This window comes from Panicum virgatum, chromosome 4N (assembly GCF_016808335.1).
Source record: "Panicum virgatum strain AP13 chromosome 4N, P.virgatum_v5, whole genome shotgun sequence".
Classification (NCBI taxonomy): Eukaryota; Viridiplantae; Streptophyta; class Magnoliopsida; order Poales; family Poaceae; genus Panicum; species Panicum virgatum.
The window spans coordinates 2,679,534-2,732,179 of NC_053148.1; the positions used below are offsets into that span (position 1 = coordinate 2,679,534).

The 52,646-nt window shown below is 49.1% G+C and overlaps 4 protein-coding genes and 1 long non-coding RNA gene across 8 annotated transcripts; 3 read left to right on the plus strand and 2 right to left on the minus strand.

Moving 5' to 3' along the window:
* Window positions 1-10,484: 10,484 nt before the first annotated feature.
* Window positions 10,485-12,277, minus strand: LOC120671135 (probable methyltransferase At1g29790). Its single transcript, XM_039951391.1, has one exon. It carries the CDS (start codon window positions 12,058-12,060, stop codon window positions 10,891-10,893), a length of 1,170 nt encoding a protein of 389 aa, XP_039807325.1. The 5' UTR covers window positions 12,061-12,277; the 3' UTR covers window positions 10,485-10,890.
* Window positions 12,278-17,637: 5,360 nt separating this feature from the next.
* LOC120670241 (coiled-coil domain-containing protein 97-like) lies at window positions 17,638-20,110 on the plus strand. Of its 2 annotated transcripts, none has more exons than XM_039950310.1 (2): window positions 17,638-18,424; window positions 19,565-20,110. In XM_039950310.1, exons 1-2 carry the CDS (start codon window positions 17,744-17,746, stop codon window positions 19,718-19,720), a joined length of 837 nt encoding a protein of 278 aa, XP_039806244.1. In that variant the 5' UTR covers window positions 17,638-17,743; the 3' UTR covers window positions 19,721-20,110. The 2 variants fall into 2 exon arrangements, with proteins under 2 accessions (XP_039806244.1, XP_039806243.1); XM_039950309.1 differs by having other exon boundaries at window positions 17,648-18,424; window positions 19,597-20,110.
* Window positions 20,111-22,416: 2,306 nt separating this feature from the next.
* Window positions 22,417-24,787, plus strand: LOC120670243. The gene is made up of 6 exons (XR_005673110.1): window positions 22,417-23,009; window positions 23,107-23,169; window positions 23,400-24,124; window positions 24,210-24,265; window positions 24,335-24,436; window positions 24,515-24,787. It is a non-coding gene; the product is annotated as an uncharacterized LOC120670243 (long non-coding RNA).
* Window positions 24,788-27,559: 2,772 nt separating this feature from the next.
* On the plus strand, window positions 27,560-30,300 carry LOC120670242. Of its 3 annotated transcripts, none has more exons than XM_039950311.1 (4): window positions 27,560-28,906; window positions 29,038-29,126; window positions 29,411-29,531; window positions 29,619-29,754. In XM_039950311.1, the coding sequence occupies exons 1-3, from the start codon at window positions 28,225-28,227 to the stop codon at window positions 29,507-29,509; spliced, it is 870 nt and encodes a 289-aa protein (XP_039806245.1). In that variant the 5' UTR covers window positions 27,560-28,224; the 3' UTR covers window positions 29,510-29,531; window positions 29,619-29,754. The 3 variants fall into 3 exon arrangements, with proteins under 3 accessions (XP_039806245.1, XP_039806248.1, XP_039806246.1); XM_039950314.1 differs by having other exon boundaries at window positions 27,561-28,906; window positions 29,376-29,531; window positions 29,619-30,300; XM_039950312.1 differs by lacking the exon at window positions 29,411-29,531 and having other exon boundaries at window positions 27,562-28,906; window positions 29,619-29,752.
* A 633-nt stretch (window positions 30,301-30,933) lies between these two features.
* Window positions 30,934-34,612, minus strand: LOC120671585 (acid phosphatase 1-like). Its single transcript, XM_039951955.1, has 3 exons — window positions 33,656-34,612; window positions 33,273-33,482; window positions 30,934-31,678 (listed from the first exon to the last, which is right to left on the minus strand). The coding sequence occupies exons 1-3, from the start codon at window positions 34,402-34,404 to the stop codon at window positions 31,501-31,503; spliced, it is 1,137 nt and encodes a 378-aa protein (XP_039807889.1). The 5' UTR covers window positions 34,405-34,612; the 3' UTR covers window positions 30,934-31,500.
* Between the last annotated feature and the right edge of the window lie 18,034 nt (window positions 34,613-52,646).

Here is a 52,646-nt window from a genome sequence, read left to right on the forward strand (position 1 = left end):
CTATCACCGGTTAAACCGATGCTCCCGTTTTTGTCATCACCGGTTTAACCGGTGAGTGCATTTTCCAACTAGCCGTTATGCTTCAACGGCTACCTCAATCGACCGACGTAATCAACCGATGTAGCGTCGGTTTAACCGGTGAGTGTAGTTGCTGAAAAACTAACTCTTTGGACAACTGCACCGACGTTCACCAATATCTAGCGTCGGTTCATCCGGTGTTTAGATTTTGCCAAAGCTGCTGAGTTCATTGCACCGACGTAGTCAACTTTCCTGGCGTCGGTTCAACCGGTGTTATCAAAACTTCCAGACGTGCTCCAAGTCAATGCACTGATGTATGTAATTTTCTTAGCGTCGGTTCAACCGGTGATACTAAAATATCTTTGTCTTGATTGTTTTGACTTGGTTTCTTCACGGTCTCTTCAATCTTCGAATCCTTTGGGCCTAGCTACGCCTATCTTTTCTCTGTCATCACTTGAACCTAAAAGCCTGAGAATGGTCATCTTAACAATCATATTAGTCCAAGTATTGTGTTGTTTATATCAATCACCAAAACATTATATTGAAATATGGCATGAGAGGCCATTTTCGCTACACCAGCGGCGCAAGCCCGCGGCGGAGCTGCAGCCCGCTTGCCAGCAGCGCTTGCCCACGGTAAAGCTCCAGCTAGCCCGGTAGAGCAGCGGGAGGCGCGCGGGGGGAGGGGAGTCGGCCGGTGCAGGGTGAGAGGAGAGGGATATGAGAGAAGAGAGAGAGGGAGAGGACAGAAGAAAGAGAGAGAAGAGAGGTGTAACGACCCGGCCCGGATAACGGCTAAGATCTACTCTACACTTTGAGTAAATCACACCTGCTAAATAACTCTCTTGCGCTTTCGTCCTCGCTTCGTGCAAAAGGTTCGAACCAGAGTTACTAGCTTCCCAAGGACCGGCTATTTAAGCTGGTTCGGCTCCCTCTCTGCTTCTAGTTTGGGACTAAGGAGCTGAGCCGCGGTGCTACAGTAGCTCGCGCTACAGTAACCCACGCGGCCCAGTCGGCCCGTGGGCCGTGACAAGAGGAGGGCTAACAGGCAGGCCTCATCACTTTATGGCATCCATGTCAGCAAAACCACAACCAAAACCGTCTGATGTCAAATATGAATGGTTTGAAGAGTTAGGTGGCAAAAAATTGAGTAAAGTCTATTTTTGACCATCCAACTATCGACTGAGTCCGGATTTGGCAATGCAACTCTAAAACCGGACATCCGCAGCCATCAAACTCTTGAAACCGTTCATGTTTGACCATCGAGCTGTTTTGCTGGGTAGTTTTGCTGAGTTGGACGCCACGTGGCGGTGGGACCCACCTGTCAGTCCTCCTCTCTCCTCTTTCTCTCCCCCTCTACCTCTCCTCTCTCCTGTCCCCGTCGGCACGCGCGCCCTCCACGGCGACGGAGGCGCCTTCCCTCCCTTCCCCTTCCCCTGCTCCCCTCCACGGCGACGGAGGCCCCTTCCCCTCCTTCCCTCCCGCGGCGGTGCAGGGCGGAGCGGTGGCCGCCGGCCTCCCCTGCTCCCTCCGCGCCGGGCCGGCGGGCGAGGAGCTGCGGCGGCTTCCCCTGCACCAGGCCGAGGAGCTACGGCGGCTGGCGCGGCGAGGCTCCCTGGGCCCCTCCCCTCCCGCACCCCTCCGCCACGAGCTCCGGTGGCCTGCACGAGGCGGAGCCGGCGCGCGGCGGGATCGGCCAGGCATCCCGCGCGCGGGCGGACGGCGCGGCTCGGAGCCTCGCGCGGGTGGCGGCGACACCTTCATGCTCCAGCCGCCGCGGGAGGAAGGAGCTGCCGCGGAGCGCGCGCGGCCGGAGCAGGGGGCGGAGCGCCGGCGAGCAGGGCAGGGTGGGCGTGGCGGACGCGCCCTTGAGGCCGGCAAGCGTGCGGCGAACGCGCGCGGCATGGCGAGCAGGGCGGGGTGCGCGCGGCGGCCGCGGCCGCGACCCCTGCTCCCCATCCTCCTCTGGCGCCGGGCACCGCGGAGGCCAGCCCACGAAGGCGAGCAGGGCGGCGGCCCTCAAGCTCCGGAGCCGGCCGGATCCGGGAGCACCTCCTCCTCCTCCCTCCCATGGCGGATCGGGGCCGGACGGCGGCAAACGGGCCAGGGCACGCGCGGGCCTCCGGCGACGGCGGTGGCCCTGGCCGGCTCCCTCGACACTGTGGCGTCGGTCGGCGAGGCGAGCAAGGGCCGCCGGCGGCCGCGCCGTCTCCCGCCCTTGCTCCCTCCTCCTTCCTCTCCCTCTCTCCGGCTCCTCCTCCGCCGCCGCCTCAGGTCCTCTGCTCTCCGCGGGAGGAAGGAGCTGCCGCGGAGCGCGCGCGGCCGGAGCAGGGGGCGGAGCGCCGGCGAGCAGGGCAGGGTGGGCGTGGCGGACGCGCCCTTGAGGCCGGCAAGCGTGCGGCGAACGCGCGCGGCATGGCGAGCAGGGCGGGGTGCGCGCGGCGGCCGCGGCCGCGACCCCTGCTCCCCATCCTCCTCTGGCGCCGGGCACCGCGGAGGCCAGCCCACGAAGGCGAGCAGGGCGGCGGCCCTCAAGCTCCGGAGCCGGCCGGATCCGGGAGCACCTCCTCCTCCTCCCTCCCATGGCGGATCGGGGCCGGACGGCGGCAAACGGGCCAGGGCACGCGCGGGCCTCCGGCGACGGCGGTGGCCCTGGCCGGCTCCCTCGACACTGTGGCGTCGGTCGGCGAGGCGAGCAAGGGCCGCCGGCGGCCGCGCCGTCTCCCGCCCTTGCTCCCTCCTCCTTCCTCTCCCTCTCTCCGGCTCCTCCTCCGCCGCCGCCTCAGGTCCTCTGCTTGTCTCGGCTCCGGTGTGCCCCGCCCCTCTCGCGCGCTTGCCGGCCTGGGCGGCGGAGCTCGAGCTCATGCGCGCGTGCCGACGGGGATGGCGGAGCTCCGGCCGCCTACCTGGATGGCGGAGCTCCGGCCGCCTACCTGGCCGACGGGGATGGCGGAGCTCAGGCGCGCGTGCCGACGGGGACAGGAGAGAGGAGAGGGAGAGGGAGAGAGAAAGAGGAGAGAGGAGGACTGACAGGTGGGTCCCACCGTCACGTGGCGTCCAACTCAGCAAAACTACCCAGCAAAACAGCTTGATGGCCAAACATGAACGGTTTTAAGAGTTGGATGGCTGCGGATGTCCGGTTTTAGAGTTGCATTGCCAAATCCGGACTCAGTCGATAGTTGGATGGTCAAAAATAGACTTTACTCCAAAAAATTCCTGGTTTTGCGATTTGATGGCCAAAACCAAACTGAGACGATAGTTGGATGGCAAAAAATGGACTTATGTTGCTTTGTTTGAATTAAATTTGCTGTCTTTTCAATTGTTTAAATTAGTTGCAGGATACATACAAAGTTTAGTCCTGACCAGATATTGCACTCCTTCGTGCGCACAAGGAAGAACATACTGACAGTGATTACTTACAAAAAGAATACTGGTCGTATGCGCTTAAGTTCTGGGTTTGTGCTCAAGAGGGATAAGCGTAAGGACATAGTGCTTACTTGCCAGCACGTGGTGTCCAGCTTCCGGAAGGGTGATAGGCTATGCGTTCGAAGGAGGCTTAGAGCAAGTATTATGAGGCCAGATCAGCTGGCGAATGGGCAGAACACATCAGCACAATCTGATGTGGGAGAGAGAGAAACAGGAGAGAGAAGGAAAACGGGCGACTGGTGAGTTGCCGGCGCAACACAGGCGGGATGTGCTTTGGAGTAGCGCTGCTGGTTCCCATTGGTTGCATGTTGCTATCTCAGCTGCTCCAAACATTAAATGATGATCCAGCTAACCCCCGCTACTCTGACACCAGATGACCTGGCGTGCGAGACGCCCGCGAGCGGGCGCATCCATAACTCTTGCTCTTACCGTTGGAGTTGAAGAACTCTCAGCGAAGATACTTTACACATGCTGACGTTCTGACGTAGCTGTTCTGGAGGTTCGCCAGGTAAGTGAGAAAGTTGATTCGATGAAGTTTGCAACACTAAACCAGGTGAGAATTTTGCAATTTACAGCATTTTGCATTCTGATTGGGCTCGTCTTGAAGATATTGACGCTCCGCCACAGCAGGTAAGTGTCGGCGACAGCTGTATTTCAATGGGCTATATAAATCCGGATGACCTGGAAGATGTCTTTAAGCTATGCTTCGTATGAACCGCTGGTATCTCTCTAGGAATCGTTAAGTAAGTAATCGGCTAGCAGTTAGTACAATTGAATGAAGCTCCTGTTAATTGGTGACATTTATTTTTCCATTTTTTCTTTATATTAATAAAGGGTGGTAAGAGATTGGATCCCCCAAATAGTCACCGCGAACATCAAAACTGTTCGCACCGATATTGTGATTTGCCAAGTAATGTCCGACGGTCCGGTGATCTCACGAATGAGGGTCATCGGTGTGATCTCTACTGGCGGACCTGGTGGCACGAATGTTGTCCCGGTGGAGACCATTTGTGATGTGCTCAAGAAGTTCATCTACACCAAATTTACCGCGGCCTCCTCATGCAGTTAAGATAACAATCCACGACTACCAGGGGACGCACGGGCCTGCCCCCCTAATCCTCCCTTAGCACCACTAATACCCCTAATATTCTCTAATGAAATAGTACTAATTATCAAGATTAGTCTATATTAGCCCCCCTCAAAGCTGTTTGCCCTCCCCCCAATCCAATTCTGGCTACGCCCCTGACGACTACCGAGCCTTTTCATTAAAAAACGAGTACTAAGCCTGCACGTTTCTAAAGATAAGAAAAGATGTTTAAACCTAAATGTATCATTTTGTTTGTTATGTACATTTTCAGGTGACAACGGTGCAGTAAGTGCTACCCTACCTCCCCTAACGTGGAACCGCTAGTGTTCGTGTGCTTCACCTCTTCGTGCAGGCAAGATCACGATACTGAATATATCGTTTTATTTGTTATGTAGAACAACAGTGTAGGGAGTGCTACCCTTCCCCCTTGACGTGAAACAACTAATGTTGGAGTGCTTCACCAAATCGGCTACCTTTTGAGCTCCATTATTTACTTATTTTTATTATGTTCAATTGGTCGGATTCTAGAATGGCTGCCAGCCACGCTTGCAGACACATGTGTGACCAAGCGCTAGAACACAACAAACTAGCTGCTATTGGTTTCGATGGATTGCGTCACTCGAGCTGTCTTGTTCATTTGGCATTGGGTTGACTGATTGCTTAGTTTATATAGAAGCGTACAATTTTCATATACTTTGGAAGTTGTGAGAATTCATAGAACGTCTTTTGAGCTTTCTAACTCTGTTCTCTCTTTACATGTGTATCTCAATATATGTTGTGCTCACTCCGAGGTTTCAGCCATGAGCAAGTCATTGATCAGTTGGCTTTTATAGGTATTTAAGAACCCATCACATTGTAGCTCTCCTAATAAAAGGATAAAAAATATTTAGTTTTCTCATATAACCGCAATCAAACATGTGCACTATCTCATTTCACGTAGTAATAAAAATATCTTTTGTGTATAAAATCTTTCAACTAGAAACATCTATAAAAGTAATAATTTTTAAATATGTTGTAGTAATGAAAATATCTTTTAAATATGTTGTAGTAATGAAAATATCTTTTGTGTATAAAATCTTTTAACTAGAAACATCTATAAAAGCAATAATGTTTAAATATGTTGTATTAATGAAAATATCTTTTGTGTACAAAATCTTCTATCTAGAAACATCTATGAACGTAACAATTTTTAAATATGTTATCTTGTGAACCCTTTTGATTTAAATAACATTTTAGGACTTTTTTGTAGGGTAAAGATTTTTGAGAAAATTTTCTCAATGCCATTGGAAATTATACCCCTCTCTTGTATGCCATTGAAAAAATCGAATTCCCTTACCATTGTTTTAAATTTTCAATCCGTTTTGTACAACCGTCCCATTGTGCCACTCTGACATCATAGCCCCCCAGCCAGGGCGATTCCATCGGAAACTCTTCTACTCTTTTGTTTGAAATTGTAGGTCATTTCAATTTTCTTAGGGAGTCAAACTATTTTTATGTTTGACAAAAGTTATAGAAAAGATTACAAATATTTATAGCACCAAATAGATATACTATAAAAATATATTTAATGAAGAATATAATGATACTTATTTGATATTATAAATGTTAGTACTTTATTGTATAAATTTGGTCAAACTTGAAATATTTTAACTCTTCAAGAAAATTATAATGATTTACAATTTGGAACAAACGGAGTACTTAGGAGTCGATACCCAAATCGATTCCCCGTCCCTAACCAAATACACAAAGAGAGGGAGAGAGGCGTGGGGTGGCAGATTGCGCACGCGGGAGGAGCTTTACTGAGGCGAGCCGCTGCCGAAGCTCTCCATGGGCAAACGCGCACCTGGCGGAGAACGTGTCGAACCGCTACATGCGCGAGTTGGGGCCTCGCCGACTGCCCGACTGTACAGGTTGCACACCACTACACCAGGCCACCAGGAGACGCCCGGCACGGCCTGTTCCTGCAATCTGGGACAGCCGTCGATGTCATCTTCTACTCCTCAGCCTGCAACCGGAAGCTCGTCGACGCGTGGAAATTTCAGAGGAACGGCGCGCCGCCTGCTTGAGCTGACCTCGTGCACCCTCTGTCGGACGTCACGGCGAGCCGGCGCCGCCACCTGTAGGCCTCACGGCTTGGCCTCGAGGTATAGCTAAGCCCTTCCCACCCTATAAATTCTGTAAACACAAAAAAATGTCACATCAAATATTTCGATACATATATAGAGTATTAAATAAAGTCTATTTACAAAACTTTTTGCATGGATGGGCTGTAAATCGCGAGACGAATCTAATGAGCCTACTTAATCCATGATTTGCAACAGTGATGCTACAGTAACCATCTGCTAATTATTAATTAATTCTGAATTAATTAGCATCATTAGATTCGTCTCGCGATTTACAACCCATTTGTGCAAAAAATTTTATAAATAGACTTCATTTAGTACTTCAAATTAGTAAGATTCCAACACAAAAATTTTTTGTTGGAACTAAACACGAATTTCGCTGGCTACCAACTGCAAGCGCGCGATGGTGCGGACCCTGCTGGTAGTCAATGCTGCACAGCAATGGCCCGGTTTAGTTCCCAAAATTTTTCATAGTACCCGTCACATCGAATCTTTCGGCACATGCATGAAGTATTAAATGTAGTTGAAAAAATATCTAATTACACAGTCTAACTGATTAGCACGAGATAAATTTTTTAAGACTAATTAATTCATAATTAGACATTATTTATCAAATAACAACGAAACATACTACAGTAATTTTTCATCCAACTAAATATACTACAGTATTTTTTCATCCAACTTTTCGCAAACTAAACGCGGCCAAACTCAGCCAATAGAAAAAGTCGCAGCGCGTACCACCCGGCTTGAGTGGGCGCGTCGTGTGAGACGCTCGTCTCTTCTATCTTTGGCCGTGTTTGGTTACTGAGAAAAAAATTTTGCGTGTGTTTTTCGAAAAAAGAATCTCATATGCATGGAGTACTAAATGAAGTCTATTTACAAAATCTTTTCAGGGGCGGGTGTAACTTTTCGAGACGAATCTAACGGCGTTAATTAATTGATGATTTGCTACAGTGATGCTACATTACCATCCTCTAATCACGCGGTCAAAGGCCTCATTAGATTCGTCTCGCAATTTACACGGGGGTTGTGGAGATGGTTTTATAATTAGACTTCATTTAATACTCTAAATTAGCGGTCAAAAATACTACAGTAATTGCATGCAATCTAACCAAACACGGCCTTTGTTTCTCTCTTCTCCATGTAGTTTACAGTTTTCTTACCTCCCATCATAATACTTCTAATAGAGCTGGATCTCTAGGCGCGCACGGAGCACGACGCCACACCACAGTCGCGCCCCGTGCCTTGCTTTGGCCTGAACATCCACGTGCAGCTAGCCGGTGCGTCCGTGGACAAGCTGGCAACTAGGCCTGGGCATTCGGTTCTAACCAACCGATTGGTTCGGTTCTTCAGTTTATACCAAAGTTCGGTTCTCAGAAAACAGGGACCGTTCGGTTCTTTTCAAGAGTGGGAACCGAAGAAATTTGGTTTCGGTTCTTTCGGTTCGGTTCTGGTTATAACAAAAAAAACGAACCATCTCACCACAAGTTCACAAAATCCAAATAAAAAACTGCATCCCATCCAGCGCTGCCGTTCGCCTCGCCGTTGCTCTCGCCCAAGGCGGAAGGCGCCGCCACCGAGCAACGCATGCACTGGCCTCCACCGCGCACGCGCTCGCCATGGCCATGGCTCTTGGATGCGCTGCCGCGCCTTCGATTCGGGGCCGTCCCGCCCCGCGGCCGCGCGGCGTGGCCTGTGGATGCACCGCTGCTGCGGCTCGCCTCCTCGCCTGGCGGGGTCGGCGAGCACCGAGCGCTGCTGGTTACCGGGGGCGGGTGATGGGGTTGGAGGCTGCGGGGAACGGGGGTGGTCGGGTGGAGGCGGACGGGGTCTGGGGTGGCGGCCGGAGGCTCGCAGGAGGTCGACGGGCGGCGGGAGCTGGGACGCCGGACCCTGGGCGCGGGCGGGGGCGGGGTCGGGGTAGGGGCGCGCGGGGTGGAGACTGGATGGGGGCAGGCCGACAGGGGCAGCGCCATGGCGAGGTGGGAAGCTTAGGGAGGGGGCGGCGGGAGTGGGGAGCCAGAGGGCGGCGGGAGTGGGGCTGAAGAGTTGGGTTTAGGGTTAGAATTTTGGATGGGCCGCCGGCCAGTTGGGCTTCGTGGGTAAATTACATATGGGCTCGGTTCCTCGGTTAACCTAGTCTAGGAACCGAACCAAACTGAAAATTTCGATTCCTGAGAATTGGGAACCGAACGGAGAACCGAAATTCTCAGTTTCGGTTCTTTCAGTTTTGGTTCTCGGTTAGTTCGGTTCGGTTCTCGGTTAAATTTGCCCAATCCGACTGGCAATGGGGTGCCGCCGCCACCGAGCATGCGAGGGAGGGTGCATTTAAAGGGGATAAAATTATCTTTACCATACCAATATATATGGCACTCTAACAGCATAATGACGGAAATTGTGTATAACAGCGCGTGAATTTAAAATAGTGGCAGTGAAGGAAAATGAAAGAATTTTAGTGACACTCAAGGAATCGCTAAAATTTCTAGTAGCATTGAAGAAATATGTTCAAGATTTTTACTAGTGTTAGTTTTCATGCTATGTTAAGGTGACAATGAAGCTCCTTCACCCTTGCCGATAAAGGAGTACATCACCGAATCCGAAATAAATGCCTTTCTGATTTTCTAATCTAGAGCAATTAAGTCTTATTTAGTTCGCGAAATTTTTTAGGTTTTGGTACTATAGTATTTTCGTTATTATTTGACAATTAATATCTAATTATAGATTAATTAGGCTTAAAAGATTCGTCTCGTCATTTACAATTTAACTGTGTAATGAGTTATTTTTTCAACTATATTTAATACTCCATACATGTATTCGAAGATTCGATATGACGGCCAGAATAGCTTTCACCGTTCAAATCGAAGCGCCAGCGCCGGCAGCTGGCAGGAGGTGCGCGCCCGCAGCCCCACGGGAAGGACCGGGCGGTAGGGGAGACGGGCCGGACTCGGGCTGAACTAGCGGCATTGCCTCTGAGTCGAACGAGTGAGAGTTGAGCAGCTCTTGGGTAGGGTTGATTGTTGGACATTTGTCAGGTCCAGACCACAATTTCTAAGTCTTAGGCTAGCCTGACTACCCTTTTGAGGAGATATTTTGAGAAAAGGTTCATAATGTTGTTGCGAGCTACGGTTACAATTTTGTGAGATTTGAAGGTTGTTTGATCAATTTTTAGGGAGTTAGCTTTCTCTTTCAGGCTATTTTTCGAGACAGTGAAGCTTAGCCAGGGAAAAGGAGCTCAGCCAATTTTGCATAGAAACACCATACTGGCTCAGCTGCTCCATGGAAGCTCAGCTAGTTTTGAGACTTCTTTGAAATTTCTCTCCTAATTTTGGTGCTTGCTTCTGCTCTTTGTGAGATTGCTTTGTAGTGTGATTCTTAGGTCTAGCAGCTTTTCAAATAGTTCATTTATTGGTTCCCAGCTCTGACATATCAAAAAATCAGGGTGTGTTTAGTTCACTTTGCATTTTGCATTTTTGCGTTTTTGGAAGAGAATCTTCAATATTTGAAGTACTAAATGTAGACTAATCACAAAACTAATTACAGATCTCGTTTGTAAACTACGAGACGAATCTAATGAGTCTAATTAATCTATCATTAGAACTTGTTACTGTAGAGTCACTGTAGCAATTTAGTGTCTAATCACATACTAATTAGGCTCATTAGATTCGTCTCGCGATTTACAGTCCATTTGTGTAATGCGATTTATTTTTTGACTATATTTAATACATCATGCAAACAATTTACAAAAAAATTTGCATTTTGCGTTTTGGAATCTAAACAAGGTCTTAGTTTGAACTGGATGAAAGGTAAAGAGTGAAACCAATGTAGATACTCAGTTATGCAAATGATCAAATCCGTTGAAATTTGAATTAAGTTCCAGAATACCACACCATAGACTAAACTGATAAAAAAATAGCTTCAGACAGACAAACAACTTTTCTGCTTGGATTGCGAATTACACATCATTGGACTACTTTGCAGTCCCCCAGTTGAGCACCAAATCGTACCTCATATGTTTCCCACCTAAGAGCAGACTATTACATCCAATAAAATCAGTAAGTACATGATAACAAAAGCTGAACAATTGTTACTATCTGACCAAACAATAAAATCAACCTAAAATCCGGGGTATCTATTCGGCATGGTCATTTCTCAAGTCAAATCCCCTGAACTGATGAGCAATCAGAAGGTACATTCATACCTGAGATCTGATCAAGAAGAAAACAAACCATCCATTTGATTTCAACCCCGGCCCGGCTTCTGCAAAACCGCAGAGATGTACATTGCCGTCTTTGAGCTCCCCGTGCCGGCCTTCTCTCCTGCAACCCACTTGAGCTTCTTGTAGCCAAACCTTCGAATTAGCCTCAGAACCACCTGCCTCCGCTCCTCGCTGTGGCACATGTAGCTGTCAATCCAGAGCAGCCCGCCGGCGCGCAGCACCCGATCGACATCGAACATGAGGAATTCCAGCGCCTCCTCCGTCCCCGCCTGCCCCAGCGCCGGCGCCCCGCCTTCGTCCAGCGCGGTGGTCCCGACGTGCACGAGGTCGAACACCCCGTCGTAGAAGGGGAAGCGGTGCGCCGGCGAGAGCAGCAGCGGGAACAGGCCCCTCGCGGCCACGAACTCGTTCATGGGCTTCCCGGCGTTGTCGAGCACCGTGGTGACCACGGTCACCCCGCGCTCCCTCATCCGGGCGGCGAAGTTGGCGGCGCCGCCGGCGACGTCGAAGCCGATCCGGATCTTAGTCGAGGCGGCGCCGGCGAGCCGCAGGACGTCGTCGATGAGGAACTCGTGGTCGTGGCGCGGCTTCACCCAGCGGCGGCTGTCGACGCCCATGTTGGAGGACGGGAGCGCCGCGCGGGGGCCCCGGGAGAGGCACCGGCGGCGGGGCAGCGGCTCGCATCCCTTAGAGAGGAGGCGGTGCGGGAGGGTGGCGTTGCGTGGGCACGCGGCGCGCGGCTCGTAGGAGGCGAAGGCGGCGAGCAGGGCGAGCGTGGGCGGGGAGCGGAAGCAGGCGTGCGCGACGGAGGCCGGCATGTGGGTGAGCCCGGTGCGCGCGTCGCGGCCCAGCGGGAGCGCGTGCGGGGAGAGGAAGAGGAGCAGCTCCGGGGGCAGGGCGGAGCGGTGCGGGACGAGGCGGGTGGCGTCGATCTCCCGCGCGATGGCGGCCACCTGCGCGGAGATGGCGGAGGAGGAGGAGGAGGAGGCGGAGCGGTCGGCGGCGGCGGCGGCGGCGGCGGCGTGAACGGGGCCGCGGGCGCGGGGGGAGAGGAAGGCGAGGAGCGCGAGGAGATTGGTGGAGAGGAGGGAGAGGAGCACGAGGAGGTTGAGCAGCGCGGGCGAGCAGAGGCACGCCAGGCCGCGCCGCCCGCCGCGCCGGGAGGACGCCACGTTCAGGGACACCGTCCCCATGGCGCGGCGCGCGGGCCGGGCGGGCCGGGAGGGAAACGCCGCTAGTTTCGCGGCCGCGCGGGGCAGAGGGGAGGGGTGCGGACTTCGCCGGCGCGGCGGGCGGGCGGGGATCTCGGCCTCGTGCGTTGTTCCTTTGCTCGGGGAGTGGAGCTGGAGGAGAGTGCGAGCTGGGGATTGCGACGGCGGCGGAGTGAAAGGGCTTGTCGGTTGTTGGATTGCGAGGCTGCGGCCCGTAATCCCGTGCCTAACATCCGGTTTAACCACCGGTTTCGTACGGACGTACTTCTGCCAAACAAGGCTAAACTTAGAGCATCTCCAACAGCTGTTCTATCCGATCTTCCATCTGTAAAAAAAAGGAGAACATCCCAAAAACCCGGTTCCAACAGCTCTTGTATTCCCCTCCGTCCTCCATCCGGTCATCCAAACTTCCCCCTCCGTCCTTCATTTTTGCAGGAGCAACCGCAACATGCAAAACGCCCTCGGGCTCCCACCGCCGCGCGCCCTCGCGTTCCCGCTACCGCGCGGCTGCGCCGCCTTCCTGCTCCCACCGCCGCTCGGGCTCCCGCCGCCGCGCTGCCGGGCTCCTCCCCGCCGGGCCGCCGCCGAAGCTCCTCCCCACCGCCGAGCTCCTCCCCGACGGGCCGCCGCCGAAGCACCTCCTCGCCGGGCCGCGCGCGAAGCTGCTCCCGCTCGGACCCCTCAGCCGCCCCCTCCGTGCGGCACCGGAGCAAGGGAGGCGGCGGGCGGCGTGGAGGCGCAGGACGTTGGGTGGCGGGGAGGCAGGGCGCAGGGCGTCGGGGACGCGGCGGGCTTCGTCCTCCATGGTCGTGGCTCCCGTGTGGAGATGGTGATGGAGCGGGCCCACTTGTCAGTGGGTCAGCGGGAGGAGGGGATGGAATGGATGAGGGAGGGATGGATAAGATGTTGGAGTAAACTTCAATTTGGAGGATGAATCTTGGCTAAATGGTTATGTAAATGAGATTATAGATAATGAGATTTACGTAAGCTGTTGGAGATGCTCTTAGGATTCCTGAGGCAGATCACTTCGCCATTTCTATATTCGTGGGCTTGTTTTCCGGTAATTTTTGTATAAACGTGAATTAATCTACAGCTTACCTTGATGGAAAGCATCTCATAATGCAGGCGTATGGATACCTACAATTAAGAGCCTGCTTGGTTCAGCTCCAAAGTTTAACTTGCCAAAATGAGGGCATGCCAAAATATTGGCATGCCAATTTCTTTGCCAAAACTTGGGCAAAAAATTTTGGACAGCACTTGATTTGGTGCCAAAATGTGTTATCCAATGTTTTGGCCACTGATTAGTTTTATATCAAAATCAATTGCCAATGTCCACGATGGGGCTTTATAAGTGGATTACCAAAGTTCTCACCGTCAGACTGGAGCCCTTGGTGGACAAATTCATTCTCAAAAATCAGTCTGCCTTCATGAAAAGAAGAGACATTATGAATGGAATTCTAGCTTTACATGAGATTCTTCATGAGACAGAAAAATAAACAAGTAGGGATTGTCTTGAAGCTGGACTTTGAAAAAACATATGATAAGGTGTGCTGGGGTTTCCTTTTTGACAATTTGAAAATTAGAGGCTTTAACAGTACTTGGTGTAACTGGATTTGCAAGGTTGTGTCTGGGGGACAGTGAGTGTGAAAATAAATAATCAAATGAGACCCTATTTTGTCAGTCACAAAGGGGTCAGACAGGGGGACCCGTTGTCTCCAATTCTATTCAACTTTGTAGCTGACTATTTGACTAGAATGATTAGACAAGCACAGAGGAATGGTTTGATTACTGGCTTGGCTGATAATCTCATTTAGAATGGTGTGGTTGTTCTGCAATATGCAGATGACACCATAATTTGTCTCAAGGATGACTTTGAAAATGCTAGACATATGAAATTACTGTTATACCTTTATGAGCAAATGTCTAGTCTTAAGATCAATTTCTTTAAGGGTGAGATTCTTTTGGTCAATGGAAATGATTTGAAAGCTCTACAACTTACTGAATTGTTCAATTGTCAAACTGGGACCTTCCCCCTAAGGTATCTTGGTGTACCTGTCAGTCCTAGCAGACTACACATTAAAGATTGGGTACCCCTGGAGGAGAAAAATGAAAAAATGTTGGCCCTTTGGAAAGGAAAAACTTTATCCATTGCTGGCAGGACTACTTTGATCAAGGCAAGTCTAACTAATACATTTATTTATCACATGTCTATGTATCTTCTCCCTAAAACTATCACTGAGAGGCTAGATAAACAAAGGAGGAAGTTTTTTTTTGGCAAGGAGGGGCTCAAAAAAGGAAATACCACTTAGTGAGGTGGAGTATCATAAACAAAAGCAAGAAGTTTGGTGGCCTAGGAATAAAGGATATTAGAACTATGAATTTGAGCTTGTCGTGGTGCTGCAGACCACAGCCGGGTGGCGGAAGGCACCCGCCCTAGCCCAGAGGGTGTGTACTCGGGGGTTAGCTAGTCCTAATTAGATCTCACTCAAGAACACGATGAACACAGCAAGATTTAGAGTGGTTCGGGCCGCCGGAGCGTAATACCCTACGTCCACTGTGTGTTGTATTGCCTTCCCTCGAGAGGGAAGAGAGTTCGCGAGAGCTTGGGTGTCCTCTGGATTGCCTAGACTCTGTCTGAGAGATCTCTCCCCTTGAAGGAGGGCGTGCTCTCCCTTTTATATGTCCAAGGGGAGCACGTACACTGAGCGGGGCCCCGACATGTGGACCCGGCGATGTATTATAAACTACACTTTGGCCTTCAATGCCTCAGATCCGGAGATCTTGTCGTCGGCTTTTGTGCGTAGCTTCTGACCAGGGATGGTCTTGAGCTGTCCTGTCAGAGTAGAGTCTAGCCTCTGCAGCCGCGCGTCGAGGTCATGATGAAGCGCCGAACTACTGACTCAGTCCACTGTAGCAGCGTGCACTGATGCTCCAGTCAGTAGCTGGTCATCATGACTCGTCGCCCATGCGCACGGCTTGTCTTGGTAACTGACGAGCCGCCTCGGTAACTGGCGATCCACAGTGTGGACTGATAAAAGCTGCTCCGTGCCCAGAGGCAGCAGAGCCTGCCTCGACCACTCGCACTTAATACGGGTGGGTGAGGGAGCTTCCAGCGGAAGCCTTGCGCCTGCGCCCGCGTCTGCGTGACACGTGGCGGCTCCGGACCCCTCCCGATCAGCTAGCTGAGCCGAGAGCTCACGGGGGTCCGGATAGGCACGTGGAGGTCCCGGACCCATCTGCGGGAGTCCGGATGGCACGTGGAGGTCCCGGACCCACCTGCGGGGGTCCGGGTCCGCGGCCACAGGTACTGAGCATTTCCACCTCTAGGACACGTGGTGACACCGGACCCGTCCCCGAGCAGGAAGCGGGTCCGGGACCGTTGGTCCGGTGAGATGGAGCCGGACCCCTGGGGTCCGGCTGCTCAGCTCCTTAGGGCGTAGTTACGGATAACTACGCGAGTCTTGGCACAGTAGGAGTGGGTACCCCTGTTGCAGGGTACCGACAGAGCTTACTCTGTAAATAGTGGTGGAAAGGTGAATTTGAGGAGGGCTTATGGCAGGATATTGTTAGGAAAAAATACCTGCAGGGCAGTCTTGTTGGGTCTGTGAATCACAGACTTGATGATTCTCATGTTTGGACTGATTTGCTGAAAGTTAGACACATTTACCTTGAAGGTAGAGTGATGAAAACTGGGCAAGGAAAGCATACTTCCTTCTGGTTTGACAAGTGGTTGACAGACAAACCTTTATGTCTCATGTACCCTGTTCTTTTTTACCTCTGCCAAGAAAAAACCATTTCTGTTCATGAGTTCCTGAGAAGTCACGGGGACTTGAGGTTTAGCCGATGGCTTAATCCAATTCTCTTTGAACAGTGGCTCACAATTGTGGATTCAGTCTACAATCATGACTTTGAGACTGGAAAGATGTTCCTATGTGGAGATGGACTAAAAGCAAATGCTTCTCTACTAAATCGTTGTATGATTTACTTACCAAGGAAGACACTTGTAAAAGTTTCAAGCACATCTAGAAGGCAAAGATTCCTTATAAAATCAAAATTTTCCTTTGGCTGTCTGAAAATAAGGCAATCCTCACAAAGGATAATCTTATTAGAAGGAAATGGACAGGGGATCCAACCTGTTATTTTTGTCAAGAAGAAGAAAGCGTTGATCATCTTTTCTTTCAATGTTGGGTATTTTTGGTCTTTGTGTTTGTGCGAATAATATCCCAAACAGCTTCCCACAATTTAGAGAATGGATTTCTAAGTGGTTACCCGGTGGGGGAGTTACCTATACTAGCTGCTGTGCAACAGTGTGTTGGGCCATCTGGAAATGCCGAAACAAGGCATGCTTTGAAAACAAAATCATTAACAGCCCAATCGAAATCATAATTCATATATGTGCTCTTTTAACATATTGGTCAGGGTTGTACAATCAGGAGACTCAGGGCAAGATCCTGGAGGGACTACATGCGTTGCTTGCTTGTGCTCACAGAGTGATGATTGGCCAAGCTCCAGCAACTCATCCTACAAGACTGCTTCCTCCGCCTGAGGATCTGGATGAGGACGACTCGGAGGAGTGAAGAAGTCAAGCTCTGTGACGTGAGAAGCGCTGCGTTATGGAAACATCCTATCTCGGACTAGGGTCTTCTGCTTTCTTTTGTTGCTGTTCGCTTAAAAGGTTTAGTGTTGTATCCCGGGAACCCCGGTGTTAAACTTGTTGCTGTGACCTTCAGTCTGAATCAGGCTGGTAGGACAGCCCTCCCTCCTCTTTCTCTAGTCGTCTGCTCTTGGTCTGCTTCACTCGTTTGTATGCACTCTGGTATTTCCGTTTTCTGAAATGGAAATGAGGCTTCGCCTCGCTTCGACAAAAAAAATGTCCACGATGGGGCAGGGAGTCTGGCCAGAACAGCCAAAATGTGGGCATCGGAATACTGTCGCTTGGTTTTGAACCAAGTGAGGGAGTCTGGCCAGAACAGCCAAAATGTGGGCATCGGAATACTGTCGCTTGGTTTTGAACCAAGTGAGCGCCGAACTTTTACCATGACAATAGCTTGGCCCGGCACATATTGGACCTCAACCAAGCGCGCCCTAAGCTACATGCGAAAATTTAGAGGAATTTAAACCATTTGCTGGTGAGGTTTGAATATTGTTACATCCAACCCCCCCTAGCTTTGAGGTCCACATTTCATAATGGGATTACTACACTTGGACCAATAACCATATTAAAGGGCAAGGCTGGCAAGCGTATGCCTTCACATTATTCCTATGGAGATAAGAAGAAATTCAGACCATTGTCCAGAAAGGTAGACTTGCGCGGCGACTATCTCGAGTGAGAAAAGACAGCATTTCATCAGAGATTAAATCTCTAGTGTCAGAACTCACACTATAGCCGACACCAGATCTACCGTGACTGACATGCGGCCCGACTGACACTAGCCACACACCAGCCTTGCATGGGCTGGGCTGGGCTGGGCTGGGCTGAGCTGAGATAAGGCCGACATATACAAGAAGGCCGAGGCCCACTCAAACCGCACCATACATCCATACCAAGGCCCAACCCAGTCCCCGCCCACCGCCTACACCGGCCAACGGCGGTGCCAAAGCCTCTGAGTCTGGAGGCGACTCAGGCGAGAGCCCTCGGCATCGCACCGTCCCCCGGCAGCCGGCCATGGAGCCCGCGGCGATGGACCGCATCGCCACCCGCCTCTCCGCCGTCGAGGGCCTCTACTTCCCCTCCTCCTTCCTCTCCTCCTCCCCCGCGGCGGGCCCTCCCTCCTCGCCGCGGCGCCGGGCGGAGCTCCGCGCCCTCCTGGCCCGCGACGCGCCGCTCTTCCTCGAGCGGTACGGCTCCGCGCTCTCCGCGGGCGAGCTCGCCGCCTTCGACGCGCTCAGCCCGGACTACGAGGTCGACTGGCACCTCCGCCGCCTCCGCGCCGCCGCGGCCGGGGCGCCGCCGCCCGCCGCGCGGGTGCGGAACCGCCGCCGCGCCTACCTCGACCGCCTCGTCCGCGAGGGGGACTACTTCTCCGAGGAGGCCATGCGGGAGCGGGAGCCCTACCTGCACCACGAGTACCTGGGCCGCTTCCAGGACCCGCTCGGCAGGGCCATGGCGCGCCCCGGGGAGAGGTGGTCCGAGACGCTGATGCGCAGGGCCGAGGAGGCCGTCATCGTGGAGAAGATACGAGGGGAGCAGATTAGGAGAGGGGTTGACCCCAGAGAGTGGGTCGGTGGTGGCCCTGAGGAGGCGATGGAGGAGCAGGAGGAAGAAGAAGAAGAAGAGGAAGAGGAAAAGGAAGAAGAAATTTCGGAAGAAAAGGGGTCAGAGGTCGACAAGCCCATTGCGACTGAGGTTTGTTTCCTGCATACTATTGTTTTTGTCTACATTTTCTGACTTGATTGTGCTTGTTTTATTGGTTCTGTAAATTGTTTGTTGTTGAATCAGTAACTATCATGCTTGTGTACACTAATTCAAAGTGGAATGATGTCGAAGGATGTGAAATTGTTACTTATATGTTTCATCTACGAGCTAACTACTCATATTGAAAACAAACAGACTATCAATCAATTCTGATTAAGGCTTGCAAACCTAGTCTGACATTTCAGTTTATGATATGTAGATTCAGGTAGTAGGGTTTGCAATTTTGGACCATCTGGAATACCAAGTTTTGCGAAAATATCTAATTTAGAGATGTTGCTATGCACCAAATTGAGGTGCAAGTTATGGATTAATCTTTTAATCTTTCACTCTTAGTTTTAGACCAAATACTCTAACTTTTGCCATCAGTTATATGTGGTAACAATGATCTATTATTTCAATGGATGGCGATTTATTGTTTCGGCAGGCAAATTGGTCTGAATTTCCTTGAAACAGAAGCTAGGATATATCTAAAAACTGGTTGTATCCATTATACTCTATGATTCACGTGATAGAGGAGGAAATCTATAATCTGGCTTTTTTTAAACTCTGTAATAATATTTGAACTTAAGATCCAGATTTTGTGCTGGATGATCATTCAGAGGATCTTTTTTTAGCCTCGGGTTTTGTGATCCAAACTTCGACCTCTGAATTCCTTCTACCCTGAACTCTGCAGTAACTTTATAGTTTTGTGCAATGGTGCTGGGCTTTCTGGCCTAAAGGAGACACAGTGGTTTAAATTTTCTTGCGTATGGAAAACATAGCGTGAGGTCTGAGGGCACTGGTTCAGATGCAATTTCATGTTTGTTGCCTAGTATGTATGCCCATGATGGTACTTTGTTTTTAAAAGGAACATGCTGATACTTGTTTAGAAACTGTTTGGGTGATGTAGAGACTCGATCGCTGTAGTTCATAATTGAAGCTTTATTTGATATATGGCCCATTTCATTTTATGACCTCTGTGAAGCTGCCATGCTTTCTTGTTAATTCATCTACAAGGACATCTGGAGTGCCTCTGAATTTTGGTTGAGCGTTGTTTGTATGATTCTTCGTTTTGACGCAATGCCCTTGCAGGAAATGATTTTTTCTCCTTTATGTAATTGCAGGTGGTTGCAAACGGGGTTGCCCCTGTGGACTCCTGCAATGGGGGAGGTTCTGCTGCAGGGACTTTCAAGCAAACGTTATCTTCTGAAGAAATGCAGGATCAGCTGGAGCAGTTCACATATATGATGCAACAGAAATTCCTGTCTGGTGAAGACACTGAGCATATGGACTATTCTCAGATCGATAATGATGAGATGCTGGATGACCATTGGTCCAGGGAAGCCAACTATGACGCGGAGGAGAAGTATTTCGAAGAAGATTAGCAAACGAGAGGATTCTGTTCTTTTCAGAGAAGAAATACAGCAACGTCTGTGCTGTTCGAGTTGGGACCTCTTACACTCTCTTAGCATGTACATACATGTATTGTCTTTGATAGTGCTCTGTCCTTGCATTAATCTCATAATAATGTATTGATCTTATAATAATGTATTACTGATCAGAGCCAGTCTAGTCTCATGCAGACATGGAGCATTTGTGCCACTTCCCCTTAATAGAAATATAGATTATCTTACGTTAGTTGTTTAATCAAGGCAAAATAGCCAAATTCGTCCCTGACCTACGATGCTCGGCTTAATTTTGGTTTCTGAACTATGGAAACGTCCAGTTCAGTCTCTAAACTATCCTAATCAGTCCAACTTCGTCCTTAAGGGTCCGTTTGCTTACCAGGGAGCAAGGCCGGCCAGGGCCAGGTTCATTGCATGCAAGAGGGTCATGTTTGGTAACTTGTTCATTACAGCCAGGTTCTAGAGAGACGATGTTTGGTTTTTTGGCTGCACACAGATTTGAAATAGGAGATGCATGCCGAGTAGGCACCGCCGCACCGAGCGAGCCTGGCTCTTGAGAAACAGGAATTTTGCCGCATCCCGGGAGCCAGGCTCGGGGGTTCCTATTACATGCCACGGGCTAGGGCCAGTACTTGAACCAGGCAACCAATCAGTCCAAGATTGCACCCCAGGAGCATGGACGAGAGGTCATACGACCAACCAATCAGACCCTCAGATTCTTGCGTACTAGCGTAGCCCGGCTAACATGCTCCCGCTACATTAGTCTAGCCTGGCTAGATCTCTTGTACATGCAACCAAACATGCCGAGGCTGCATTGCGGGAGCCTGATTAGCCCTTAGCCAGGCAACTAAACGCACCCTAAATCATCATTCGTCCTTGAATCTAATGTGGCACGCCACGTAGACTTCTTCGGTCATTGCCCAATCAGCTTGGGTTATGAAATACTTTTTTTACCCTGCATCCATAGAGTAGGTTAACACAAACAACTAAATTTATTCTTATAAACATATATACATGTGCTAAACTCATTTCACACACCGATGTCTACAATACAAATAAATTAGTATGCATTGAGCATGACTTGCTCTTAAATGTGAACAAATAGTTTTATACTGTGGTAACAAGTATGAAGATGTTAACATTAAATAATATAAGAAAAAAATTTAGTTGTTATGAATTATGAAAAAATAAATTACAAATTCAAACAAAGATTACGTACCTGAGGTTCATAATCGTAAAGAAAGAAAGAGAATATATAAATAAATAGATATAAATAATTAGAGAAAGGAAATAAAAATGTAAATCGAAGGAAGAACAAGAGAAATAGAAAAAAAACACATAATAAAGAAAGTGAATAAAGAAATATTAGAAAAAAGTGAAAAGGAAAATGAAAATTTGAAGAAAAGAAATAGGAAAGAGTAGAACAAGAGTAATAAACAACAACAACATGAAGAAAAATACTCGTCCACCTTTTGCTGAATCAAAAATTGTTGACTTTACAAAAATTCAAAGCATATTCTTGTTTGATCTCATCTTGTTGCATTAATTGCAAATAACATTATAGTAAAAATGGTTTCAATCCACCGTGAATCGTTCAGACGACAGATGGAGCATTTTGTAATGCACCTAGGTGTGATAATGGACCATGGTCCTAGTGACCTCTTCACAATCCAAATTGGCTCTTATATATTTTAGTTCAAAATTATATAAGATAAGAGTCCGAATATCTTATCAAATTTTAAGGCCTTTTAACATACCTACGCCTAATATATAATCATGGCCAGAAAACGGCTCCCCTTTTAAAATAGATAGAGATAGAGAATTAGAGAAAGAGATATACAATGGGCTGTATTTGTTTGGAGAACAAATCCAGGAAGGTTGACAAAAGGCCGAGAAAGGTTGGAAGGCCTCTTCGACTTTGGCCGCATATCGGAGGATTAGGCCCTTGTTTAGTTGCATCCAAAATTTCAAAATTTTACAAGATTACTCGTCACATCAAATCTTTGAACACATGCATGAAGTATTAAATGTAGCTAGACAAAATAATTAATTACACAGTTTGTTTGTAATTTGCGAGGCGAATCTTTTGAGCCTAGTTAACCCATGATCGGATAATAATTACCAAGTACAAACGAAAGTGCTACAGTATCAAAATTCCAAAAGTTTTTGCAACTAAACAAGGGTTTGGTCTCAAAACAGAAAGGTAGGTCGGTTCGATTCCCCAATTCGGGGTATTTAAATTTTTGCCATCCTTACCAATGGCACCTCTCCGTTTGCTATCTTTAGAATCTATAACTCTTATAAAGATGATCCCCACTACACATCATTGATTGCTATTTCTTTGACATGTGGTGTAGCCACATCACCTAAATATTTTTTTGACCAACCGATCTGTGATCCAACGGCACAGTAACTCTCAGCACATCTCTGTTGTTCCGTCCGTCCACCTGCCCGGACAGCCGCCTGTGGACCTCCTTCCCACAAAGGCTCGCTGGTGTTGATCCAAAAAACAAAGGCTCGCTGGTGGCCTGGCCACCGGCGCTTGACGGCCCACGCGTGCAAGGCCTACTCGGCGTACAGGCTCGCTGGCCACGCTCCTCCCCTGTTCGCCTCGCGAGTTTGCCTAAGCATCACGCAGTCTCACCGCCCAGCCACGCTTGCTGGCGGCCTGGCGCAGAGGGCACTGAATCGCCGCACCTCGACTATGCGCCTCTTGCTGCGCCCATCGCTCCACCTCCCGCCAATGCCCGCCGTTCCCATCCCACCATGTCTGCCGGCACAGCGCCTCCCGTAGTCCCGCTACTCGGCCAGCCCACTCAACCGCCGCATTTTGGCACCTCATTGTACGCCTCCTCAACTGCCTCTGCCAATGAATGCTACCGTTCTTGCCATGGTGGAGCCGTTCTTGGCATTCATTTGCAGCATGCACATAAACTCCACCCCCATTAGCCATTCTATTATTCCTTCCCCAAGCCTATATCCCGAAGGACCAAAGGTTGTTTTTTTTCTTTTCCTTTCCTCAACTGGTGGTCACTACATTGTTGCTTTGGCTTAGATCTCCCCACTGCCGGTGCACCAAATTCATGGAGTCCGTGTAGAGGGAGGGCACAACGTCCTAATCAAAGCAAAAAGTGAGTAAACTTGCCCATGGTTTGATGCACCTAACCTGTTTGACATATTTCCTCTTATGAACTCTTGCATAAACTGTCCCGGATTTTCTCTCTATAGGTTCACATAAATTGATTTCGCTTCTAGATGTAGCAGCAACATTGGCCTTCTTGACAAATAAAGGTAACAACTGTGATCCATCTTTATTATTATTCCTAAATCTCCAATTGTCCTCATTCAACTATTCAGGAGTAACACAGACATCATCAAATTCTGCAACACAAATATTAGTTGACTTAGACATTCCTCAAATTGCTGAATTCCGTACAAGGTTCCCTTCAATATAATTACATATTACCTTTGTTTTCTGTCTACTTTTGCAGCAAACAACTTATATCTAATATTTCTTACAGCTACAAATGGGAAGCTCCATCTCTGCAACAGCATGCACCTCAAGTACTTCAGTTATCTCCAATCCAAGGAGTTGGCCAAATATACACACTTGACAAAATAATTGAACTACCAGCAACATCTTTCCAGGCAACAATCCGCTTACATTCCATTAAAAATATATTCAATTCTACACACTCTATATGCCAACATATACTCCAAATGCTTCTCACAATTTTGTTTTCTCCACAAATAAAAGGGAGGTGCTAAGGCACAAAATGGTACTACAAAGCATGTCGAAATTGAAAAGTGGGATATGGAAGCATTTCAGAAGAACCAAGATGTGATTGTGCAGCCAATGTAAAAAAAACTTCCTTCTACCTTACTATTATATAGTAAATATTTATTAAATTCATCCACCATATTTCCTACGCAATTAACATTTCATAATCGCTACAAGTACAAACTTCCTATTACCATTACAGATGATACTGGAAGAATAGACACAATAGCTTTCTCTTTCATAGCTGAAGGCTTGGTAGAACGTATTGCATATCATGCTTCTCAAAACATGAAAATTGACGCAACAGAACATGTAGCTGCTTTAGATAAAGCAATTGTAAAAATTAGACTCTTTTACATAGGAATGAGCACTAATTCGTCCTCCACTTTTTCCATCAAATATGTCTTGAGGAAGAGTTTTCAAATAGAGAATTCAAGTTAACATTCAAAGGAACCATCTGCACAGGTTATCTTCTTATTTATTATTCATTTTGTATTCAAAGTTTATATATGCCATATGTCTTATATAACAAATGCTATTTCCTTTTTAGGCAACACCTGTCATGACAGCACTATCTTCTCCACCTCCAAACACAGGATCTGAAAGGTAATACACCCACTCCCAAATCAACTTCTAAGTCCCTAAAATTATGACATTTTCCCCCTTCATTCCCAGCTCAAACATAAAGAGATCATTAGATTCCAAAGATAACACAGAATGCAAGGCAAAAGGTCAAACGCCTACCTCCCAAACTCTTTCTAAACGTCAAAGACCAGAGTACTACTCTCTTCAACACATCTACATTCATTTTTTTTAAATATACTTTTATAATATTTGTTTCAAATGTACTTGCAGATAACAACACGGCGGAACACTTGGTACAAGCTCTTTGTTCAGCGTCACATTACCATATATATAGGCATTTGTGTCTCTGATGCTTGACTACTTTTCCTTATAGTGCTTTTACAATAATACTTCAAAAAACTTTCACGTCTGTGGCACTCTAAATCTCTTATTTATATCAAAACTGAGCTTCATACAAGTACTGTATTTTTGTTTACCTATTTCTGAATCTGAACATTCTAAAAGTTGAAGAGTGACCGTGGGATGCATATTTCAGTATTATTCCAAACATTCAAGTGCTATAATTCCCTTCCTTCACTGCTTTTATTATTGGCTCGATGGAGCAAAGACGATTCAAACTGCTTCTGGACATCGCATGCCTAACACTGTCCCCTAATAGTATCATTATTTTTAATGATATAATTACCTTCCTTCATTTGCTTTTATTATTACCTCATAAAAATTATTTATCATACAATAATACAGATTTATAATACAATAATTCTCTCATCACTCCAACAATTGCTACATATTAAATTGCCCCTTTCATTTTTCTACTATATAATTCACAATCCCAACTCCTTACTCCCCACACTTTATACCTTCCATCCTGTCTCTATGAATTCTTCATCTTCTCATACTCAAAACCAATGGCGCACCAACAACACTTCAAAAGGTTTTCTCTTAACGCAAATTACCATTTTTCTATCTTTGTAATGTAATCATATTTGTCCATTGCTTTCTATTTTAAATCAACCAAAATTGTATTTTTCATACCCTTATATTCACCTTTCCTTCACTATTTATTCAGTTCTCCAAACAAGATGCATGACAAATATGTCAAAGCAATCAGTAAACTCAAGGATGATACAAGCCCAAAAATGTGTGTTACTCTCACCGGCCATTCTCAGACCAAAGATATAACCAAGCACCTTCCAACTAACAACCAGATGATCATTGCTCAATACACAAAAAAGGGACAACCATACCTGCAAGCTATTTTAACTGAAGAGGAGTCCACGAGTGCAAATACAAATTAGTTACTTTTCTCCAAAATTCTATGTTATTTCCTAAATAATTTCAATTCCCTTTACATAAATATCTCCAAATGTATCGTTCGCACCTATCTATTCAATAAAACTGAATCACATTTATACAATAATTCAACTTTGTTTAAACAAATGAACCAAACCTAAACTCTTCCCCAACATCATCCAATAATAGTATTTACAAATAACACAAATCATCCCGCAGCAACGCGCGGGGAATTCACCTAGTTGCAATTATAAATTTGCCCCGTGTATGATTTAGATCTTACGTTTTTGCCACTTTTGACGACGTGGCATGCCAACTCGACCCACCAACGTGTGCAGACCGTGGGAAATGACGCTTGTGCCCCTGACTGATATCTTTTAGCCTATCTCCTCTCTTACTGTCCCAATGCCTGGTGGACCCTACTTGTCATCATCCACCTCTGGCCGGATTCCATCTCCCTTGTCCGTTGGAACCCAAGCCTTCTCGAGCTCCTCCTACGGCCAGAGTTTTAAATCCCGACCGGAACCAGTCCGGAAACCGCGGTTACCGATCAAACCGGTCCGGACCGGTTCCGGTTCCGACCGGTTTCAAAACGGCCCAAATTCAAATTTAAATTTAAAAAAATGGAAAATTCTCAAAAAATTCCTAAAAATACTTCAAGTTGCGACGAATCTAATAGTGTCAAATTTTTTTAAATATTCGTTCATTTAGTATACTTTGCGAGCATTTAAAGTTAAACAAAAAAAACATGCATACAAAAGTATACAAATACAATGTAAAACATATTATACATTGTATTAATGTAAAAGTAGTACAAAAGAGGGTTGGAGGGTTCATTTAGGCTAAAACATATTATACAAACATTCATTTAGTATACTTTGCGGGCATTTGAATTTAAACCAAAGAAGAAAAAAAATTGATTTTGGCCGGTTACCACTCAAACCGGGTCCGGTTTACCGGTCTAACCGGTCGGCTAACTGGTGAAAACTGGTTGAACTGCAGTTTTTGGTTTGAAATTTGAATTTAGTCAGTTTTTCCGGTAACAGGTCAAACCGGTCCGGTTTACTGGAACCGGCGGGCACGTTCAGTCCGAACGGTCCTAAAAAAAACCCTGCCCACGGCTGCCTCTCCACGCTGGCGTGGTGGCTCGGTGGCCGGCGGAGACAAGCGGCGCGCGCGACGCAGGGCGGCGCAGCGAGAAGAAGAGCCCCGTGGGGCCAATCGGCACGGCGTGGTGGACCATGAGGTGGCACAGCTCCTCCTCGAGTCGCGCCATGGGGAGCTGCAGGCACCCCGTACTTTCCTGTCCGACTCCGATCGCTATTTGAGCGGCCGAGCGCGCAGCTGCGGATCAGAGCAGGCTGTCCCTCACACTCATCCTCACGCGCTTGCCACGCACAGCTCCATTTGAGCACTTAGCAGCAGCGTGGGAGGAGTAGAGCAGAGCAGCATCTCAATCTCAGGGTCAGGTCATGCATCTTCTCCACCACCAGTCCTCCATGCTCGGCTGTTATTCTCCAGGAGCGACTCCGTCACGAAGAGGAGCGCCACCGTCACTGCCAAGGGGTCCAAGCGGGCGCGGCTGCGCGCGGGACTCGCCGCCGCGCTGCAGGAGCTTAGGCTCGCCGGCCGCGGCCGGAAGCAATACAGCGGAGGCCGCGGAGGAGCGGGGGTTGTCCCCGAGCCCGACGTCCGCGCAGCAGCGGCACGGCCGTGCGCTGGTGGAGTCTTCTCCGGCCCTGGCGCTACTCCTCTGCCCGTGGCCGCTGGTGCCGAGTCAGGACCTTGTCGCCGCCACCAGCAAGAGAAAGGAGATGGGATCAGTCAGGGGCACAAGCGTCATTTCCCATGGTTTGTACACGCTGGCGGGTTAAGCTGGCATGCCACGTCGTCAAAAGTGGCAAAAACGTAGAATCTAAATTATACACGAGGCAAATTTATAATTGCAATTTCAAAGATGGCAAACGGAGAAATGACATTGGTAAAAATGGCAAAAATTTAAATACCCCTCAATTCAGACCGGGGAAAGAGTAAAACCTAATCCGCCGCCGCGCAACGCATCCGCCCTCCAATCCGCCGCCGTCGCAGCCTCCCCAACCTCCCTGCGGTTCGCCGCCGCAGCATCCGCCATGATCACCTTGCCCCAGCAGCAGTCCTTCCACCCAATGGCCCTGCCCGACGTCGGCGCCTCCTACCCCGACCGTGTCCTTCTCAGCGTTCGGTGCTACATCGCCGACCGCACGAACAAGACCACCGCTACCTCCTCCACGAGCGAGGGGCACCGCATCCAGGTCTCCTTCTTCGCCGCCAAGCCGCCGACCCTCTCCTACCTCTGCATCTTCTGCCCCGACGCCGATTTCACCTCGGAGCCCAGGGTAGTCACATCTCAGGGCAACCTCATACTCCTGACCACCGGCATCCGCTCCTCCGCCGACCCCTTTTGAGAAGCGATCTGCTACGACTACTTCGTCTACAGCGCCGACGGCACTGGCGGTTCGTCTCTCGATCTGCTCCCGAAGCCGGGTCACCCAATCACTCGCGCCAATGTTGACCTCGTCTCCTCTGGCTCCTGTGGCGATGGTTATGCCGTGGTCACTCTCAGCCCTGGCTCACGCTGCAGTAGGTACATCCTCCGCTTGCACCGAGAGAAGACTGGGCTGTGGCGCAGGAAGATCGTGTCACGGAAGATGTTGCTGACAGAGTCAGCTGGTGGCGAGAGGCTGAAGGACGAGGTTCATTCATTCACGTCCGCCAAGGTAATCAACCTCCAAGGCTCCACCGTTGCCTGGGTCGACCTCCGGAGGGGTGTTCTGCTGTGCGACGTACTCGACAAGGACGCTGTTGCCTTTTACATCCCATTACCTGAGCCATTGAATGACGAAAACAAGGTGTACCTGGAATCACCTGGTGATCCTTCTTTTACCCCGGATATTATAGGGAGACAAAATTCAATAAAGTTTGCAGAGATGGAATATCGCTTTGATGCTGACTTCACTCGTGGTGGATGGAAAATCGTCACATACAGCTGGGCAGTTGGTTCAAAGAATTGGGGCTTGGACAGTGTGGTTGATTTTGAGCATGTGTTAGAAAACAGTGGAGGCATGTTGTCATTGCTATGTCAGGACAGGAGCAAGGGGGTAGAGGCAGAGAACATTGCACCAATGTGCGACCCTAGTCTGTGCGACCGAGACAACATTTTGTACTTGATATCCAAGCCAAACCACAGAGCCGCCAAAGGATCATTGGTGGTGGTTGACACGTCAAAGAAAACACTGGAATCAGTGACCCCTTTGTCAGATGAGAGAGCCATTGGATATGCAGTGACCTATGTCCACTGTACATTCTCCAAGCACTTCAATGATGTTGCAGGTATTCATGCTGAAACTACTTTTTTGTTGGTATTGGCAACTTGTATACGTTCTCATTCTCAATTTAGACTATGTTGGTATTTGTCGCATTTGAGATATATTGGTCTTAATACCATTTGCTGAATGTTATAGATATGTTTCCCAAGATGGAATACCAAACCAGCAATGCATTTCACGATCTGCATATTGGAAGGGAGAATTTGTCAAACACAGTTGATAAGGTATGTTATTCTGTCCTAGATTGAGGGGAAACATTTGATGTTGTTGAAGTCAGTTGGAACTGCATTAAATTTTGTCTATTCCATGCAATAGTATTATAATAATTCTATCTATTTCATGCAATTCATTCTAGTCTGTTTTTTGTTTTTGCCCACATGTGGTCAATGTTTGGTTTCTTGTGTTGCCCTTGTGTGATCATTGACACATGGGTAAATCCAGCATGTTCTGATTCCTTGGTCTTCATTTTGTAGCAATAAAGCTTTAGTGGTCCTTCTTTACTGTATAGGTTGCATCCTGTCTTGTGGTGCAACTATGCTCTCATTGCGAGCAAGGAATGGTTCACTGCTTCGTATTATTACATAGCCTGCTAAGCCATCATGCTTAATCTTCTTATCCGATATCTGAAGGTGGTTTGTTTCCCCAAACAATTGCTTTTAAATCAAGCACTGTAACTGCATAAAGGAATGCAAACACCAACAATTGCTGATGCGCAGGGCGGAGGAGGCCGTCATCGTGGAGAAGATACGAGGGGAGCAGATTAGGAGAGGGGTGGACCCCAGCGAGTGGGTCGGTGGTGGCCCTGAGGAGGCGATGGAGGAGCAGGAGGAAGAAGAAGAAGAGGAAGAGGAGGAAGAAGAGGAAGGGGAAAAGGAAGAAGAAATTTCGGAAGAAAAGGGGTCAGAGGTCGACAAGCCCATTGCGACTGAGGTTTCTTTCCTGCTGAATATTTTTTATTTGTTTTTGTCTACATTTTCTGTCTTGATTGTGCTTGTTTTATCTTCTGTTGGAGGCGGCCTCCGACATGCACAGTGACGAGCGCGAGGCAAAAATGCGAATGCCTCGTGCTGTTGAAGTCAGTCTGATGCAACAAAAGTTCCTGTCCGGTGAAGACACTGAGCACATGGACTACTCTCAGATCGATAATGACGAGATGCTGGATGACCATTGGTCCAGGGAAGCCAACTATCATGCGGAGGAGAAGTATTTCGAAGAGGATTAGTTCACGAAGGGATGCTGTTTCAATATCTGAGAATCAGTGTAGCAACATCTGGGCTGTTCATGTTGGAAAATTGTTAGCATGTACTTAAACGTATTGTCTTTGACACTGCTCTTGTCCCTGCCACAGTTGCATCTCATAACGTATTAATGATTAGATCCAGTTTAGTTTCGTGCAAATATGGATCATTTTGTGTTATCCCCAATTCTTAATCGAGATAACTTATGTCAGGCGGCAGCAGGGTGCCTGCCTGCCAGAGGGCGGCGGCGGGTCAACCAGCCAGCCTGCTGCCTGCTAGGCAGGGGCAGCAGTGCTGATAGGCAGGGGCCGGCGGCAGTGCTTGCCTCGGCGGCGGCGGCTGACTCTGCCCGTGAAAGCTCGGCTTCTAAATCCATGCAGAAGTGAGAAAGGGCCATTTCACTCACCCAAATACAAGAAAAAAAAGAAACGAGGAAAAATACTTCAAATGACAGTATAATCAAGTGTCTAATGTTTGGAGTTCCGTTTCCGATATTTGGAATGGCAAAACTGCGAAGTGCAACATTTAAAGTCCCAAATATGCAATTTTCTCTTGTCCCTGCCACAGCTGCATCTCATAACGTATTAATGATTAGAGCCAGTTTAGTTTCGTGCAAATATGGATCATTTTGTGTTATCCCCAATTCTTAATTGAGATAACTTATGTCAGTTGTTTAATCCAGGTATATTGGAGTGAGACTGTTTGATCTACTTAGTCCTTGTTTAGATGCACTCAAAAATTCAAAACTTCACAAGATTCCCCTCACATCGAATTTTTGAACGCATGCATGAAGTATTAAATATAGCTAAACAAAATAACTAATTACATAGTTTGATTATAATTTGCGGGACGAATTTTTTGAACCATAGTCAACATATGGCGGGATAATAATTACCAAATAAAAAACGAAAGTGCTAACTTGCATCTAAACAAGGCCTTATTCCGCTTTCTGAGTAGTGCTGCTGCGGCTGATCTCATCAGAAACAACAATTTTGTGTCGTGTGCTTTGAGCCGTCCGATTGGATGAAAAGCAGAGCACGTAGATCCCACCGTCCTCCTATCCGCCGCGGCCGCCCCATTCACCGTAACTCACGGCATAGTCGACGGGCTGGGCTCGGCAATCCCAGAACCCCAATTATTCACAAAGTAACTCTCCGCATTTCAACCATTACATTCGAACTTACAGGTTATGGATCAATATACCACATGGAGCTAGCGAAGCTTTTGTACAATTTAAATTCCATTGCCAGATTATTCTCAGTTTCCATCACTCAGCATTATGTTCAATAATTGGGCCTGGTGCAAAATGCATCCAATAAAACACGGCATCTTTCACCCGCCCTTTTTTTTTCAGTATCTGTCATGGGATATAATACATTGGATTGGGGAGCTTGAAGGACCGAACACTCATGGGCGATCCCAGCAAATCGCTCCATTGGTCACCAGAGTTGCCTAGAATCCTGTACCCCTCTTCTTCCATTTCTTTCCTCTTTTCTGACTTGTAGACTGTCGCAGTTTTCTCGCGGTCACATGCCGCCCTGGAAATTGGGAGAGATACATTTCAGAGTTCCAGCATGATTACATGAACAATGAACATTGAAGTTCATTGAAGAATCGTGGGTCATACGACGTGCCGAGGCGACAAATTTGACTGAGCTTAGAAGATGTCAAGTTCAGCACTCAACCAAAAGGAATTTGACCCCTAACTAACAATAGCTACTTCATGGTAGTGATAAGAGCATCTCCAGCAGATTTACTATAATGGATACCTATCCCTAAAAACTGCCAAGATATTTAAAATCCACAAAAAAAAACAGGTCCAGCAGATTTGGTATATGGATATTTATCCCTAATTTTTTAGCAAATTACCTAAATTTCTCTCTCCTTGACCCAAATATACCAAACCAAAGTGTGGATTGCTAAAACTGGAGGTGTGTGGCGGGAGAGACTAACCGCTCCAAATCGGAGCTTTCCCCGCACCGCGCCGCCTCCTGGAGGTCCGCCCGCCACATGGAGTGCCCCGCCGACGACGACATGGAAGTCCGACTGCCCCCTAGGAGGTCTCACCGCCGCTACCCCTGAAGCTAGAGGTCTGCCCGCCCCTGGAGCAGGAGGTTCGCGCCGCCTCCTAGAGGTTCGACCGGCCCCTAGAGGTCCTGTGTCGCCACCGTGGAGTCTTGCCGCCGCCGCCATGGAAGTCCAGCCGGAGGGCTCAGATCCGGCAAGACGACGCGGCCAGGGCTCGCCGCCGACTCCGCCTCCCGCCTAAGCCTCAGCACGCCGGTGCTCGCCGCCACCGATCGAGACCCGCGGCAACGCCGGCGCCAGGAGGGCAGCCAGGCACGAGCCCTCGAGGCAAGCACCGAGCAGGGCCCACGTCGCACGGCCTCCTCCGGCGCGGCTTCGGCTCTGCAGCGGCCAAGGTAGAGCAGGGCCTCGGAGGCGGCGCGGGACGCCGGTGGAGCTTTCAAGCCGCCTCCGCGGGGCCACCGGCCGCCGCTCCCGCAAGGCAGCGCCGCCGCCACGAGATGCTAGCGCCGTGCCGTGGCCCTGCGCCACCGCCCGCGGATCCGCCGCGAGAGGAGGAAGGAGGAGGGGAGGGGAGGCGCCATTGTGGACCGAAGCAGATTGTCACCGGGAGGGGGGGAGGAGGCGGCGCGGGACGCCGGAGAGGAGGTGGCGGAGGAGGCGGAGGAGGGGTCGGGGAGGGGGGAGAAGAAGGTGGCCGGCATGTGAAGGGAGGAAGAAGAGGGGATTTTTTTATGTGTAGGGGACATTTTGTAAAAAGACCCTCAGTGAAACATGTAATTTTTTATAGTTTTTCTGTGTCTTGGATATTTTACAAAAAAACCCTTACAGCATAAGAGTATTTTGAGAAAACTTTATAGATATCCAGTTATACCAAATCTGCTGGAGTGGAGCACAAAACCATAACCTAAATTTTCTCTCTCCTATACCTAAATGTCAGATGGACTGTTGGACTGGGGCATCAACAACATAGTGGTAAAACATTTGGATTTCAAGCACCTCATTCTGTATCCAGTATTAAAGCAGGGCAGCTAGCAAGCAAGATTGATGTGTGCCCTTGCAATGGTAAGCAATCGACTGAAAGTAATGTGCGAGGTAGTATACCTGAGTATGAGCTTGTCCCAATCATGGAACCCCTGTTTCTTGAGGTTCTCCATGGTGACGCCCTGGTGCACCTCGCTTCTGCCCGTGAGCAAGAAGGTCTTGAACCCAAGCTCGCGAACCTCATTGTACAGCTTCAAGCTGGAGGGGATCGCACGCGCCTCGCCCCTCTCCACCCACCTGTCGAACTTCTGGTGGTCGAACAATTCAAGTCTGCGGTTTGAAATCAAGAGCACCGCGTGAGATGCGTTTTGCCATTTTGGGTGAGATGCATCAAACCAAGGATTTGATTCCGCGTTGGATTTCGTCGCCTAACAAATTGGGGATTCCGTGCCTGAATTTCTGCCCTTTTTCACGACGGGAATGCGAGAGGCGAGAGCACTCACCCGTAGCCGTGGTCGGCGTAGTAGGGGAGGTTGGAGAGCAGCGTCTCGTCGACGTCGAACACCCAGGCGTCGCGGCCGTCGCCCCGGAGCGGCGCGGCGCGCGCGTAGGCGGCGGACTCCCGCGCGACGAGCTCGAGGTCGGAGCGGTAGGCGACGCCCGTGACGTAGTCCCGCACGTGCGCCACGCACTCCGCCGGCACCGCCTTCCACGGCGCGAGGTTGTTGGCCTCCGCCGCGAGGCGCCAGCTCGCGCAGCGCACGTCCGCCGGCACGTCGTCCCCGCCCCGCGGCCCCGCCGCCGAGGACGACGGGAGGTCGATGACGAGCGGGCGCGGCAGGTGCTGCTGCTGCGCCTCCGCCGCCACCTCCTCGGAGGCGTCCTGCGCCGGCGCGGCCGGCACCAGGTCGACCTCCACCTCCACCTCCACCTCCAGCGACGCCGCGACGGCATCCGCCGGCACCTCGCCCAGCGCCTCCTCCGCGCCGGCCGCCCGCGCCGCCGCCGAGGACGGGAGCTCGATGATGAGGGGCCGCGGCAGGATGTGCGACGGCGGCGGCGGCTGCTGCTCCGCCGTCTCCGCCTCCGCCTCCTTGGAAGCGTTCTGCGCCGGCGCGGCCGGCGGCAGCTCCACCTCGACCTCCGCCGGCGCCGCAGCCTCGGCGATGGCGGCGGCGGCGGCGAGGAGCGTCGCCAGCAGGAGGAGGATCAGCGTCACGAGCAGGTGAACGAGGCCGTCGCGGCGCGCCATGCCGCGCTTGCCGTTACCCCCCGGCCGCGCGGGCGAGCCCTGGTCGTCGATGCGCCGCCGACGTCGGGGGGCGGGGCAGGCCCGGGGTCGAAGCGAAGGCACGCACGCTGTCGCGGGCGGTAAATAGAATAGCCGGGGGGTGGTGGGTGGTCGCGTCCCGGTTGGCAGCGAAGCAGGGAAGGAGGAGGGGGCGGGGAATGCGTGGCTCCGGCAGCTTCGGCGGGAGGCGAGGGGGATGGCGCCGACCGGCAGGTTAAATAGGGAGTCGTGCTTCTCGTTGGAAGCTCGTTTGGCGCTGGGGTGGGTGTGGGTGTGGCGGTGGCGGAGTCCGGCGGAGGGAATCAGAGGGCGGTGGCCGGTGGGGCAACCCGTGCGGTTACGTGGCGGCCACGGGTTGGTTGTGTGCGCGCGTCGGCGGGGCAAGGTCTTGGCGCGCGCGTTCCGTGCTCCACCGCCGCGTCCATTGGATATGCCCCCCAGGCTCGCGTCGCGTGTTGGGCTTTTGAACGTGGCCCACGCAGCGCAACCGAAGCTAACTGCCTACCGGCCAGAATGGGCTTCCTGGTCCCCACGATGGGAGGATCCGATGCGACTTGAGGTGGCGGCCTGCCTCGGCATGGCAAAGCTCTCCATGAGCCTCGGTGCTTTGCGTTGCGACGGTCGACGTGGTCTGCCCCTCGGTGAGCCTGCATGCGACGGTGGCGGATGGGCCTCCAGATGACCAGCTGCCTCCGGGTGGACCGAACGTTGTACCGGCTCTGGACGTGAGGGGAGCAGGGCTTTGGGGCTCTGGGGAGTGAGGAAGCGAGGGGAGGAGAAGCCAAATCGAAATCGAGTTCGACGGTTGGCTAAAGCGGCCAGGGAGAGCGACGGCGAGGCAACGACCGTCGACGACGGCGTGGGCGGCGTGGCGCGTCGCCGGGCATCGGGGACGCGCGTCGCGCGAAGGAGGTGCCAGAACGGAGTGGTTTTGGGCGAAACCAGGGGCGCGCGAGGTGGAGTGAATGTGGGCGCGGCGCGTGGCCGACGGCGCCGGCGTGCGGCGGCCAACGTTGGCCGCCCCGACGGGAAGACAGAGAAGGGAGATGGAGGTGATGGCAAAGTCGTAAATAACTTGAAGTTCCAAAACTTCATTTTGTAAACTCAATTTTTCTCTATTTTCATGACCTCAAATGAAAAATTTTTGAATACCAAACTTGTTCAAAATTTCGAGATCTACAACTTTCGTTTTAGGCACTTTTTCATTTGAGACTTCGTTTGAAAGATAAAATTTGAAACTTGAGTGTATTTGAAAATGTACTATACACTCCAAATTCAAATTTTTCTTCACTTTTTGTATAGCAACTTTAAAATATTTGAACACAAAAGTTATTTTATTTTCAAAACCCTACAACTTTGGTTTTGGACAAAAGTTCGTTTGAGCTATATTTTGGAAAGTGTTTTCAAACCTACTTAACTAATGTTTGAAATTTAAACCTCTCATTTGTTTGAAAGTTGAATTAAACACAAGATTCTTGGGGCACCAATATAGCACTACTTACGGGTACAATTTGATCCTATAAGCCTCATGACAATTTGAGCATGAAATATTACAATCATATTATGAGATAGTCTTATATACACACACATATATACACATGCACATACACACAAACACATAGACATATATACATACATACCTACACATACATTATTTCAAAGCTTCTTGTTTAATGATGCATGATGACAGATTCAATTTCTCCTGACTAAAATTTTAAAAACATGGGCCGTCACAGCCTACCCCCTTAAAAAGAATCTCGTCCCGAGATTCCGAACGAAAGACTCTCAAGGAAAGATGAGTAGACTAACCATCGATGTCAGTCGGACAAAGTCACAATAGAGAAGATTGATGTTGGTGATATGTTCCTTTGCAGATAAGAATGGAGAACTTAGAGAAAGTTTAAGAAACAAGGTATGGTATATGAGTGGTAGAGATTATCCGTGCCACTATGTGAACTAAACAATTGTTTTTCTACACTAAAAAGCTCCAGGGCTTCAGTTTTTGCAGCAAGAGTCTGTGGATAATATATGCGGACGCAATCACCACCAAAGTCGGCTGGAAAGGACCGGTGGACTATTCTAGTACCAACATATAGCAGGATTTTGCAGAGAAGAGAGGATCTAAGTCCTGGAAGAAACAATTTCTCAATCTGGTGGTGAATCTAGATGGAAAGGATATCAAGGTGAGTTTTTGATCAAGGACATTCTTACTCAAACTGTTGATTAAATTAAACAGTACGATGCGAGATGCATATGCTCGATGACCATGATAATGATGCACTCTTGAGACGTATGATTGCAATGTTGGTGCAATACAATGATGGAATTTCCTATGCGAATGAAATGGTGAATATGACATGATGCAATTGCCATGATGCTGGACCAATGATGCAGATATCATGACGCAACGACGACAATATTCTTTGACGTATGCATGTAGGAGAGGCATAAAGTATGATGCGTACACACATGAGCTGATGCACATGATTCACACCTCATGATCGTTCTCTCATGACTAACACCTTGTTAGCTCTATACTCTTGAGAAAGGACAAAAAGTTAGGAAACTTAAGGTTTGCATAGAAGGGGATTGTAGTGAGTTACGTCACACATACCTAAACACCAGCGCGCTCCTAGTAGCTCAATCATGTGGCTGCAGCGCACACGAGAGTTTAGGTTCCGTCGCGGTATCAAGGTCACGTGACTAAACACCACCACAAGAGAAATCAAGAGTAGCAACCCAATAGTGCCAGCAACGGCAAGATAGGTTAGAGGGAACTAAAGACCACCCACGATGTTATACTCGGACGCATTCCCATTAAGCAATCTACGGATTCCCGATGACGATGCAACATCATGCATTGACCAATGATGTGAAGTGATGTTAATGCATGACTGTTACAATAATGGCCATATAATAAAATATTATTGCCATGAAGCTTTTTAAATTTATACAAAATTAACTGAACAATACTGAAAATATAGGATTCAGATGTGGAAATCAAAATAGCCAGCAAGATCAGGCATAACATCAAGAGGAATAGAATGATTATTGATGGGATTTTGTTAACAAACATCATGGCTTAGCCAGGAAGTCATGAAGGAAAAAGGACAATAGTTTTGATAGGAATAGATTCAAAGCATTGATCAAGGGTTGGATCGATTGACAGGTTAAGATCAACAGTAAGGTTCACGCAAGACCCAAAGCCACTAACTTACAAAAGGACCTTCTCAACTCAAGATTGAACTAGCATATTACGTCGGTCACATTACTACAACAGAAAACCTAGGAGGACATTCAGATAAGAGCATCACATTTCAGTAAAACAACATAACAAGAAAGGCAATCAACCAAACCAAGATACGTCATGATGCATGCACGTCCTATACGTCCTCACAAAACAAAACAACTGCCAAATAGCTTTGGACTTACGGGGTTAGCACCGGTGGTATGGCACAATTTACGTCTCTCCCTATATATATTTAGCCGAATTCTATTCATTTTTTTAACCTATCGCAATCGTGGTTAGCGTACCTGCAGAGAATTAACAGCATATATATATATATAAATATTCACGACTGGACCTTTCGTGCTAGCACTCACGAACGGCCCCCATGTGTCCTACGCCACATGGGTAACGCATATGCAGTTGCCCACATATTCACTCATACATTTCCGTTCACATAGAAACGACAGCCATACAATTTCCGTCGTATGGCCAACGTTATCATACGCCACCGAGATAGCGTATTCACGAGTTCCTTTACTCCCAATATAATCGACTGATTGTCGGTATATTGGCAGCAGCTCAAGTAGGCCACTGCTTGAGCACAGCGTTCGGTTCGCATCACCGACGGGAAGGTCAGACTCCCTCAGCTGACTGGGTATACTTTACTCCTAATATAGTCAATCGATAGTTGATATATTGGCAGCACCTCAAGTAAGCCACTGCTTGAGGGCAGCATTCGGCTCGCATCACCGATGGGAAGATCAGACTCTCTCAGCTGACTGAGGATCCTTACCTTGTTACCTTAGCGTAGGTGCGTCGTTACAGATTTTAAGGGTTGATTGTGCACAAAAATAAGATTTGACAGAAATATAAAGTGCTGGAAGTCAGATATAACTAAACCATAAGTAGGTAGCCACCTAACAATACTCCCATAATTCCCCTAGGGCTTTACGAACTAAGCACAATCCTTAACGGACCAACGTATTTGCAATTGCGATTTTTGTGGTCAAGTTTTAAGAAAAAAGGTTTTTAAGGTTTGTTGCACCCCCAGAAGTATGCTTTGCAGCTCTGATACCAGCTGTGGCAGCCCTGCCTAAATTAATCCGGCTTAAGTGCGCTAACCATCATCAAAACGACAATCAAGGTTAACACGCACTTAAAACGGAGTAATCCGGCAGTACTGTCGGGTAAAATCCCGATTAAACCACTTGAAACAGGATCGACAAAGCAGTCCAGAGAATGCAACATTCCGCAAATTTTACAGTACAGAGTATGAAACTGAATGATTATTACAAACCGAGTTTGAATTTATAAAAGTACAACAGAGTTCAAGTTTGACGAAAAACGAACGATAGTCTAACGTCGAAACCAGACATCATTGTAACACCCCTGTGTTAATCGTCCTGCTAATCACGATTTATCTCGCTAATCGTGGACTCAAATTCGTCGTTAACGCTAATCGCGTTCGCTTAGTAAACATCTAGTTAGCCGTGTTCGATCTCGTTTTTGTCCTTGATCTGAGCTCCAAATCAACTTCCGCCCAAAACGAAAGTTGTAGATCTTTTAATCCTCTACAACTTCTATTTTGGCCAAATTTCATGTTCCCATACGAAATTTGGAGTTTCAACTGTTCGAACTCGAGCAAAAATCATTTAAACGAAGAAATAGTGCATCTCCTGTGCTCGGCACTGTGCCGCCCCGACGCCATACCGGCGTCTGGTCGCCGGCGAGCGACGCCACGCGTCGGCAATCGCGCCCTGACGCCGCTCTTCACCTAGCACTGGCCTGGAAGCTTCCGTTCAGTCCATCCCTATCCCTTTCCCGAGTTGTTGCGCAGAGCACGAGCTCGAGTCGCCGCCGTTCGTCGCGCCGGCCACGGCTCGCCGTCCCGCCTCGATTCGTCGCACCCCAAGCTGCGCAACCTCGCCCCGACCTCACTCCGTTCCATCCCGTGCCTGCTCGAGTCGTTTCCCCGGCCGAAATCGAGCTGCAGAACTTCGTCCGCCATTGCCGTCGCCCCGAACTCCACCCCGCGCCGTCGAGCTCCCTCTCCGAGGTCTTCTCCGCCCAAATCGAGCCCCTGGTGAGCTCCACCGCGCTCTCCTCTCTCTTCCTGACCCTTTCCCCGGCCTAATCCGCGGCCGCCGCCGTCGAAGCGCCGCCGCGCCGCCGCGAACGCGCCGCCACCCTCACTGTGCACGCCGCCGGAGCTCTCTGCTCCTCCCTGGGCGCCACCTCCGCGCGCCCTAGGGCCGCTCGGCCTCCCCGTAGCTCGCGCCGCCCCTTGCCGCGGCAGCCTTGCGCCGCCGGAGCCGGAACGGCTCGGCGCCGCCGCTAGCCGCCGCCGCCCCCAGCCAGGGTCGCCGCCGCGCGGTCGCGGGGCCGTCCTGTGCGTGCGCGGGGGCCCCGCCGTGCGCCCCGGGGGCCGCCTGCCCGTCCCGGCCGCCTGCCCGTCCCGGCCGTAGGGCCCCGCCGCTAGCCGCCGGCCGGCCCCGCCGGAGGGGAGTGCCGCCGCGGCCTGCCGGCCGCGCCCTATGGCGTGCGGCGCAAAGCAGAGGAGGGGGCGAGCTGGGCTCCCTGGCAAGTGGGGCCCGGCTGTCAGCCCCCCCCTCTTTTATGTTTTCCAATTTATGTTTTTATTCTAAATTCGGCTGAAAGTTCATAATTGTGTATAAAATCACAGAAAAATGCGAAAAATGCCAAACCAATTTTGTTAGGTTTCTAAAATAATGATCTTCAGAGGAAAAATACTGGTTCACGTGAATTGTCATTTTTTCTCTGATGAAAAATTCAATTTGTGTTTAACCTAGTTTATTTTGTACCACTTGTTCTATAGCTCTAAAAATTATGAAAAATTTGCAGTGGCTTACTCTTGGTACGTGTAATCCACTGTAAAAATTGCAGGTGCTAGTGATGTGCACTTTTGGGTAGATCTATTTATGTTCTTTTTCCTGGCTAGGGTTAGTTAATTGCTTTGATAGCAGTAGCTTATGTTGGAAAATTTTTGTGAGGCATGCCTACTGCTTTCGCGTTGATCTGGTTATTTGTTTCGTGCATGCAAAGCAAATTCCTGTTAATCCATGCTAACCTAAGTCGTTTTAGTAGTTGTTTTCGAAGGAAACACTTCAGGCTAAATGTTTAAACCTTGTTTTCACATCGTAAGCTCTTATGCATTGCTCTGTGTCCTATCTGTTGCATGACATATTTTATTCGTGTAGACGCCACGACCGACGCTGTCCACGAGCTAGTTGCTGAGCCGGTCCAGGAGCCACGAGCAGGAGAGCAGCAGGAGGTCGTCGTTGAGCACGCTCCAGCAGACTTTGTTAACCCCGCTGACCTGCAAGGCAAGCCCCGGAGCATAACCGTAATTTAAAATTATTCAATGTTTATTTAAGTATTGTGCATTTATGTTCTAGGAGTTGAATGGAACCATAGTATGCATGTTTTCCCTAGGTACCGTGGGCCTATACTAGTATGCAGGTGTCGATAGAAATGCTTTGCTAAATAGGATTTCGGTAGAAGTCGAGTGATTGCTGTCACTCGCAAGTTTAGGATCTTGATCCCTTAGCTTTGGCTTAGAAATACGTTGATGAGTAAAAAGAATTGGAGACCGGGCGGAAATGAGTTGGTTTATGTGAGAAAATGAACTCCCGCCTGTGTCGATTGAGGACCGTACCGTTGTTGGCCCTGATGACCGAGTTTGAACAGTACTAACCACATACCGGAAGTAGGAGGTAGTCGAAACCGGTAAGCTGTGTACCACATTACAGCGGTGATTTGAATTCCGCCATGCTACGCTGGGCGTGGGAGTTGGCGGGTGTTGGATAGGATGCCGCCTCCGGGTTCTCCGGGAGTTCACCGCGAGGGGCCCATCACCTGGGTTTTAGCAGGCGTAGTTCAGATGCCGTGGTAATGTGGAAACAGTTGACGCGCATGGCCCGGCGGGGTTTACATGTGTCGTGTGAGTTAGGTCCACCTTGCAAGGTTAAATCGGATCGATTCGCCGTTTCTCTCGGTTAAGAGAACCTTGGTCACTGCGTCACATCGTAGTAAGAAGTGGAATAAGTATTGAAAGGTAGCGATGGAATGCTTTACCTGTTGTTCTGAAGGTTTACTCTAATCTACCATGTGTGCTCTAGATGATTAGGCAAACTTAGTTAATACTTGAGATACTAAACGGAGCTAAAGTATTGAAAGTAAGGATTCACTTCTAGCAGCCTTTCAGCAAAAGAGCTCCAGAACCAAAAAGCCTTGCATGTCTAAGTAATGGGCTAAGTATACCCAGAGTCGGGTAAGCCTTGCTGAGTATTAGTATACTCAGGGTTGTTGTTGTAACCCTTCTGAGCAGGTTGTGTCCCGACGGACTTCGAGGAGATCTGTGCGTCCTGGATTGGACAGCCACTCCCTCCAGGTTGGACCGTCGAGTGGGCCCCGTCTTCCCCGTGAAGATTGGGCAGGTTGGCGTCACATCGGTGGGCAGGATGTGGAGCTCACCTTTTATCGTCGTCGTAGCTATCGTATTGTATTTCGAACTCAGTTTTAAACTTCCGCTGTGTGTTTGAACTCTGTTGTTTGTATTTAAACCTTTTATGTAAAACCTGTGTTGTAAATTAATTTGAAGATTTCTGTTGCTGGTAACACCTGTGCTCGTCTTCGTACGGGTCTAAGTGCAATTGTGATCCTGGAATACAGTAGTTTAATCGGGATTTTACCCGACAGCCTGTCAGGTTACACCGTTTTAAGTGCACAGTAACTTGATTAAGTATTAAGATGATGGTTAGTGCATTTAAGCCGGTTTAATTTGGACGGTGCTGCTACAGCTGGTATCAGAGCTCTAAATTGCACTGGGGTGATTACCTGGCAACGATTTCGGGTTTTCGAAAAGTTGACGCTAGATGCGCTAAGGAATAGAATAGATAGTTCGTATGCCCTAATTATGTTATATAAGTTAGGTGGCAACTAAGTATCTATTTTATTCCAGCACTTCCAGCTTTTACTTTTTGTTAAACCTTATTTCGGTAACGACGCACCTACGCTAAGGTAAGCAAGGTAAGCATTCTGGTAGTCCTTAGAATAGCCCACGTGTTTCATACGTGCGCGGGTCCCGTATGTTGAGCATACGAGGAGGTGATAAGGCTCAATTCAAATGAGCCTGTCGCTATCTGCCGCCTGATATGGAGTGCGGATTTCATGTCGTGTGATTGTGATCACGGCCATTTCGTAAGGCAATGTTACGAGATGTAAACCTGTCATGCGGTTGGCCATGACCGTGACCCTTGGGACACGTCTACCCTTGGATGTCCCGTAAGGCGAGTGTACGGGAAGCGAATACGTTGTTATGACGTATGCAGCGCTGCCCATTCAGCGTCGAACGTCTGGGTGCCATCTCTATAGTGGATGGTAATGTATGTGTGAATATGTGGGAAACTGCATATGCGTTACCCGTGTGGCGTAGGACACATGGGGGCCGTTCGTGTGTGCTGGCACGAAGGGTCCAGAAATGGATATTTATACCTGTCTCTGTGTTCTTCTGCAGGAAACTAACCACGTAAGCGCGTTATAAAATCCTTGATCGTAGGAACGACTAGTCTATATATAGGGAGAGTACGTAAATGTGCCACCGATTGTTCTCGTATACCATATTCTGGTACTTGTTTGGGTGAGAAACGCTAGAACGTGGCATGCATCCTGCATCTTGCATTCCTGAGTTGTTGTTTATTTTTGTTACCTTCGGTAGCACTTCACAAAAATTTATTTGGATCACCATGTTTTTACTATGTGTTCTTAAAAATTTATTTGTGTTGCGTTGCCAAGTTTAAACCTGTTTCTTTTGAAAACTGTCACTTACGTTAGCGCTATGTGTTCTTACAGATGGCTAGCTTCACGCACGTGATCGTGGACGCTGAGGGTTGGGCGCATTCCAGTGCCCTCCACACCGGCCACTTTCCTCGTCTGCTGTGGCAGATGCTCAGGGCGTTTGACTACACTGAGCCCCCACAGTACTCCGGACACGAGTCTAGCTTGCTGGGCACCGAGCGCTGTCAGATGGTTGTAAAGATTCCTGCTTGCCCCGCTCGCTTGGACTGGGACTCGTGGCAGCTCACTGTCTATGGTAGGAAGCTGGCAGACTCCTGGGAGATTGCAGCTAGGAGGGCCATTGAGGAGTTCTCAGAAAAGCATAATGCAGAGGTGATAGATACTCCTTACAGTGTGTTTCCTCTGAGGGATGAGACCACTCAGGCCTATGCAGATCGGGTTAACCGCAACCTGAACATCATGATGCCCGACTACAGCGTCAGGACAGCACTCTCGTTCAGCTACTCCTCAGCTTTGAGCAACATGTATGAGCAGCTTCGTGAGGAGAATGCGATATGCAGGAGCAAGGCTCGAGAGGCTCACCTCCATGAGCAGCACATGCTTGGTACCCAGGACAAGATCAAGACCCTGAAGGCCAAGTCTAGAGCAAGGAAGATCAGGATTCAGGAGTTGCAGGAGGAGTTAGAGAACAGGACTCAGATGGTGCAGCACCTTGAGGGGCAGCTTCAGCAGGCCCAGGAGTGGATTGAGGACGCCCAGGCTCAGGTGCAGGCAGCAGCAGAGATGGAGGCTGATGCAGCAGAGGAGGAGCCAGAAGAAGAAGAAGAGGAAGAGGACCCTGAGGAGATCGAGGGAGTGTCTGGAGTCGAGTCGGGACCTGGGACTCCGTGAGGACGTGGATGGATAGTGTTGATTCTCCCCTTGTAGTGTAGCCTTACTGTAGGATAGTTGGGTAGGATGACCAACATAGAGCTTTAGGCTAACCTTGGGTTGAGAATTCTTTTGTGGCTCAGTAGTTTGAGTCATGTAGGATAACCCCTCGCTAGTGTGGTGTGTAGCCGGGTCGTGTAAGACCCTGTAGGGGTGTGTTGTAGGGTCGTTTGTGAACCCTTCTCCCATGTTAGTTTGTTGCCGTAGCACGGCTTGGGTTGTACTGAACCTTGTTCCAGCTGAAGCAGCGTGGCTGCTTATTGTAAATTTTACTTCCGTAATGATCTTTTCTGTCAGTGTGTGAATTTTCAGATTTGAGTTGTGTTTGGATCGTCTTCGAATCTGAAACATTGTTGCGCGAGGTTCAGTTTTGCATACGTTAGAGCTACGTTGGACGAAACTTGTTGTGTTGATGCATTTTCAACCAAAGCAAGTAAATTTTAATTCCCTTGGTGAACCATCTCGCGAGAGAAATGATTCATGCCGTGTGTTCATATTATATATGCACATTCTTTACTTGCATGGATTAGTCTTGCTAGCGAAATGGCTAACCAGGGGAATGATTCTTTTTGCAGATGGGTGATAATCATGACAATGACAATCACGAGGCACTGCCCCAGCAACCTCCCTCTTTGGCTCAAGCCGTTGCAGCTCTTATCGCTGACCGCAACGAGCAGACGGAGTTAATAAGGCAACTGGTGCAAGCCCAAGTCAATGCCGGCAGAGGTCGACATGCTCCCCCGCTAGCACCAGCAGAAACTGACTATGTCGGTTTTCTGGCCACCCAGCCACCTCTGTTCCATAAGGCCGATGATCCCCTTGAGGCTGATGCCTGGATTCGCACCATTGAGGATAAGTTCAGCATCCTCAATTGCACAGAGATGGACAAAGCCGCCTTTGCAGCGCAACAGCTGCGAGGACCTGCGAAAATATGGTGGGTCAATCATAAGGCTTTACTTCCCGCTGGTACACGTCTCACTTGGGATGAGTTTGTGGCAGCGTTTAAAGCTCACCACATCCCTACGAGCTTAATGAGGCGAAAGATGGCAGAGTTCCTAGCCCTGAAACAAGGGACTAACACCGTGCTGCAATATGCTCAAACCTTCAATCAGCTATCTCAGTACGGCGGTTTTCATGTGGATACTGATGAGAAGAAGCAGGATTGCTTCAGAAGGGGACTCAGCACAAAACTTCAGGACAAGCTAGCTCTCACCACGTGCAATAACTTTACTGATCTGGTTAATAAGGCCATCACGCAGGAAGATGCCACGCTGGCACACAAAGCTGATAAGAAGAGAAAAGCACCTGCTGGATCCTCCAGCAATGCACCCCAGAGGTACAAGCTGGTTCAGACAGGGAATCAGCAGGCTTCAAACCGTCCTCCACAGCAGGGCCGTTGGGTCGCTAGGCCACCCCAGCAACAGCAGCCGTGGGTACCTCGTTTCCCGACACAACAGCAGAGGCCGCTAATGCTACAAGCTCCACGCCCCAACAACTACCCTTGTTACAATTGTGGTAACCTGGGGCACTTTGCACGAGACTGCCGTCTGCCACCTCGGCAGAATATCTACAAGACTCCAGCACTGAGTCAAAGTTCCAGCCAGAAGGATCATAAAAAGAAGGTTGTACCTGCCAAGACTGGTCGTGTGAACTACACCACTTTGGAGGAAGTCCCGGAGGGCACTCAAGTGATGGCGGGTACGTTCTCCGTTAATCACTGCCCCGTTACTGTGCTATTTGATTCTGGAGCATCTCATAACTTTATCAGTAAAGCATGTGTGACACGACTTCACTTACAAGTAACATGCCTAGAGAAACCCTACGTTATTCAGACACCTGGCACCCGGTTAAATGCTGGCCAAGTAGTTCGAAATGTTCCCCTTACCTTGGGTGGGAAAAATTTTCCACTCACTCCCATTGTCCTTCCAAGTCAAGGGATAGATATCATACTTGGAATGAATTGGATGAAGAAGCATGGCGTTATCATCAATACCTCTTCTCGTATCCTTCAGTTCAACTCTTCCATGTATGGTTCTATGGAAATCCATCTTTCCCAGCATGCAATTCCAGCCACTGTCATATACCATCTTGAGGGAAAAATCCTAGAGGTAATTCCAGTGGTTTGTGAATACCCCGATGTGTTTCCGGAGGACTTGCCAGGCATGCCTCCCGATCGGGATATTGAGTTTGTCATTGAGTTACAACCTGGCACAGCGCCTATATCTCGAAGGCCATATCGAATGACTCCGAATGAGTTAGCTGAATTAAAAATCCAGTTACAAGAGTTGCTGGATAAAGGCTATATCCGACCGAGCACCTCACCTTGGGGTTGCCCGGCTCTGTTCGTAAAGAAGAAAGATCACGGGCTGAGGCTATGTGTGGATTACCGACCTCTGAATGCAGTGACCATCAAAAACAAATATCCACTTCCTCGTATTGATATTCTTTTTGATCAACTAGCCGGAGCTAAGGTATTCTCAAAAATAGATCTTCGATCTGGCTATCATCAGATAAAAATCAGACCGGTGGATATACCAAAAACAGCATTTTCTACTCGTTATGGGTTATATGAGTATTTGGTGATGTCCTTCGGATTAACTAATGCTCCCGCTTATTTCATGTACCTCATGAATTCTGTATTTATGCCGGAGTTAGACAAGTTCGTCGTGGTCTTCATTGATGACATCTTGATCTACTCCAAGAATGAGGAAGAACATACCCAGCATCTTCATATAGTACTTCAGCGTCTGAGAGAGCACCAACTTTATGCCAAATTCAGCAAGTGTGACTTCTGGCTGAAGGAAGTACCATTCCTCGGTCACGTCATATCTGCTGAGGGCATCTCTGTGGATCCCAGTAAAGTACAGGATGTACTCGATTGGGAAGCTCCCACTTCAGTTCCTGAAATCCGCAGTTTCTTGGGTTTAGCTGGGTATTATCGACGATTTATTCCAGAATTCTCCCGAATTGCGAAGCCGATGACTGAACTTCTGAAAAAGGGTGTCAAGTTCTATTGGAGTAATCAATGTGAGGAAGCTTTCCAGAAATTGAAGACACTTCTCACTTCTGCTCCAATCTTGGCCCAACCAGATACTACAAAACCATTCGATGTCTACTGTGATGCCTCAGGCACAGGACTTGGCTGTGTTCTGATGCAGGAGAACCGAGTGATTGCTTATGCATCTCGATCGCTCAAGCGTCACGAAGAAAACTATCCCACTCATGATCTTGAATTAGCAGCTGTGGTCCATTCACTGAAGATCTGGCGACACTATCTTTTAGGTTCATTGTGCAACATCTATACCGATCACAAGAGCCTCAAATATCTGTTCACTCAAGCTGATTTGAACATGCGTCAAAGAAGATGGCTTGAGTTGATTAAAGATTATGAGCTCCAAGTGCATTATCATCCTGGCAAGGCAAATGTAGTTGCTGATGCGCTAAGTCGCAAAGCTCACTGTCATTGCATCTCAGCTATACCATTAAGCGAATCTCTTTGCTTTGAAATGGAAAAGCTGAACTTAAGTATTGTACCACATGGCACATTGGCTCATCTAGAGCTTACTCCTACTCTTCGTGATCTCATCATAGCGGCACAAAAGCTAGATAAAGGGGTGAAGGAAATTCAGAGAAGACTATCAGAAGGAGACCCTAAAGTGAATTGCTTCCACCATGATACTGAGAATGTATTATGGTTCAAGAACCGATTAGTGGTGCCTAAGAATTTTGAGCTTAGAAAACAGATCCTTGATGAAGCCCATACTTCACGACTATCAATTCATCCGGGGTAGCAACAAGATGTACCAAGATCTGAAGCAACGATTTTGGTGGACTCGGATGAAAAGGGAAATAGCCAAGTATGTGTCAGAATGTGATATCTGTCGGAGGGTTAAAGCCAGTCATCTCAGACCCGCTGGGACTCTTCAACCCTTGAGTATTCCTGAATGGAAATGGGAAGACATTAGTATGGACTTTATAGTTGGCCTGCCTCGAACTCAAAAGGGATACGATTCTATTTGGGTTGTGGTCGACAGGTTAACCAAGTCAGCACATTTTCTGCCAGTTAGTACTCGTTATTCCACAAAAAGATATGCGGAGTTATATGTTGAGCGTATCTTATGCCTGCATGGTATACCCAAGACTATCATCTCTGATCGTGGTAGCCAATTCACTGCTCGCTTCTGGGAACAATTGCATACTTGCTTAGGAACTCGGGTGATTCGCAGCTCTGCTTACCACCCTCAAACAGATGGCCAAACAGAGAGAATTAATCAGATTCTGGAAGATATGCTTCGTGCATGTGTCTTGACCTATCCACAGAAATGGGATCAATGTTTGCCATTAGCTGAATTTTCTTATAACAATAGTTATCAAGAAAGCATCAAAATGGCTCCATTTGAAGCCTTATACGGTCGTCGATGTCGTACACCTCTGAATTGGTCTGAAACTGGGGAAAGAACAATCTTTGGGCCCGACATGGTTCAAGAGGCCGAAGAACAAGTCCGCCTTATCCAAGCCAACTTAAAGATTGCACAATCTCGACAGAAGAGCTATGCAGATAAAAGAAGAGATCCACTCGTCTTTAAGGTCGGTGATCACGTCTATCTGAAAGTATCACCTTGGAAAGGCGTGCAAAGGTTTGGAATAAAAGGAAAGTTAGCTCCCCGCTACATCGGTCCATATCCAATTGTGGAACGATGCGGTCCTGTGGCTTATCGGTTGGATCTTCCAGCGAATCTTTCTGCAGTTCATGACATCTTCCATGTGTCACAACTCAGACTGTGCCTTAGAATTCCGACGGAAGCTGTTGAAAGTGACTCGATTCAATTAGAGTCTGATCTCACTTATTCTGAGCATCCTATCAAGATTATCGATCGCAAGGATCGAGTTACTCGTCGCACAACCAACCGATTCTACAAAGTTCAATGGAGTAATCACTCCGAAGATGAAGCGACTTGGGAGAAGGAAGAATTTCTGAAATCCAAGTATCCGGAGTTTTTAAACGCTCATCCAGGTACTACATCTCCGAACCCTTTCCGCCTGTTGAATTTTCTCATGCTTGAATCTCGGGACGAGATTCTTTTAAGGGGGGAAGGCTGTAACACCCCTGTGTTAATCGTCCTGCTAATCACGATTTATCTCGCTAATCGTGGACTCAAATTCGTCGTTAACGCTAATCGCGTTCGCTTAGTAAACATCTAGTTAGCCGTGTTCGATCTCGTTTTTGTCCTTGATCTGAGCTCCAAATCAACTTCCGCCCAAAACGAAAGTTGTAGATCTTTTAATCCTCTACAACTTCTATTTTGGCCAAATTTCATGTTCCCATACGAAATTTGGAGTTTCAACTGTTCGAACTCGAGCAAAAATCATTTAAACGAAGAAACAGTGCATCTCCTGTGCTCGGCACTGTGCCGCCCCGACGCCATACCGGCGTCTGGTCGCCGGCGAGCGACGCCACGCGTCGGCAATCGCGGCCCCTGACGCCGCTCTTTCACCTAGCACTGGCCTGGAAGCTTCCGTTCAGTCCATCCCTATCCCTTTCCCGAGTTGTTGCGCAGAGCACGAGCTCGAGTCGCCGCCGTTCGTCGCGCCGGCCACGGCTCGCCGTCCCGCCTCGATTCGTCGCACCCAAGCTGCGCAACCTCGCCCCGACCTCACTCCGTTCCATCCCGTGCCTGCTCGAGTCGTTTCCCCGGCCGAAATCGAGCTGCAGAACTTCGTCCGCCATTGCCGTCGCCCCGAACTCCACCCCGCGCCGTCGAGCTTCCCTCTCCGAGGTCTTCTCCGCCCAAATCGAGCCCCTGGTGAGCTCCACCGCGCTCTCCTCTCTCTTCCTGACACCTTTACCCCGGCCTAATCCGCGGCCGCCGCCGTCGAAGCGCCGCCGCGCCGCCGCGAACGCGCCGCCACCCTCACTGTGCACGCCGCCGTAGCTCTCTGCTCCTCCCTGGGCGCCACCTCCGCGCGCCCTAGGGCCGCTCGGCCTCCCCGTAGCTCGCGCCGCCCCTTGCCGCGGCAGCCTTGCGCCGCCGGAGCCGGAACGGCTCGGCGCCGCCGCTAGCCGCCGCCGCCCCCAGCCAGGGTCGCCGCCGCGCGGTCGCGGGGCCGTCCTGTGCATGCGCGGGGGCCCCGCTCGTGCGCCCCGGGGGCCGCCTGCCCGTCCCGGCCGCCTGCCCGTCCCGGCCGTAGGGCCCCGCCGCTAGCCGCCGGCCGGCCCCGCCGGAGGGGAGTGCCGCCGCGGCCTGCCGGCCGCGCCCTATGGCGTGCGGTCGCAAAGCAGAGGAGGGGGCGAGCTGGGCTCCCTGGCAAGTGGGGCCCGGCTGTCAGCCCCCCCCTCTTTTATGTTTTCCAATTTATGTTTTTATTCTAAATTCGGCTGAAAGTTCATAATTGTGTATAAAATCACAGAAAAATGCGAAAAATGCCAAACCAATTTTGTTAGGTTTCTAAAATAATGATCTTCAGAGGAAAAATACTGGTTTACGTGAATTGTCATTTTTTCTCTGATGAAAAATTCAATTTGTGTTTAACCTAGTTTATTTGTACCACTTGTTCTATAGCTCTAAAAATTATGAAAATTTGCAGTGGCTTACTCTTGGTACGTGTAATCCACTGTAAAAATTGCAGGTGCTAGTGATGTGCACTTTTGGGTAGATCTATTTATGTTCTTTTTCCTGGCTAGGGTTAGTTAATTGCTTTGATAGCAGTAGCTTATGTTGGAAAATTTTGTGAGGCATGCCTACTGCTTTCGCGTTGATCTGGTTATTTGTTTCGTGCATGCAAAGCAAATTCCTGTTAATCCATGCTAACCTAAGTCGTTTTAGTAGTTGTTTTCGAAGGAAACACTTCAGGCTAAATGTTTAAACCTTGTTTTCACATCGTAAGCTCTTATGCATTGCTCTGTGTCCTATCTGTTGCATGACATATTTTATTCGTGTAGACGCCACGACCGACGCTGTCCACGAGCTAGTTTGCTGAGCCGGTCCAGGAGCCACGAGCAGGAGAGCAGCAGGAGGTCGTCGTTGAGCACGCCTCCAGCAGACTTTGTTAACCCCGCTGACCTGCAAGGCAAGCCCCGGAGCATACCGTAATTTAAAATTATTCAATGTTATTTAAGTATTGTGCATTTATGTTCTAGGAGTTGAATGGAACCATAGTATGCATGTTTTTCCCTAGGTACCGTGGGCCTATACTAGTATGCAGGTGTCGATAGAAATGCTTTGCTAAATAGGATTTCGGTAGAAGTCGAGTGATTGCTGTCACTCGCAAGTTTAGGATCTTGATCCCTTAGCTTTGGCTTAGAATACGTTGATGAGTAAAAAGAATTGGAGACCAGGCGGAAAATGAGTTGGTTTATGTGAGAAAATGAACTCCCGCCTGTGTCGATTGAGGACCGTACCGTTGTTGGCCCTGATGACCGAGTTTGAACAGTACTAACCACATACCGGAAGTAGGAGGTAGTCGAAACCGGTAAGCTGTGTACCACATTACAGCGGTGATTTGAATTCCGCCATGCTACGCTGGGCGTGGGAGTTGGCGGGTGTTGGATAGGATGCCGCCTCCGGGTTCTCCGGGAGTTCACCGCGAGGGGCCCATCACCTGGGTTTTAGCAGGCGTAGTTCAGATGCCGTGGTAATGTGGAAACAGTTGACGCGCATGGCCCGGCGGGGTTTACATGTGTCGTGTGAGTTAGGTCCACCTTGCAAGGTTAAATCGGATCGATTCGCCGTTTCTCTCGGTTAGAGAACCTTGGTCACTGCGTCACATCGTAGTAAGAAGTGGAATAAGTATTGAAAGGTACGATGGAATGCTTTACCTGTTGTTCTGAAGGTTTACTCTAATCTACCATGTGTGCTCTAGATGATTAGGCAAACTTAGTTAATACTTGAGATACTAAACGGAGCTAAAGTATTGAAAGTAAGGATTCACTTCTAGCAGCCTTTCAGCAAAAGAGCTCCAGAACCAAAAAGCCTTGCATGTCTAAGTAATGGGCTAAGTATACCCAGAGTCGGGTAAGCCTTGCTGAGTATTAGTATACTCAGGGTGTTGTTGTAACCCTTCTGAGCAGGTTGTGTCCCGACGGACTTCGAGGAGATCTGTGCGTCCTGGATTGGACAGCCACTCCCTCCAGGTTGGACCGTCGAGTGGGCCCCGTCTTCCCCGTGAAGATTGGGCAGGTTGGCGTCACATCGGTGGGCAGGATGTGGAGCTCACCTTTTATCGTCGT

Bases quoted from the DNA above. Each gene is read 5' to 3' on its own strand.
- LOC120671585 (XM_039951955.1), bottom strand. From the start codon at position 34,404: ATGGCGCGCCGCGACGGCCTCGTTCACCTGCTCGTGACGCTGATCCTC. The intron at 33,483-33,655 runs GTGAGTGCTCTC...TTCAAACCGCAG, and splicing joins TACGCCGACCACGGCTACGG to ACTTGAATTGTTCGACCACC. The intron at 31,679-33,272 runs GTATACTACCTC...CCCAATTTCCAG, and splicing joins TGGGACAAGCTCATACTCAG to GGCGGCATGTGACCGCGAGA.
- LOC120670241 (XM_039950309.1), top strand. From the start codon at position 17,744: ATGGAGCCCGCGGCGATGGACCGCATCGCCACCCGCCTCTCCGCCGTC. The intron at 18,425-19,596 runs GTTTGTTTCCTG...ATGTAATTGCAG, and splicing joins ACAAGCCCATTGCGACTGAG to GTGGTTGCAAACGGGGTTGC.
- LOC120671135 (XM_039951391.1), bottom strand. From the start codon at position 12,060: ATGGGGACGGTGTCCCTGAACGTGGCGTCCTCCCGGCGCGGCGGGCGG.
- LOC120670242 (XM_039950311.1), top strand. From the start codon at position 28,225: ATGTTGCTGACAGAGTCAGCTGGTGGCGAGAGGCTGAAGGACGAGGTT. The intron at 28,907-29,037 runs GTATTCATGCTG...TGAATGTTATAG, and splicing joins GCACTTCAATGATGTTGCAG to ATATGTTTCCCAAGATGGAA. The intron at 29,127-29,410 runs GTATGTTATTCT...TTTACTGTATAG, and splicing joins TGTCAAACACAGTTGATAAG to GTTGCATCCTGTCTTGTGGT.